We start from the raw sequence: 72,089 nt of genomic DNA on the forward strand, positions 1-72,089 counted from the left end.
TGACAGAAGAACAGCTAAACAACCTGGAATCAGCCAGAAATGAACCCAACACCATTCGCCAAACTAAATGGGCTGTAAGATGCTTTACAGACTGGCTGGAACAAAACAACATTAATACTGATCTGGCAAAAACTGACAAAAGTGAGCTGAACTTGATATTGCGGCAGTTTTATGGCTCAGTCTGATTTGGTCAGACTCTGAAGATCAGACTACACGTTTGGTGAATGGTATTGGGTTCATTTCTGGCTGATTGATATCGCATATGCTGCATATTCCTCTTATTTTTTTAACTGTGCTGTTAATGCACTTAAAATGAAATATCTTTGGGAATAAAGTTAAGATTTACTTCCTCTTCTTCTTTTTCTTCTTCTTCTTGGCCAGCTCTTAAAGGGGAACTCCACCTACTTTCCAAAATTAAATTAAGTAGCTGAGACATAAACAGAGTCGTTCAGAGGTTTGGTGTGAAACGCTCCACTTTAGAGTCAGAACTGTTCACAGTGGTGGTGATAGGAACCAGACGTCCACCTCTAAAAGCTCCCTCACAGAAAGTTCCTACATGAAATAGTCATGAATTCACTGACTGATGACTGAGACACTGTTTTATGATAGTTTAGAGAACTTAAACTCCATTCATGGTGGAGGGATACATGCAGGGCGTTCTAAGGCAAAATAGTCCCCAAAGAAAACGTATTATTTCAGATTTTCCACTATTTTCCATCATCAACGTTCCATATAAACTCAGAAGACTCGTGTAGGTTCACTGGTGGTTCTGGATAGTAAATAAACTGTCTATATTTGTGTTGTAGTCATGGCGACCCCTGGTTCCTATCACCACCACTGTACAGAGATCTGAACCATTTCACACCAAACCACTCTGAATCACCCTCAACCATTGAATTACACTGAAACTTTGAAAAAATGGGTGGAATTCCCCTCCCCAGAGGATTTAGCTGTGTTTGTGTGTTCTGTGAGAACATTTTGAACACCTCCTGTCTTCAGCAGGCTCCTCCCTCCAGCTCCATCCTCAGCACAACAAAGTATTAAATTCCAGACCACACCCAGCCGACTCGGGGCGCTGAGAGATCTGTGGGGGGCGGGGCTTTCGGAGCCCCTCCCTCCCTTCCACTACTACTCCTTCTGCCTGCAGTCACGTTTAGCTCCTACATCACGTTGCTCTCACATCTGGCTGCTCCTCACGCGCGCTGGGACTCTTCTCACCTCTTCTCTTCTTCTGCAGCGGTGAGTCTTTCATCTGATCTCATTTCTGCGCGAGCTTTATCACTACGGAGGGCTCAGGAGGGGTGCGAACTTTTTTCATCACAGGCTCTGGAGCAGCTTTCCTTGCAAAACTTCCAGAGTCCAGACAGAGAAAGGGGCGTTGTCGGGCAGGGGCAGCGCGCGCGCCTGTACAGAACCTCTCAGACGGGACCTTAATTGAATAAAGCCAATTAGCCCAGTTAGGCTGGTTATGTTTTGACGCCTAATCCTGTCTGGGCACGCGCTTTGAATTAAGTGACGTGCTGAAAAAGTCGCTTTCTTCTCTGTAGCGCGCTTCAGATCTGCTGATATCAATAATAACAATAATCGTGGTTTAATAGATGTGATTATGGTGTGATATAAGCTGTTGTGGTCTGGTTTCAATTCACAAAGTTTGTTTTTTACTTTCACGAGTGAAGTTATCTTGAAACTCTTGTTCAGAATGGCGCCCCCTGCTGACACTGAGTAGTATTGCATACATTAGCTTTATGCAGATGTTATATGGGCAGATATTCAAGTACTGTGATAATGAGCAGCCTGGTTAATGTTCCTTTGTGCATTTTTGAGTCTATCTGTGCCTAAAGGGGACTTTCTCCACTGATTCTGATTATATACATGTATATATACATACTTTACTTTTAATGTAAGTCAATGGAACCAGAATTTTTTCCAAGTAATTTTGGGCCGTTTCTTTTGGTCCGTTCATCATGTAATTCACACACAATATAAAGGACAGTAGGCATTTTCAAATTATGTCAAAAACTGAAAAATGTGTGTGTGTATATATATATATATATATATATATATATATACACACATATACATATACACACACACACACACATCTGGCCCAAAGTTCCCTAAAAGTCCATGTTTCACTTTCAAAAATAAGTTTGCTTAAAAATAACTCGCTCTTCCTGCCGAGCTGTTGGAAAAGTCGAGCCGCCTGTTCAGATAAAGGCTCTGTGGAAGTCGACTGTTGCCCCTCTGCAGCTTTGCATGTCTGCTTTTTGCATATCTGCCATTGGATCTTGCGAACGCGTCTCTGTGAGTGTCTCTGTGAGGGTGTAATTGTGCGTGTGAGCCTTCAGCACATTCCAGAGGGCTGTTTTTGGTGGGGGGGGGTTTGGTGGGGATGGGGGGGTTGGAGGGGAGTGGGCTGTGTTTTCAGGAGGCCTCAGTGTGGAGTGGATTTCCGGAGGCCCGCCGGTCACTCTGCGAGCGCAACAAAAACACAGCCAGCCCAGCCCCAAAAACGCCACGCCCGCCGGACATGCATGTGGGGGCTCGATACGAGGGGTGAGGGGTGCAGAAGGCAAAAATCACCCCCTTGTAAAACTGCAGAAGCCCCTTTGCATCCCCTTAGAAGGCAACAGAAGCACGCCGGACTTTTATATGAATACTTTCAGACTCGTAGCTGAAATGACTGGAGAAACAATGTGGAAAGTGCAGATTCTAAACAGATTTATAACAAACGCGTTCTAGATTTTAACTGAGAACAGCCTCTGAAGTGATGTGTGATTATTTTGGGTAAAAAGGTGAATTGTAGTCCATTTAAATTACACTGGAATGCCAAACAGGTTCTAGATATTAACTGGGAACGATCTCTAAAGTGCTGTGTGATTATTTTGAGTAAAATGAAATGACTAACAGGTTCTAGATAGTAACTCAGAACAGTCTCTAAAGTGCTTTTTAGTTATTTTGGGTAAAATGTAGTCCAACTAAGTTACATTGGAATACCAAACCTGTTCTAGATAGTAACTTAGAACAGTCTGTAAAGCACTGTGTGATTATTTTGGGTAAAATGATGAATTGTAGTCCAAATAAATTACACTGGAATCCCAAACAGGCTCTAGATTTAAACTTAGAACCATCTCTAAAGCGCCATGTGATTATTAGTACTGCGTGATTATTCATGAAACGATGACTTGTAGATAGATAGATAGACAGATAGATAGATAGATAGATAGATAGACAGATAGATAGATAGACAGATAGAGAGATAGATAGATAGATAGATAGATAGATAGATAGATAGATAGACAGACAGATAGATAGATAGATAGATAGATAGATAGACAGATAGATAGATAGATAGATAGATAGATAGATAGATAGAACTTCATTGATCCCAAAGGGAAATTGCAGTGTTGTAGCCCAAGTAAATTACACTGGAATGCCAAACTGGCTCTAGATTTAAACTTAGAACAGTCTGTGAAGTGCTGCGTGATTTTTCTGGGTAAAATAATGAATTTTATTCCAAATAAGTTACACTGGAATGCCAAACCGGTTCTAGATAGTAACTTAGAACAGTCTGTAAAGCGCTGTGTGATTATTTTGGTAAAATGATTAAATGTATCCAGCTAAATAACACAGAGTAAAGGTTCTAATAAAGGACAGTTACATATCTCTGGTAAATACAATCGTACACTAAATTCCACTGTAACGTCACACGTTTTAGCAGGAAAGGAAATCAGAAGCTCCTCCAAGTGGCGAGTAAGTTATATGGAGTAAAATGACACAAATACAAAGTTTTCTGAACCCAGTAGAACCACAGTAAGATTCGCTGCTTTCACTTACAGCCCAGATCCAGTTTGGTTTATAGACAATAAACAGATAAATACTGTATAAGACTCTGTTCTTCATCGATCTACAGTCTTTTTACATCATATAACTACCAAAATAATCACAGCACTGTGGAGTTTGTACCACACACTTACCCAGGTAATACCTAGAACCTTCTTAGGCATTTCAGTGTAATGTAGATAAACTGCTTTGGAACTTCATGACCTACTTTGGAGTTTGTAACTCAGACATAACCTAGTTAATACTCAGAACCTAAAGGACTGTAAAAGAGAACATTACCAAAAAGACTGACGGAGAATGTGTTGGTTTAGAAAATGGTTCCGTGTAGCACCAAAAAGGTTCTGCTGTTGTTACAAGCCATTGTTGAACCCTGTTTGGTGCTGTATAGAACACTGTTCAAAACGATTCTGTATAGAATAGAACACATTCTCCATCAATCTGAAGAACCGTTTCACCGTGCGGAGAACCATTTACACATGAAGTGGTTTGATATAGAAACAGAACCACTGCCTTCACTAAAGAACCCTTGAAGATCCGTCTTTTTAAGCGTGTGTGATTTACGGCCTGGCTGCCGATGGCGGGATATTTATCCTCAGTTTGTGTAGCATTACAGCGTGTCTTCCTCTGGCGGCGCGCCCAGACCGGCTCTCTGGAGAGCGCTTATAGCTCCGCGTCTGGAGTTAACACGGATAAAGCTTCTTCCCACATCCAGCAGAGCCAAACGGTCTGTAAGGACCTGCACGTTCAGTCCAGGGTTGGGCAGTGTGACAACATCCTATTGTTATTGTGATACATTATAGCTGCGTCCCAATTCAGGGGCTGCGTCCTTCGAAGGACGTGGTCTGTGAAGGCGTGTCCTTCTAAGGCTGCTTAGACCCGCAAAGGCTGAACCGAAATGAGATGGTCTGCTCTACGGCGGATTTCCTGTTTGTGTCACAGCACCGCTGTTCCCGTCCTCACCACTGCGTCACGAAACGCCGCTCTTGTCAAGTTCTTTTAAAGTTCTTTAAAGACCAAAAACTTTGATTTTAGTTTTGTAATTTATTATTATTAGAGCTGGAGATGCTTCTCTCGGTCGGCTCTTTGCTCGCTAAAACAAAACATAAGTGTAAGTTTTGGCTTCTTTAACATTTGTATTGTTTCCTAGCCTTCCGCCCAATGACAGCTGGGTCCAGCACCTCACCGTGACCCAGAAGGATAAGCGGTTTAGATGTTGTATGTATTGTTACCTATTCAACTCAGTTTAAACCCAACACTTACATTTAAAGTGTCTCCTCCGCCGCCGTTCGCTCCTCTGCTGACGCCGCCATGTTCTTGAACCCTCGCCGGCACACAGTGAACCTCGAGATATCATTCACTAGTGAACACACACACTAGGGGGCAGTGAGCACACTTGCCCAGAGTGGTGGGCAGCCCTATCCACGGCACCCGGGGGTTAGGTGTCTTGCTCAAGGGCACCTTGGTCACGTACTGTCGGCTGAGGGGATCGAACCGGTGACCTTCCGGTCACAAGGCTGGTTCCCTAACCTCCAGCCCACGACTACACTCTTAAAAAAAGATGGTTCTTCAAAGGTTCTTTAGTAAAGAAAATGGAATATAGAACCATGAACACTCAAAGAACCTTCTGGATGATTAAAGGGTTCTTTGCATGGTAACACGATTCTTCAGATTGATGGAGAACGTGCTGTAGATGGTTCTATATGGAACTTTTTTGAGATGTGTTCTATATAGCACCAAAAAGGGTTCTACTGTTGTTATGATACAAGCTTGTACGAGCTATACGGTCAGTACTTCTAGAACACTGACCAACTGCATGGATCATAAAAAAGGCAGACCAGTTATAGAGAACAACAAACATCAGACATGTATATCAACTGCGTAACTTTGTGTTTTGATGAAAAGTGTGATTTTGTGTGTGTACAGCTGTGTGAAGCTGTGTTTGTGAGTCGTGTCCTGGCTGTGTTTCAGTTTTAGTGCGCTAAAATTGTCAATGAACATGGACAAAATGGAATTTTCAGTCATTAGTTTTAATAAAATAAACATAAAACATCAAACTCAGCTAATTAATCAGAGCCATTGCTTCACCTGTTTTCCCCTTTTCTGTATTTGAACATTTTATACTAAACTTAAAACCTTATTCTCTGTTCATTTTGCTCTTTTGTTGTTGTTTGCTATCTGGTGTCAACCAGCGGAGGATGGGTTCCTCTTTTGAGTCTTGGTTCCTCTCAAGGTTTCTTCCTCTCGCTCTTAGGGAGTTTTTCCAGAGCCGGTTTATGAGGACCCTCCACTTCCTATTTCCCCTGTTATATCAAAAACAGGACTGAACAACAGCAGAGGGCGCCAGCGAGGGAGTCCTCAGTGAATGGGAGTAAAAGGAGCTCAACAGCTAAAAACGAGAAGTTAAAATAGTTTCTAATCTCTCGCCCAGAACTTTCCTTACCTGAATGTTTCCTTTTTTCTACAGCAAACGGGTTTCGGTGGCATTACTGATACTGAGTACTGATTGGTTGGCGAGCGGAGCAGCTCATTGGCTGTTCGCGCTCACTGACGTCATGAACATACACGAGACGCCGTTTTAAACTCCTATAACTCGAGTTTAAAAGCTCTTAGAAATAAAACAGCAGTGTTGAAATGTTTTATGCTGAAATGAATGAATTCTTTTATATTAAAAATCTTTAAGCATTTATAAACTATGATTTTGCTCAAATGCTCCATATTAACCCATTCATTTTGGACTCGCTCGGGAGCGCCCTCTAGCGTTTGAGAAACCCAGAAGACAATACAGAGTGGTAATTCTCCTCTCTACAAGTTCTCTGGTTTTTCCTTACCATTGTTGCCATTGGCGACGCTCATGGGGCCTCGGACCCTGATTGTTCTGTAAAGCTGCTTTGCGACACGCCTGTTGTAAAAAAACGCTACATAAATTACCTTTGACTTGACTCGAGTTAATGTGTGTTCCACTCTTAGAACCAATTGGGTAGAATGATCCAGTAACAGCTGTCTGATTGGATGGCATTGTCTCTTTTTATTGGTTATTTTTACCACTTTTCCTCCTGTTCCTTCTTAAATGGTTTATTTTTGCACAAGTTGAATTTGACCGAAGTCACTGTACTGCAGTTTTTCAGCCTTTTTAAATGCGCCACCGCTGCTGTGGTGGCGTACAGTTTTCCACCTTGCTGACAATCTCAGAAAAACAAAATATTGTGATGCACATCGTGTATTGTAAGCATTATGATCTTATATTTTCACACGCCGAAAGCTTCTCTTTACAATCCGCATTCTCACACAGAAACCAGCCAGTCTCTGCACTCGGTGTCGTGACAGAGTTGCCGTGTTTGACCCAGAAAACAGGGCCCTGGTGTAATTCTCGTCAGATCCTCCTTTTCCATGTGTTATTTTTCCATTCTTCAAAAACAGATCTGTTCCAGTAATCTGTTTCAAACTTTCATTCCTGAGTTTCTAGTCATGTTTTGTGGCAAAAAGAGTTTATTAAAGTGCTCAGTGTTGAAATGTGCTCTTTGTGTGGTGTGTTTTCGGTGCAGGTAGTCGGCACTGCGCCTGTGAAGGTCAGCAACAATCCAATACCATATGGTCCTTTACATTTCCATTCCAGAAATGTGCAGATTTCAAGTAGTTAAGTGCCTTGTTTACCCTGCAGTGCGGTTATATTAATCTCTATGTGCTATTTATTTAAAAAGAGGCCTTATCATCATTACTGTGCTGATTTAAATAATAATGTTTGCAAAGAAATTCACTCCGTTTTTGTAGTTTCTCTGTGTGGCATCTTGGCTATGACTTCAGAGTGAATTTGTTACACTGCAAAACGGTGTCTTAGTAAAGTAAAATGATCTTAAATATAGTCAATAAATCTAATATTTCTCCTGTTGAGATTGTTGCAAGCTTAATTTAAGATTATGTAGCTTATTTCTAGACATTTACATGATTTAAGTAATTTTATTAAGTAAAATTATCTCACTGTACTGGCAGATAATTTTGTTTGTTGTAAGAAATTTGCTTGAAACCAGCAAAATTATATGCCAGTATAGTGAGATAATTTACTTAATTACCTGAAACAAGTAAATAACGTCTGGAAATAAGAACGATAATCTTATAATAAGCTGACAAGCATCTCAAAATGGGAAATATTAGTTACATATTGACTAGATTTGAAATCATTTCACTTGACATACCATTTTTTTGCAATGTAGCACATTGCAAAGCTGAAAACAGCAGAAGAGCAGTTTATATAGATAACAGAGTCAGAAAACTCATAATCAAGAGATACTGAACAACTCCACCCAGTTTGAGGCCAGTGTGAGATGATTTAAGCAGCTGAATTGTTAAAAATGAAAGTCAGCTCAACTTAAAATGATAAGGTAACTGATTACACGGCTTTTCTTCAGTTAACTCAACTTGAGGAGTTCACTCAACTCAAACTTCAGAGTTTAGGCATTTTCTCCTCTTGTGTATCCACTTATGGATGGTTGTGGCATCGCTGGGGTTCAAATTGACACCCTCCTGTTGAGGTGAGGGTTTAGTCCATCACAGCATTTGGGAAACACCTGAAGTTTCTCAGATCTAATGTCCATCCCATTTCACCCCTCGCCCCTACCACTTAGCCCTACCCCTCCGTTTTGTGAGTTCACGTCTGGGGTAGGGTGTCCCGATTCTTGTTGAGATAGAGGGGTAGGGTGAGGTGTTGGGGCTACATGACCCTCCAAACTGAGGTTTTTCAGAGACTCCAAACCGAGAGTTATGAGGAAAAAAGAAAAACTGGCAAGACGGCTGAACAAGAGACCAAAGAAACACACAAATGTGAGAATTTTCTCTGTTAAAAATTACGATACCCACTGTATTATCTTAGTTTAATGTTGTTTCAATGTATTATGATCATTTTCTTCATAACAAGCATATAAATCACTAGTAGTGCTGATGTCTCAGTAACTAAATTTGCCGTTCCACCTTAAATGGCTTAAAAACCATTTAAGGTGGAACGGGAAAATTCGAACAAGAAGCTGGTGAATATCTGACTTCAGCTTCATATCACTGAAGAATTAGGGGTGGGTGATAATAAATAATTGCCCCCTCTTTGAAGGCATATGATGCCCTAAATGTAACTAAAGCCCAGCAGTGAGGAGCTGAACTTTACCCTCCTCTGCTGGCACTGCAGACTGGCAGGGTCGCCTACAGAGCAGCGCTGGTAGCTGTTAATGAAGTGCTGCTCTTTTTATTTGAGGGTCCCGTTTCAGAGGGAAGGTTTCAACCACTACCCTGTAACTCAGCTCCAAGGGGCGACACTCAAAAACAGAGGGGTAGGGGCTCAGTGTTGTTTTAACTTTAAATCTAGCATCATCATTTGCTGCAACTGTCTTATAATCTAACAATCTTATAATCTAATAATTCATCCCAACATCAGGAGGTGGTGAGTTTGAAGCCCAGCAGATCCACAGTTGCCATATCTGGAATCTCGAGGAGAAATGCCTGATGGGATTGTGTGGGGGGACGATTCCCAGCTGGTGGGTGAATTGAGTAAAAAAGCGAATTCTATTTTGTTTAACTAACTAGAAAAGGGAGCTGGAGAAGTTTGAGTTAAGTGACGTCTGGTGTCCTCAAGCTGAGTTGACTCAAGAAAAGCTGTGTAATAAGTTGCTTTATAAGTTTCAGTTGAGATTATCTCGTCGTTTACAGTTTAGCAAAATACTCATTGGTGGGCTGTAGGCTGTCACTACTTGTTAGCTACATTAGCCTCAGTGCAAAAACTAAAGAAGCTACAGACACAGGCTTGGGCAAGTGAAAATATGTGTACATTTGATTATTATTGGCCAAAATATCATTTTAACTCCAATTTGGAGTTACTTTAGACCAGAGGGCTTCAAATCCAGACCCTGAGTCCAGTGTCCAGCCAGGATTTTGTAATCACTGGTAGCTGAGATATAGTTGTACACCTAATTTGAACACCCAGAAGTTACTATTTATTTGCTCTGTTTAGTGTATTGGGAACAAAATAAAAATATTTTGTGTTTTATTTTTTCCCCAAAATGTTAAACTTAGCAATTAAACAGTAATTGTGCATTAAAATGTGCAGACGTTCTCTGTAGAGGATGTGTTCACTTAGTTTCACTCAGAAAATCAACAAGCTTGACCCGAACTTTTGCACACGGCTGTACTTGGTGGCCAAATAGTTCCATCAACAGTTCAGTTAAGTACTTATAAACACAAAAAGACTCAAGTTCCGGATTTAAAGACCTTTACCTTTAGTCCTGTCAATGCCTGGATCAGGAGGCAGCTCTGGGTTAGGCCAGAGGTCAAGCTCTGACCTTTGTCGTTGTACAACGCTGCCCGGCCTGTTGTCTTTAGAGGCGTCGCGCCGGATGGACACGGGGGTACGAGAAATGCAAGGGTGCACTTTTTCCTGCAACACTTTGAAATTCCTGTCAGTGAAAACGAAACGTGATGAGCCATCAGCAGACGCTCGAGTCCGGCTCTTTGGCACGGGATGCATTTGAATTGCAAACTAGCTGTCACACAGGGTGTGTTATCAACAGCACAGCGCCGCGGAATGGAGGAACGGTGGATAAATGGAGCAACATGGTTCTCTCTGATACACAGCTCGTTTTTATCTTCAAGAAGAAAAGAGAAACCAGTGTTGATCAAAACCCGTTCTTTAGTGAAGTGAGGGCCGGCGGTCACTAGTGCAGCACAAACATGTCCTGACTTTGTAGAAAAAGACGACTAAGCTGCAGGAACAACATTTGTTTAACCTGGAAGAACCATATTTTGTTGTTTCCTGAGGTTAAATTAGGAGTTAGACTTAGACATTTCTTATTAAATACAGATACTGTGCAGAACTGAGAGAAAACTTCATTTATTTCATTTCCAGTTAAAACAGCCATTAAGCACGATTCATTTTTCAGGAGATATTTCTGAGATTAGATTTAAGATGAACTGAACAGAATAATATTAGAAGATATAGAGAAAATGTGGCTCCTAACAACCACCTGGAAGAGCTGGTCGACCCCAAAACTGCCCCCATCAGATAAACAGCACTTAAAGCTTTCATCTCTGAGAGAGAGGAGAAAATCAAGCTGATCAGATCTGAAAACATCCACAGGTGTTTCTGTCCATCCTTCCACTGTGAGAAGACGACTCAGCGCTGTGGGTCTGAAAGGATGTGTAGCTGATCAAGAAGAACCTCACTGAGAAAAGGAGACGGACACATCAAACAAAGAAGCTGAACGATGGACTGACCACCCCAGAGTCCAGACCTCAACACCACTGAATGTGTTTAAAGTGTGACTCACTGAACACTCAGACAGCTGATATTAGATTGAGCTGTTGAGGCTTCTGTGTAAGTTTCTGTTAAATATTCTGCTTTTTTCTGGTTCTTAATATCCATTTTGACTGGAAAAGTCACTGTATCTATAAAAATATGGGTCATATTATTACATACTGTTCAGTCTGAGACCACTTTGAACCTGAAAATAAACAACAGAAAGTTTTAAAATCTTGAAAAATGTAGAACAAAGAAAAGTTGTGAAAATTTCTGCACTATTTATTGAAATTTAAACAAATATGTGACGCTGACCATGTTGAGGTCTTCGTACAAAAAGGTCAGATTGTGTTTTTAGTCTTTTCCAGTGAAGCTCGTGTTCAGACGACTCTCAGTTGGGTTCGATTTTCTGATCAGAGTGATTCGCACAAATCTGTGGAGTTTCCAGCCTGAGTGGACGCTGTCATTAAAGCAAAAGAAGGACATGTCAAATACTTAAATTCTCAAATTCATGTAAACATTCAAAGATTCTACTTTTCACTCAAAACATGCTGATAATATCATTTGTATTGAGAAATGTATTAAATTATAAAGGAAGGCAAAATAGAAGCATTTTCACCAGTGCTGTCAGACTGTACAGTTACATATCGCTGGTGTTGGAACAAAACCTTGTATCTCCATTTTTGTTGTTTTTCAGTTTTTGACATAATTTGAAAATGCCTGTTGCCCTTTACATTGTGTGTAAATTTCATGATGAATGGACTGAAAGAAACGTCCCAAAATGACTTGGAAAAAATTCTGGTTCCATTGACTTCCATTAAAAGCAAAGGATGTTTTTTCCTTTTCCTGTAAAGTTATCATTTTGGAGAGGTTTTGTACTGACAACAGCAATATATAAATATATATAATACTTTTGGGAGATATGCATGACTGCATGTCCTGTCGTTGAGCAAAAATGACTTGGAAAAAAGTCTGGTTCCATTGACTTACATTGTATTTTTTCCTTCTCCTGTAAAGTTACCACCATATGTATGTGTATATATATATATATCTCGCTGCTGTTAGAAAAAAAAAACTTGTATCTCCATTTTTCAGTTTTTGACATAATTTTAAAAAGCCTACTGTCCTTCATATTGTTGTAAATTTTATGATGAATGGACTAACAGAAACAGCCCAAAATTACTTCCACTGACTTCAATTAAAAGTAGATTATGTTTTTTCCTTCTCCTGTAAAGTTACCATTTTGGAGATACAAGGTTTTGGTCTGATAGCAGCGATACATATGTGTGTACACACGTGTGTATATATATATATATATATGTAATACTTCTGGGAGATATGTATGACTGCATGTCCTGACGCTGAGTAAAAACAAGCGTATGTAAATGTGTCCATATGGGGAAAACTTCAGTCACAGTCTGGATGCTTTTCCGTACGAGACGTTTTTATAACGTTCGCTAGCGGTGTTTGGGTGTGGTGTCTGTGTTCTAAGAGAGTGACAACAAATGGCCTGAGCCTAGCGCCGCGTTTCAGAAATAAAAACTCAGAATAGAGGTGAAATTCTTGCAGCTCTTGGCTGCTGCAGAGATGACGATGCCTGTGTGGAATACAGCGGATATGGAAGTACAGAAGGAGGCAGGCGGACAGAGACAAAAATGCAGACGCGCATTCAGACTCTCAGATGACACGAGGAAGGAATGTAGTCAGGACTCAAACACTGGGGGGTGGAAGAGGCGGGGGTCCAGCAGACATGAAGACAGACGTACACTTAAGTGGGATTGAGGGATTTGCTTGCTTACAGACACACAAAAATGGAAAATGAGATGGGGCTGGCAGGCCGAGTCTGTTCTGTTTATAAACTGCATACTGGCACTCGTGTGACAGACATTAGTCGCGGTTTGAACGCAGTTGGTGCTGTGAGACACAATCTGCTATTTGCATGAAGAGACTAAACAAACAAACAAGCCAGTCTGTGATGGGCACGGAGGGTGGCGTTGTCAGCTTCTGTTTGTTTTACTTTCTGGCTGTTTGAAGATTTCAGCCTTGTTTTCCTTGCAGTGAGCACTACTGAAGCTGGTTTAGCTTTACCTTGGACAGTAATGTGATTTAAGGGATTACTGACCAGATCTGTGACTTTATTCCAGTATGAATCTGCAGTGTGTGTAGTTTTACAGTCTTGACAGTAATAATTGTGGAGCGATTTTAATCCAGTATGAATCTGCAGTGTGTGTAGTTTTACAGTCTGACTGTAATAATTGTGGAGTGATTTTAATCCAGTATGAATCTGCAGTGTGTGTAGTTTTACAGTCTGACTGTAATAATTGTGGAGCGATTTTAATCCAGTATGAATCTGCAGTGTGTGTAGTTTTACAGTAATAATTGTGGAGCGATTTTAATCCAGTATGAATCTGCAGTGTGTGTAGTTTTACAGTCTGACTGTAATAATTGTGGAGCGATTTTAATCCAGTATGAATCTGCAGTGTGTGTAGTTTTACAGTCTGACTGTAATAATTGTGGGGTGATTTTAATCCAGTATGAATCTGCAGTGTGTGTAGTTTTACAGTCTGACGGTAATAATTGTGGAGCGATTTTAATCCAGTATGAATCTGCAGTGTGTGTAGTTTTTACAGTCTGACAGTAATAATTGTGGAGTGATTTTAATCCAGTATGAATCTGCAGTGTGTGTAGTTTTACAGTAATAATTGTGGAGTGATTTTAATCCAGTATGAATCTGCAGTGTGTGTAGTTTTACCGTAATAATTGTGGAGCGATTTTAATCCAGTATGAATCTGCAGTGTGTAGTTTTACAGTCTGACAGTAATAATTGTGGAGCGATTTTAATCCAGTATGAATCTGCAGTGTGTGTAGTTTTACAGTCTGACAGTAATAATTGTGGAGCGATTTTAATCCAGTATGAATCTGCAGTGTGTGTAGTTTTACAGTAATAATTGTGGAGTGATTTTAATCCAGTATGAATCTGCAGTGTGTGTAGTTTTACAGTCTGACGGTAATAATTGTGGAGCGATTTTAATCCAGTATGAATCTGCAGTGTGTGTAGTTTTACAGTAATAATTGTGGAGTGATTTTAATCCAGTATGAATCTGCAGTGTGTGTAGTTTTACAGTCTGACTGTAATAATTGTGGAGTGATTTTAATCCACTGTGAATCTGCAGTGTGTGTAGTTTTACAGTGTTACAGTAATAATTGTGGAGTGATTTTAATCCAGTGTGAATCTGCAGTGTGTGTAGTTTTTACAGTCTACAGTAATAATTGTGGAGTGATTTTAATCCAGTATGAATCTGCAGTGTGTGTAGTTTTACAGTCTGACGGTAATAATTGTGGAGTGATTTTAATCCAGTATGAATCTGCAGTGTGTGTAGTTTTACAGTCTGACGGTAATAATTGTGGAGTGATTTTAATCCAGTATGAATCTGCAGTGTGTGTAGTTTTACAGTAATAATTGTGGAGCGATTTTAATCCAGTATGAATCTGCAGTGTGTGTAGTTTTACAGTCTGACAGTAATAACTGTAGAGCCATTTTAATCCAGTAATAATCCACAGTGTGCATAGTTTTACAGTCAGACAGTGAGCATGTTCAGTAATAGTAGTCCTGCTCCAGTCCACTTCATGCTGATGGAATAATAAAACCTGCTATCAGACACAGCCATGGTGTTATTGTGTTTGAGTGTGGAGCCTGCGGTGTAGTGGTAACATAAACATCCCAGCTAAGACCTTTAAACTTGGATTGTATGTGGGAAGCACCACTTGGCCAGTCAAATCTCGCTCAAATTACCTTTCAGAACCTCCTCTGAGAAAGCAAATCCAGCTTCAGTAGTGCTTTGGGGATTCTAACATACTGACCAACAAGAATCTCCCCCCTCCTCACCTGTTAGAGCGATACGCTGCAGGTTTAAAGGCCAAATGGAATCCAATTTAGGACACCAGGAATGAGAAGACCTCTCTCTCTCTCTCTCTCTCTCTCTCTCTCTCTTCCTGAAGATCAAAGTGGCTGGAGAGGATCCAAACAGTGTGTAAATGAAAGATGGGAACCAGCAGCCGATATCCTGTGGGGGAACCTCCATTACATCTGTTGCTGCCTCCATGTGGGAGTTGTTACTGGCTGTCATGGGCCGCAACCCCCGGAACGCAAAGTAAAGGCCTGCAGCAGTAACGCTAAAGCCACAGCAGATGCCCCAGAGAGGGAAGGCGTCTGATTTTCAAGCCCCAGAGCTTCAACTCTGCAGGTCTGGCCTAGGGCCGAGACGAGTCACGCTGTGTGTGAGCGAGCTTAGACGGAGGCACTGCGCCAAAGTACAAGACTTTTCAGGAGTTTCTAGCTGAACCCCTGCAGATCAATGATGTGAAGCTCTAAGCTAAATACAAGAAGCTCTGCTTGAATGGATGAAACCCCTGCTTGGACCAGTTACACACTTGCTTGGACAGTTTAAGACTCTGCCTGGTCAGATACAGATAAGATAAGATAAAACTCCGTCAGTCCTGCAACGGGGAAATTCACAGTGCTACAGCAGCAAAGAGACACTCAAGAAAAGAAGGAACAAGAAGAGAATTACATACATACATACATACATCATCTAAACCGCTTATCCTTCTGGGTCGCGGTGGGGTGCTGGAGCCTATCCCAGCTGTCATTGGGCGGAAGTCAGGAGAAGAGAATTAACGAGCAAGTAATTAACCTTGTTAATTACTTAACAAGGCTTACAGTTTGTTACTTGTTACTATATAGACAATATATATAATACTAAAAGTAAAAAATAAGATATCAAAATACAGAAAAAACAATATAAACAATTATAAATAAAAAAGCAAAAAATATTTACACTGCAAGGTTTACAGTATTAATATTGGACCATGTACACCCTTGCTTGGTCAGTTGAAGCCTCTGCGTGATCAGATGAAGCTCTTGCTTGGTCAGATGAAGCCTCTGCGTGGTCAGATGAAGCTCTTGCTTGGTCAGATGAAGCCTCTGCTTGGTCAGATGAAGCCTCTGCTTGGTCAGATGTAGCTCTTGCTTGGTCAGATGAAGCTCTTACTTGGACAAATGAAGCTCCTGCTTGGTCAGATGAAGCCTTTGCTTGGTCAGATGAAGCATTTGCTTGGTCAGATGAAGCTCTTGCTTGGACAGATGAAGTTACTGCTTGGTCAGATGAAGCTCTTGCTTGGACAGATGAAGTTACTGCTTGGTCAGATGAAACTCCTGCTTGGTCAGATGAAGCCTCTGCTTGGTCAGATGAAGCTCATGCTCAGTCAGATACAGCTCCTGCTTGGTCAGATGAAGCACTTGCTTGGTCAGATGAAGCACTTGCTTGGTCAGATGAAGCCTCTGCTTGGTCAGACGAACCTATTGCTCGGTCAGATACAGCTCCTGCTTGGTCAGATGAAGCACTTGCTTGGTCAGATGAAGTCTCTGCTTGGTCACATGAAGCTCTTGCTTGGTCAGATGAAGTCTCTGCTTGGTCACATGAAGCTCTTGCTTGGTCAGATGAAACCCATAATGTTTCTTGGTCTCAAGCTGGGCTCTGAGAGAGAAGCTTCAGTTTGGTATTCAAGGAAAGTATTGTACCCGCTACTGGCTGGTGCTGGCCAGTAGAAGGTTGTGAGACATGGCCATGCTGATGGCCACACCAGGAGGATCATGGTAGGTGCACCCTCCAGAAAAATGACTTGTTGATGTTGTTGATTTGGTTGTTCATTTGGTTGGAAATGTGTTATTTGTGTTGTTGTGTCAGGGAGTGAGTTGAGTTAGTGTGGATTGTTGGTCACCGTGAGGGTGAAGTGTGCGACTAGTGGTGACCTCCCCTGTGAGTTCAGTGCTTTGTTTGCGCCTCCCTGGTGATTAATAAAGAGCACTTCTCATGGTGGAATCATGGCCTCCACTGTGTCTCATTCTATGCCGATGCTACAGTATGTTTACCTTAGGAAGGCTCATGCCAGGTTTCTCTAGCCAATTGTGAAGACAAGAATATGATGGTTTATAAAGATTATCATCCTCATCACCAGTAAACATCAAACACTGAAGCTGAACAATGGACTGACCACCCCAGAGTCCAGACCTCAGCACCACTGAATGTGTTTGACTTCTTCAGAAAATGAATAACCAGCTTCTAAGACTGAACTTTGGAGGTGTGTCTGCAGATTCTTTGAGGAACTGAAAGTGAGGCTCCTGAAGAGAGTGGAGGCTGGAATAAAGGTAGAGTGACTCACTGACAGCTGAGAGTAGATTTAGCTGTTGAGGCTTCTGTGTAGGTTTCTGTTAAATATTCTGCTTTTTTCTGATTCATAATGGCCATTTTGACTGAAAAAGTCACTGTATCTATAAAATATGGGTCATATTATTACATACTGTTCAGTCTGAGACCACTTTGAAAATCTTTTTTTTTTTCATTTAAACCTGAAAATAAACAACAGAAAGTTTTAAAATCTTAAAAAATGTAGAACAAAGAAAAGTTGTGAAAATTTCTGCACTATTTATTGAAACTTAAACAAATATGTGACGCTGACCATGTTGAGGTCTTTGTACAAAAAGGTCAGATTGTGTTTTTAGTCTTTTCCAGTGAAGCTCGTGTTCAGACGACTCTCAGTTGGGTTTGATTTTCTGATCGGAGTGCTTCGCACGAATCTGTGGCGTTTCCAGCCTGAGTGGACGCTGTCAGTAAAGCAAAAGAAGGACATGTCAAATACTTAAATTCTCAAATTCATGTAAACATTCAAAGATTCTACTTTTCATTCAAAACATGCTGATAATATCATTTGTATTGAGAAATGTTGTATTAAATTATAAAGGAAGGCAAAATAAAGGCATTTTCACCAGTGCTGTCAGACTTTGGGACTGTACAGTTACATATCGCTGGTATATCTCCATTTTTGTCGTTTTTCAGTTTTTGACATAATTTGAAAATACCTGTTGTTCTTTATGTTGTGTAATACCTTTACCTGTAATAAAGGTAAAGAGTGACACACTGAACACAGAAACATCTGATATTTTATTATATGTATTGATATTTTTAACGCCTAAGCTGAAGCTTGATGACACTCAGGACTTTCCGAACAGGGAAGCTTCTGCTCCTAAACAGCAGAGCTCAGGACTGAGACATCACCTGTAGGAAGCACTGATGTATGTGACACTTTTACTGAAGAATTGCAGACGAGAAACAGACAATCGTGGCCACTTTAGGACAATTTCACGCTGTGTGATTTTGCCTCTCCTCCTGGAGACTCTTCTGCTTTCTTTCTTTTTTGTCACTTCGCAATTTACAGGCTGCTGCAATTCATATCTCCACTGGGCGAGGCTTAGTTTACAGTGAGGGCAGTTCCTGAAGCGGGCCTCGCTTTGTCTCTGTGTGTTAAATCTCAGAGCGGGCCACTTGCCAACCCTGGCTTTTGTATTTTCACCCAAAAATAAGTCTTGGGACTGTGCATCGTTGCTCAGGCACAGGGAAAGAACAATAAAGAAGGTCGGCAGCAGATCGAATCTCCATCTAGCTGTCCCGCGCAGATTTGTTCCCCTGCGCTAATCAAATATGGTCGAGGTTTTGTCTGAACCGTAAAAACTGTGCCTTATAAATATCTGCAGGCTTAGCTCAGACCGGGCAGCGGTGCCTGTAGGCAGCCTCGCCAGAGAAAAGTTTCTTTGTCCCAAGCCGAGCTCTGAGACAGGAGCTTCAGTTTGGTAAACAGAGGTAATCAGGCAAGGTATGTTCACCTTCAGGCTCAGGACAGATCCAGGAGGTTCGTTTCTTTAGCCCAATGGGAGGTTAAAGCATCATCACAAGTGAAGAAAACCCTGCTTTTCAACAACCTGATACTGTAATTTGAGCAAGAGCCGTTATGTTTCTTGAGGTGACGATTGGGAACGGTAGAGGCATCAGGAGTTAAGTTACGAGGAACAGAACGGGCCTGTGTGCCACTTACCTGCAGATTTATTGAGGCAGGAGTAGAAGAAGCAGGCCCTGCTTTTAATTTACGACTACATTAAAAGGTAAACTCGGTTTGTGATAAGGCTGACGAGAAAATGAATGGGCTGCTGCGTATGGAAATAACGAGAGCGCGAGGAGGCTGTGATCTTAATTAGATCAGGACTGGCTGAGTTGGAAGGCGTCGCCCTTCGTTCCAGCAGGTGAAGGAGCTGTTCATCAGAGTGAGCTGCTTCTGTTCCGCACAGCAGGTTTTAGAGAGAGATGCCTTTAACCCTTAGAAATCAAGAGTTATTGCTTTTGTTTTGATATGATATGCAAATCTAATTATGTAGTTACATACTTAACTAGAAAAGTGCATTTCCTGAAGAAAATACAGTGATTGTGCAGCTTAAGCTTGCTAACATGTTGCTAGGTGGTTGCTATGGTATCCCAGATGGTTGCTAGGGTGTTGCTAGGGTATTGCTAGGTGGTTGATATGATATCCCAGATGATTGCTAGCGTGTTGCTATGTAGTTGCTATGGTATCACAGGTGGTTGCTAGGGTGTTGCTAGGTGGTTGATATGAAATCCCAGATGATTGCTAGTGTGTTGCTATGCAGTTGCTATAGTTTCAAAGGTGGTTGCTATGGTGGTGCTAGGTGGTTGCTATGATATCCCAGATGATTGCTAGGGTGTTGCTATGGTATCCCAGGTGGTTGCTAGGTGGTTGATATGATATCCCAGATGATTGCTAGGGTGTTGCTATGTAGTTGCTGTGGTATCACAGGTGGTTGCTAGGGTGGTGCTAGGTGGTTAATATGATATCCCAGATGATTGCTAGCGTGTTGCTATGTAGTTGCTATGGTATCACAGGTGGTTGCTAGGGTGTTGCTAGGTGGTTGATATGAAGTCCCAAATGATTGCTAGGGTGTTACTAGGTGGATGATATAATATCACAGATGATTGCTAGTGTGTTGCTATGCAGTTGCTATGGTTTCAAAGGTGGTTGGTAGGGTGGTGCTAGGTGGTTGCTATGATATCCCAGATGATTGCTAGGGTGTTGCTATGGTATCCCAGGTGGTTGCTAGGTGGTTGATATGATATCCCAGATGATTGCTAGGGTGTTGCTATGTAGTTGCTATGGTATCCCTATTGGTTGCTAGGGTGTTGCTATGTGGTTGCTGGTGGTTGCTATGATATACTACAGAATGTTACTAATGTCATCTGACTTCTGAATATCATCGTAATATAAGCTGGGTGCACTCCTTCATTAATTTGTTAGGATTTTAATTAATTATATAATTAATTATAATTAGTAATAATCAGAATAAACTCAATTCAGAATAAACTCAATTCATGCACCAGTGTAGTTTGTTCTGAGTATGCTGTGCTGTTGTTATCAACTCTGCTTAATTCCATGCTGGTCTATGCTGCTTTATGCTGGGTTGACATACCAGCATCCAAAACATAACATATGCTGGTTTTGCTGGTAATCAGCATAATAACGTCCATTGCTGCTGACCAGCATACCAGCATCTAAAACACAACATATGGTTTGCTGGTGACCAGCTATGCTGGTTTTCTAGCACTTCCAACTCCTGGTGACCATATGGACAGTGTTTCTCCAGAACGTCCTGTCTTCTGTTTGGGTCTTCAGGCTTCAGAATGGCTGGTTCATGATTCCTCTGATTGCTTCCATCCATGTTGTAGCTGGTCGTCCTCTTCCAGCTCTTCCAGGCCTAATGATGGTCTTTTCCAGTGAACTGGTTCTTCTCATAATGTGTCCAAAGAAAGAGTTTGTTTGGTTATCTGGGCTTCCAGAGAGGCTTGATTTGTTTGAGGATCTGTTGGTTTGTTTTCTTTTCCGTCCGAGTTTCTCTCAAAAGTCTTAACCAGCACCAAAGATCAAAGGCATCAGTATTTGTCCTGTCTCACTCGTTTGTTGTCCAGCTTTCACATCCATAAAGAACCACAGAGAAGATCACTGCCTGGAGAATTCTGTCATTTCATTAAATGTAAATTTTTGTCATATAATAATAAAAATATCATAATATAGTTGTGTTTAATGCATCTTATACATAATTTTTTACTCAGCGTGACACAAATGCTAACTTCCACTAGCGCCTCCTTCCGATTTCCTTTGTTGTGTTGGCATCAAGCTAAAGTGCCGCACATTTTCCCACTGGCTTTAATTGTTAAGGCAGATCTACACGGACATTAGGAGCATGTAAAGCCCTATTGGAGCTGGATTAGTTTCACTAGAGGAGGAACAGTAATGTAATTTGTGTGTGATTTGACTGGCCGATTCATTCAGGATAAAGGATCCCAAATTACCCCAAATAGCCCGGAATGATGCATAGTCATTTGGGCATTTCCCTCAGCATTATGCGACAGGCTCCACACTTCCGAACAATAACAACAGGTGTGGCTAAATGGCTGATTGGAGGCGCCGTTTTGTGCTACCGGTTGTGTTATTACATTACTGTGATAGCTATTATTACTGGTTATAGAAGGTAATTCCTTCTGGAATTATTCCTTAGTAGACTAAGTAAAGTACAGACACGGCACATTCGTACTGCATTGAAATCACAGCTCTCGTCGCTAATCACTCAGATCGCAGCACGTCCCCAGATAAAACTAATCCAGCTCAAATAAGGCGGGGCTTTAGACATTCAAGTAATACATTAATTACTTTTTATTATACAGTTTCACAGTTATTCTTTCAGTAAGTACTTCAGATCAAATCCTGACACTGAATATTAATGGAGGAGCGGTTTAGCCTCTTGGCTAACTATGTTTTAGCCTTTTTAGCCAAGAAAATCCCTCAGTTTAAACAGAACCTTGTTCCTACCGCATGTTTGAGCACTTAGCGCTTGAGTAATGAATTCAGTTGTTGTGAGGTGGTCATAGGTGTGTATATCGAGTATCTTCAGCTTCTGCCATGGCTAAGCCAGTCCAGTTTCAGAACCGTAACCACTTCATAATATCTCTTCTTCCTTTAAAAACACAAACTTATTTTTAATATGGATGGACTGATAGTCTGAAATCATACGTTTCTCCACTTGTTTCTACAAACTACAAGTGAGAAGTAATTCATATTAACCCCTTAAATGCCAAAGTTTTATTACACACTTCTATAATCTAAGAACAGCTGCCAGTTTGCACTGACGTCCCTGTAGGTACTGAATAATAAGCCTCAGTGTGTAACAAGCCTGAGATTTTAAGGGGTTAAACCTTAGAATTCGCAATTCAGATTGTACTTTGCTTTTGTTATCGTCAGCAATAACTGTGTAGATAGATTGGAAAAACTTGGTACACATCGTTTTGCGCTCCTGAAACATCTCATAGTTTTCCGTCCTTCGTTTTTGTTGCTGTGGGCCAGAGGTTGCCTGTCGTTGAGTTTTTGAACTGGCAGTCTGTCTCAGAACTGTGGAACAAACCCTTGAATATTTTGTTACCTCCGAGCTGAAGCTTCAGACCGCAGAGGCTGTAGAGCTAAGCGCTAAAACATTTAGCGTTCTCCCCTCCGCACGGATTCCCTCCGCAGGGAAACTCGTTCTGCTTTTCCAACACATGTGGCCTATTTGAGGATGTAGTGGCTCCTTTGGTCATATTTGTCATGTCCTACAAATCAAAGAGGCAAAGCTGAAGATGCTGTCAGTCAAAAGGGAGTGGAATTTCTCTTTTTATTGGACCTGCAGGTTCACGCTGTGGTGAGGTTTGGGGAAAATTGGTTTGTTTAGTCAAAAGAACCCTTCTGTCACGAGGATGACGAAGCTTAGAAACACTCGTGTGAAAAAGAAGCCAACTGGCAGCGTCGAACTTCTCGACCGACTATAAATTAAGAGGAATTCCACTGATTTTTTTTACATTTCAGGGTAATTCAGAGGTTAAGATGTAAACAGAGTCATTCAGAGGGGTTTGATGTAAAATGCTCCATCTTAGTCCAAGTGTTCACAGTGGTGGTGATAGGAACCAGACGTCCACCTCTAAAAACTCCCACACAGAAAGTTACTACAGGAAATGGGTGTAAATGTACTGCCTGGTGACTGAGACACTGTTTCACAAGAGTTTTGAAATGTTCTGGGCCTAAAATGAATTTCCATGCAGGTCTAAGCTGGTCTATACTGGTTTATGCTGGTCTGGTGTTGGTTTAGCTGGTCGCACAGCATGGTCAAGCTGGTTGACCAGCATACCGGCATCCAAATCACAACATATGCTGATTTTGCTGGTTCAACCACGCTGGTCTACGCTGGATTTTCTAGTAGGGTAACCCCCAAAGAAAACTTGTTTTTTTCAGACATATCCACCATCATTAACATTCCATAAAAGCTCAGAAGACTCGTGTAGGTTCACTGGTGGTTTTGGATAGTAAATAAAATGGCTATTTTTGTGTTGTAGTCATGGCAACGCCTGTTTCCTGTCACCACCACTGGTGTCTCTGCAATGAACCATTTCACACCAAACCACTCTGAATCACTCTGTTTACATCTCAGCCGTTTATTATGCAGAAATGTTGAAAAATTGGTGGGATTTCCTATTAATACATAAAAGCGAGGCAGCATGGTAAGCAGTCAGTCTGAGGCTGGATCAGATGGTGAATTATCTAGCCTGCTAACTGCAACAAATTGGAGAAAAACATTGACTGGCATTTCTTGCCAGTGGAACATCCGTCAGAGGTTGTGGGCTGTTTTGCGGGTTCTGGACTTTCAGAAAAGACTAGAAATGATTCAGAAACCAACAGACATTCAGCCTTTGGCTTGGGTTCAGCAGTGCAGTCTCTGTTGCCTTAATACTCGACAGAGTTCACAGTCTATCAGTCAAAACATCACATAATCACATAATGACATTTAACTAAGGCTCAGTGATAGTAATTATTATCTTCATAGGCCTTTCGATCGGCCGTAGTGAGTCGCCATGCGTGTGCCCTGCCAGTGTGCTGTTGGAGGCATCTCTGTGGGCAGAATATCATGCACCCACAAATATCCCACTTTCCACATCTCCTCTGACGTCGTACGTTTGAACATGCTCCTCTGAGCCGGGCTCTGCAGACGGCCTGGATTAGTGTGAATGGAGGCTGGGGAGGCACGCCGGTGGGGTTTGGAGGGGGGTGGACCATAACATTGGCCCATTTTGGCCAGGCCATACTGGGCAGCGATGGAGGTTTCCCCTCCTCCGTCATTTCTTCCATGACTGCCGTGTCTGTTTTCAGCAGCGGCCGACCTGGAAGCGTGTCGGAGACTGCGGCTTTTGTTTTATATAAAAAAAGATGTTAAATGTCTGAACCCCGAGTCAGCGTTTTCCACCCAGCACGAGGGAACAACTGGGGCACTTTAGCGTAGACATGCACACACACACACACACACACACACACACACACATTTCACCGTGTTACAGTATCTATATACACCAATCAGGCATAACATTCTGACCACCTCCTTGTTTCTCCGTTCATTGTCCATTTTATCAGCTCCACTTACTATATAGGTGCACTTTGTAGTTCTACAGTTACAGACTGTAGTCCATCTGTTTCTCTGATACTTTGTTAGCCCCCTTTTACCCTGTTCTTCAGTGGTCAGGACCCCCATGGACCCTCACAGGGCAGGTACTATTTGGGTGGTGGGTCATTCTCAGCACTGCAGTAACACTGACGTGGTGGTGGTGTGTTATTGTGTGATACCTCAGTGTCACTGCTGGACTGAGAATAGTCCACCAACCAAAAATATCCAGCCAACAGCGTCTTGTGGGCAGCGTCCCGTGACCACTGATGAAGGACCAGAGGATGACCAACACAAACTGTGCAGCAGCAGATGAGCTATCGTCTCTGCCTTTACATCTACAAGGTGGACCGACAAGGTAGGAGTGTCTAATAGAGTGGACAGTGAGTGGACACAGGGACAAGGGAGCTAAAAACAGTCAACAGTCATTTTCAACTTATGTCAAAAATGGAGATACAAGGTTTTGTTTTATAGAGAGAGAGAGAGAGAGAGAGAGAGAGAGAGTCAGAGAGAGAGAGAGCAGTCAGAGCACTGTCTCCAGTCCCTTTGCACATTTTGTTTTGCTCCATCTTTGGGGAGAACATGACTGTCATAATCAGACTACCAGCATGACTGAACGTACTGTAACCCGGTGCTGACAGGTTCTCCAAAACAAACTCATAGCTTTTGAAGTCTAATATAAACCTTAACTGGCCCCCAACCCTCTATTACAAACCTGAAGTCCAAACGGAATTACTTTTCTTTCTCTGCAGTTCCCACTGCAGCAGCTGTGGCGCAGATGTCTGTTCATTCTGACAGATGATAGATTGATTAATTAAATGTGTGGCTGTGAAATGTCATTCAGACCATTTGGTGATTTTAACTCTTGGTCTTACACAGAAAACTCCTGAAGGACAGCGGCGCTCTGTTTACCGTGTAGATACGGTACTACAGCACTAGTCACAGCCTGTATGCTCTCTATATGCTCTTGATCCTGTACAGCTCATCTTATACAGTTTGTGTTAGCAATCCTCTAACCCTTCAACAGTGGTCAGTTTTTGACCACAGAGCTGCTCTTGGCTGGATATTTTTGGTTGGACAGTCCAACCTAGCAGTCACACTGATGTGTGTAAAAACCCCAGCAACCCTGCTGTATCTGATACACTCATAACAGCACCACACACACACTTCCATGTCAGTGAGACTGAGAATGGTCCACCACCCAAATAATATCTGCACAACAGCTGCCATATGGTCGGAAACTGACCACTGAGGAATGGAGGTGGGCTGATACACTGTGCAGCAACAAATGAACTTCGGTCTATAACTTTGCACCTACACAGTGAAGCTGTAAGGTTGGTGTTTCTAATAAAGTGGCCAGTGAGTGGAAGGACAAGGTGGGTGTTTCTAATAAAGTGGCCAGTTAGTGGAAGCACAAGGTAGGAGTTTCTAATAAAGTGGCCATTTAGTGGAAGCCAAAGGTGGGTGTTTCTAATAAAGTGGCCAGTTAGTGGAAGCACAAGGTGGGTGTTTCTAATAAAGTGGCCAGTTAGTGGAAGTAGAAAGCAGTTGTTCCTAATAAAGTGGTCAGTGAGTGTGCAGTAAAAGCTGTTGTCGGCCACGATTGCATAGGACTTTCCCGTTTCATGAAATTGAATGGACTGAAAGCTCCACAATGGCTGTTTGCTCCTGAAGTGCTAATGCTCGCTAATTGCCTCTCAGTATGTTCTTTTGTTTGAGCTCTAACAGAGAGTGTGAGTGTGTCCTTCACTTGTCTAAGGCTGTAATATTAGGAATTTCCTTCTGAAAGCTGATCTCATTCCCACCTGCAGAGGCTTTGGCTGCATAAGAAGGTGAACAACACTGGTTCACTTGTTTTACCTCTGTGTCGTTTGTATGCTGAATGTTTACCACATTTTTGGACTATTTTAGATTTTAGAAAAACAGTTCCAGCAGCCGTTAGGACTGCACTGATCTGGACTAGTTGGCAGAATCAAAATAATTTAAGGCTCAAAAGAAATAGTTTTTTTTTTCTTTGATTATTGTAATTATGCTTATACTTATCATAAAAGCATATAGACTCAAACTATATATATATATATATATATATATATATATATATATATATATATATAATAAAACCTTGTATCTCCATTTTTGTCATTTTTCAGTTTTTGACATAATTTGAAAATACCTGTTTCTCTCTACATTGTGTGTAAATTTCATGATGAATGGACCAAAAGAAACGACCCACTTGGAAAGAAGTCTGGTTCCACTGACTCACATTAAAAGTAAAGTATGTTTTTTCCTTCCACTGTAAAGTTCTCATTTTTCCGACAGCAGCGCAGTAGAAGTGCTCCAAAAGTGTAACATTTTATTTGGGATCCTTTTTATTATTTTTGTTCACCCATTACTAATTACTTATTTCCTGGGTAAGTTCCTAAATTTCTTTAGAACATGTTTGACCTATGGTCAGCACTCTATCCGTGCATGACTTGTCTAACATTTTAATTCATAATTAAGTCTGATTAAATAAATATCCTTTGGTGAATGTATAGAATTGGCAAATGTTCAAACAAGACTGGAACTTTGTGGTCAGTTCCCTCAAACTACAGTCAGAAAAGTCTTGTTTTGGCAATTTTTTCTTTATGTTTCGCTCCACCCTAAACGAGTCTTCTGAGTTTTATATGGAATGTTAACGGAAAAATTTGGAAAATCTGAAAAAATAAGTTTTTTTGGGAACTATTTTGCCTCACAACACCCTGCACGTATCCCTCCACCATGAATAAATTAAAATATGTATATATTTTAATCCCAAAACATTCTTAAAACTATCATAATAACAGTGTCTCAGACATCATGCAGTGAATTCATAACCATTTCATGTAATTCTGTGAGGGAGCTTTTAGAGGTGGACGTCTGGTTCCTATCAACACCACTGTGAACAGTTCTGTGTCCTGAACAGAGCATTTCACACCAAACCACTCTGAACGACTTTATTCACATTTTAAGGATTTAACTGTGCTGAAATTTTGAAAAATCGGTGGAATTCCCCTTTAAGTGAAGTGATTCAGTTAAACAAATCCTGAATTCTAAAGGAAAAATTCAGATCACGGCTATTTGCCCAAAGCATCTTAGCAGAAAATGATTCTTAGATGGTAGAGCGAGCATCACAGTGAACACTCTCTCTCCCAGGTAAGATGACCCTAACAGTAATATGCTTTTGGGAAACTGGGCCCAGTTCTGTTATCAGTGGATACTCAGTGTTTCAGTATCAATCTCGGAAAATAAAAAGTGGTATCGTGCCATCTTTAGCATGCTTTTGGTCCACTTCAAGGCCCAGGTTGGAGACTGCGGACATCAAACTGGGCTTCTGTAGCAGCTCCCGTTTCATAAAATCCACCGGAACGTTCTTCTGAGGAATCTAATGACTCATGAATACAGCAGGACTTTTAAGTTAGAACATGAGGTAGCCAGTTTCAAATGTTCTCTCAGGATCTGGGATCAGCTTGTCTTTACATTCTAAGTAATACAGCTAGAATTAGACTGTGCAGCTGAGCTTAGCGCTGTGATATTACTTTTCAGGCACTTTATAAAAAAATGGGCCACCAATTATAAAGGGAGTAGCCTAACACAGTGGGTTCCATCATGGACGGCACTTGTTTTATACGCAGCCATAAAGTCGCATTTCATACCCTCGAGATCTCTCTGCATCACAAAGACTAGATTGAAAGTTTAATTATAAAAGTGGTCTGAAGTGGTTTTTGCTGAGGGCCTCTTAACGTTGAGGCCTTGATGTGTCCTCAGTAAAACTTATGTAAGTGCCTCAGCGGATTTCGCCACGTTCTTAACAACGGAATATGAATACTGTAACAGCCCATCCCGGCTCCACTGGTGGTATTTACTCAGCATACTGGTAGAGAGATAAGAAGAGAAAAGAAGCCCGGGCCCGTTTAGGTGGGGTTCTGAACTGTCCATCTGGTCATTTCACATCTTGCTACGTCAGTGTTTCCTTTCAGATCAGAGCCAAATGCGTATTTTTTGTTCATGCTTTCTCTCACACGTGACTGCAGTTTCATTGAACTCCCACATTCTTTGTAAGGCTGTTAAGAAGAAGAAGGAGGAGACTTGGCTTGACTAGGACAGGTTCCAGTTAGTCAAGGCTCAAACCATTCCTGAATCTTAAATGGCTCTTTATTCAAAATATAGTGCACTATGTTGGTGTAGACAACTATGGCTAAATCCCAAATGATTTTTTTATGGCTACATAGTGGACTTTTTGGGTGTCGATGACTATGGCTGAATCCCAAATGACTCTTTATTGGATATATAGTGCACTATTTGGGTGTATATGACTATGGCTGAATCCCAAATGACTTTACTGGATATATAGTGCACTACTTCGGTGTATATGACTATGGCTGCATCCCAAATGACTTTATTGGACATATAGTGCACTATTTGGGTGTATATGACTATGGCTGAATCCCAAATGTCTCTTTGTTGGCTACATAGTGGACTTTTTGGGTATAGAAGACAATTAATGAATCCTAAATAGCTCTTAATTTGATATATAGTGCATTATTTTGGTGTAGGTGACTATGGCTGAATCCCAAATGGTTCTTTTTTGGATATATAGTGCACTATTTGGGTGTAGACTTCACAGGCTGAATCCTAAACGGCTCTTTATTGGATGGATAGTGGACGTTTTGGGTATAGAAGACTATGACTGAATCCTAAACGGCTCTTTATTGGGTATATGATGTACTTTTTGGGTGTTGAAGACTATGACTGAATCCTGAATGGCTTTTTTATTACATCCATCGTGCACTAGACTTCACAGGCTGAATCCCAAATGGTTCTTTATTGGATAGATAGTGTACGTTTTGAGTATAGAAGACTATGAATGAATCCTAAACGGCTCTTTATTTGATATAATGTGTACTTTTTGGGTGTTCAAGCCTATGGGTGAATCCTGAATGGCTCTGTATTGGATATATTATGTACTTTTTGGGTGTTGAAGACTATGACTGAATCCTGAATGGCTTTTTTATTACATCCATAGTGCACTAGACTTCACAGGCTGAATCCCAAATGGCTGGATACATACTGCACTATTAGAGTGTAGGCTGCAAAGGCTGAAACCCAAATAGCTCTTTATTGGATATATAGTGCACTATTTGTAGAAATAGCTCTTTATTGCATATTTTATTGGACACTGCAACACTCGCACGCCTACCACATTTTTGGGCATGTCACTGTCATAACCGTGCATATTTGCACTTTTCTTCCCACTAGAGCACATTTTAGATTATTAGCGATACTGATGGCTCACAGCTGAGCGCTGCTGATGTATCAGTGTGGCCTTTTATGCTGGATGTGTGCAGGAAGGGGAAATGAACACAAAGTAGTGCAGTTATGTATTCCAGAACAAGGCCCAGAGAAGTCGCTATAATGAGCATGATACCACAAACTAGCCAACTTTAGCAACATTATAGCGAAATTAACTACATTGTTGATGCTTTTTCACAGTACTGAACTTTGTGTTCTTTACCAGGGTCAGCTCACTGGCCTTTGGGAATTAGCATAGCTCACCATTAGGGGAAACAGTGGAAAAGCTAATCCTGTGTTTACATGTTGGCAATTAAAATAGTGTGTTTCTGTTTGTTTTTGTGTGGCTAACAGTAGCATGCAGGCGTGTAAAGCTTTTTCAGTCTCTTTTATTTATTTAAGGTGGAAAAAAGTCATTTGGAGCCACTTTTGGTCTTGACCACTTTACATTTTGTGACATTTTTTTATCATAATCAAAGCTGTTTGTGAGAATCTTGGCTTAGCTACGGCCCTGGCTGTGGCTCATCACTTCTGCTATAAAACAGTTTGCTTATGTCCAGTTTGTGCTGTTGATATTTTATATTCAGTAACAAAGTGTGTAAGAAGGCTGGGCAAAGTTCAACCTAGTTAGGCCACTGCAGGGGTCGCAACAGGCGGCTCTGGAGCTGCATGTGGCTCTTTTACTGCCCTGTTGTGGCTCCACAGCAGAATTCGATTTTTAGGTAACGCTGGAGTTAATGTAGAACTGCTATTTCACCCTTTAACCCTGAAGGTTGGGGTGCAGACTGCTGGTCACCATAGCAATGCAGACAACAGTCTTGCCTAGCCAGTAGCTAACAAAAAGGTAAAGAGAGAGATTTAAGATGAACATCGATAATTTGGAGACGAATGGACTTCTTTGTGTTTATAATCATTCCAGCTGGTTTCCTGATACGTTTAATCTGCAGCGAGAAACTGACAAACACTAAAAAGTCATGAAGCTGAAGTCGCTCCTCATTCACCAGCTTCTTGTTTGAATTTTCCCATTCCACCTTAAATGGTGCAGCAGCTACATTCTGGCGTCTCAGACACCATTTAAGGTGGAACGGGAAAATTCAAACAAGAAGCTGGCGAATGAGAAACGACTTCAGTTTAACGTTGAGAGACATTTTACAAAAAACTGTTCTACTTCTGTGGAAAAATTTCCTGCTGGAGATGTGAGAAAAGCAGCTATAGCTGAGCTAAAGCTTAAAGCAGAGCAAAGTGAGTCTGTGTTTTTGTTTATATTACATTTTGAGCCTGTACTAGTACATCAGCTCATACTGAGACATATTTAGCCAAGATGGTAAAAAGGACATAAAATGTTGTGGCTCCCAAAGTGGTTAGATTTTTGTTAAAAGGACAAATTGGCTCTGATTGACATTTGTGTTGCGACCCCTAATGCAAAGGCCTATTTGTTTCAAAAGTCGACAAATATTCAAAGTCTACACGCTTCCAGTGGAATGGCAGTGGAAAATAAGCCACTGCAGCAGCCCGACCTTCGGTACGTAGCGCAATAAGGAGCCAGCCCATCTGTTTGACTAAGGCCTGTAGGCTTGTAGGCTGAGTGCCGGGGCTGCTGGCTAAGCCGAGAGCCCAGGCCCGTGAGGCCTGAGTGCGCGGGCCCTGCCTGAGGCTTTGGCGCATTCATAGCCAAATCCTCCTCTGAATGGAGCCTCAGACGTGAGCTCAGAGCTGCTGCTGCCATGGCATTACCTCATCGATTCTGCGGCAGAACAATGCACTCCGCAGCCGAACGCTTCGCCGTGGCGGTCAGCTCAGCAGCACTGGGGAATCCTCCAATGTTCCGAGGCAGTATATGCGCTGGAGGACTTCACACATTAGCCAAGATGGTGAATCATTCCTCCTGTTTATGTGTTTGTGTGACTGTCACTTCACTCTCACTGCAATTAGGCCTCAGGCCAACGGGTGCAGCAGCAAGGGAATTCGCTTACCTCTGTTCGAGCAGAGGAAGACGGTTCAAACTTGGAGAGCTAGAAGTACCTTCATCTAGTGTTTTTTAATCTTCTCAGAGCAAAAACAGTTGTCTTTGCAGCATATGGAAGCAATCAGAGGGTCAAGAGGTCCAGACATGGCATGACCCCGGTCTGAAAAGAACCAGTGTCTTAGGGGGCAGGCTGTTTACAAACACTTCATCCAATAATTATTGTGCAGCTCGCAGACGCTAAGCTAAGCTGTGAGGATAATTAAGCTCGGTCTAGACCCTTAAAGGAGCACTCCTACCAAAATGAAAAGATATAACCATCACTACATCTGCACTGCAAAAAATGGGATCTTGTCAAGTGAAATGATCTTAAATCTAGTTGATGTATCTAATATTTCCCATTTTGAGAAGGTTGTGCACTTATTATAAGATTATCCAGTGTATGTCTAGATATTATTTACTTGTTTTAGGTCACTTTATTAAGTAAAATGATCTCACTGTACTGGCAGATAATTTTGCTGGTTTCAAGCTCATTTCTTACAACAAGCAAAATGATCTGCCAGTATAGTGAGATCATTTTACTCAATAAAAATGACTTAAAACAAGTAAAACATGTCTAGAAATAAGGTAAACAATCTTAAATTAGGCTTATAACAATCTCAACAGGGAAATATTAGATTTATTGACTATTTTTAAGATAATTTTACTTGACAAGATGCCATTTTTTGCAGTGTGGTGTAAACATGCCTAGTCCCATCTTACAGCTGTGTTGCGGTGGTGAGAATTTCTGGTTTAAAAACTAGAAAAAATGCGTCTCGAAGGTTTGAGGAACTTTTGAACTACTTTGCTGTTGATTTTATTGAATTTTACTTGGTTAGCTGGCAAATGCAGATAGCTAACTGTATAACTGTAGTAACTGTGAGGACAAGGCTAAAAGCTGAAGTTAGTGAAGTAACTGGCTGTCTAGATCTCTGACCTTGGTTTTGCTCCATTTCTCTGACTGAAAGGGTCAGGGATGAAAAAACTCATCTCTGGTGTTCATTTTGTTCTAAATAAAGATAGAATTACAACTTTCGTCAATGTATTATGTACTAATGTAATAATAAAACTATGTATGATTAACTTTTCGGCCGGTGGCTGGACTAGCAGTCATGATTGGGTGACACCACAGGGATTCCCAATGGTTATCTGTTGTATTCACGGTATAATACAGTATAAAAAGCAGCATAAAATTGTATTATTTAGTATTAAACTAATTTTAAAAAAATTTTAGGCTGGGATGCCCCTTCAAAGCATCTAGCGTCTCTGAATAATGACCTGTATTCCTGATGTTCATCTCTTCTTAGGTTCAACCTCTTCACCTGCCCTCCTGCTCCAGTGTCAGCCATGTTGGTTATCTTGGCCTTCATCATCCTCTTCCACATCATTTCAGCGATACTGCTCTTCATAGCAACTACCAACAATGTGAGTTCAGTTCTGTGGCTCCACATTACGGACTTTACTTTTAACCCAAAGTTTAAAAACATGTTATTTATGGTCTTTAATAAGAATAAACGAAGCGGTGGTTGACATGCTGTATAAAAGTCCTGTGAAAATGTCTAAGCAATAGGAAATCAGTATGTTTTTGTCAGTAAAAACACTATATTACGGTACAATAAATACAAAAACATAAATACAGTGAAAAATTACTGTTTTTTTGTCAAAAACATAACTGATATCTTATGAGCTGTTTGGATTTCTCTGTGCTCTCCAGGCAAGGCATAAAATTCTGTTCTATTCAAGTTGATTTGTATAGTGCATTTTACAACAGGCATTGTTACAAAGCAGTTTCCAGCTCCGAGCCCCAGGCGAGCGCTTATTGTATTAATATTATTTGTATTTATTCTAATGTAAGTCTTTTTCTGAGCATATAAATGCTCCCTGACCAGATAAATAGATTCTTAAATGTGCTTTTCTAGGGTGCCTAAAATTTTCAAGTGTGCGTGAGAAATAAAAGGGGATGAATAAACTAGGAAAGTGAAAGCTTATTCAAAAATATGATGAAATGTGGGGCTGGATCAAAAATTAAAAATGAATTAACTGGAATTCCCCATTATTATTAGCTTTAATAGCTAATTCAGGGAGATCGGTCCCCATGGACCCTCACAGAGCAGGTACTGTTTGGGTGGTGGATCATTCTCAGCACTGCGGTAACACTGACGTGGTGGTGGTGTGTTAGTGTGTGTTGTGCTGGTGCGAGTGGATCAGACACAGCAGTGCTGCTGGAGTTTTTAAACACTGTGTCCACTCACTGTCCACTCTATTAGACACTCCTACCTTGTCGGTCCACCTTGTAGATGTAAAGGCAGAGACGATAGCTCATCTGCTGCTGCACAGTTTGTGTTGGTCATCCTCTAGTCCTTCATCAGTGGTCACAGGACGCTGCCCACAGGACGCTGTTGGCTGGATATTTTTGGTTGGTGGACTATTCTCAGTCCAGCAGTGACACTGAGGTGTTTAAAAACTCCAGCAGCACTGCTGTGTCTGATCCACTCAGACCAGCACAACACACACTAACACACCACCACCATGTCAGTGTTACTGCAGTGCTGAGAATGATCCACCACCCAAATAGTACCTGCTCTGTGAGGGTCCATGGGGGTCCTGACCACTGAAGAACAGGGTAAAAGGGGGCTAACAAAGTATGCAGAGAAACAGATGGACTACAGTCTGTAACTGTAGAACTACAAAGTGCACCTATATAGTAAGTGGAGCTGATAAAATGGACGATGAGTGTAGAAACAAGGAGGTGGTCAGAATGTTATGCCTGATCAGTGTATGTAAGTATCAGATAGTTCCCGTTATTGATGATTCTCTGTTGATTCCAGGCTTGGTGGGTTGCAAGTAAAGGAAACTTCTACACTGACCTGTGGTACAGCTGTAACGTCACCTGTGTGGATATACCCAGCAGTTCATCCACAGATGCAGGTAAACTTTCATTTTTATTACAATTTAATATTTTCTCATTATTATATAACCTCCAGTTTCTTTACTGGGAACTCCAACTTTGTACGTCCACTTACTGGCTACTTTCACTGGCTTACACTCTTAAAAAAGTTGGTTCCTCAAGAGTTCTTTTACATAGAACCATTTTTTTGCTAAAGCATGAACACTCAAAGAACCTTGTGCATGATTGAATGGCTTATATCATGAAAGCGTTCTTCAGATTGATGGATAATATGCTGATTATGGTTCTATATAGAACCTTTATGAAAACTGTTTCTTATTGTTACAGTGTCAAGCTTGTAACAATATAAGAACCCTTTTCAAAAGGTTCTGTGTAAAACCATCTATAGCACATACATACATGCTTCTTTGCATGGTGAAATGGTTCTTCAGATTGGTGGGGAATGTGTGGTATATGGTTCTATATAGAACCTTTTTGAAAAAAGGTCTTCTGTTGTTACAAGCTTGACACTGTAACAATAGCAGAAGCCTTTTCTCCATCAATCTGAAGAACCATTTCACCATGCATGGTTCTTTGATTGTTCATGGTTCTATACAGAACCGCTGTCTTTACTAAAGAACCCTTGAAGGACCATCTTTTTTTAAGCAGAGTACAGACTGTATTCTGTATGCAAGGGTACTCTTCTTAAAAAAAGATGGTTCTTCAAGGGTTCTTTAGTAAAGACAGCGGTTCTGTATGTACAAGGGACAAACCAAAAACCAACTTGGCTTCTTCTTTGACAGCTTCTTATTATTCTTTTTCCATTCCACCTTAAATGGCTCTGCTTTCACATTCTGATGCTGACGCACCATTAAGGTAACTGGGGCATCATTTAAGGTGGAACCAAAAAGTCCATTAAGAATCCAACTTTAGACTCATGAAAAGAGGAACAGGATAAAATCCAACCGCTCCGGATTAAAACCGCAGTTCCTTTTCAAAAACTGGAAACTGGAAATACCATTTCCAGTTTCCAGTGCCCAACACCATTCGCCAAACTAAATGGGCTGTAAGATGCTTTACAGACTGGCTGGAACAAAACAACATTAATACTGATCTGGCAAAAACTGACAAAACTGAGCTGAACTTGATATTGCGGCAGTTTTATGGCTCAGTCTGATTTGGTCAGACTCTGAAGATCAGACTACACGTTTGGCGAATGGTGTTGGGTTCATTTCTGGCTGATTCCAGGTTGTTTAGCTGTTCTTCTGTCACAGCTGCCGACTGAAAAGCTGCTCAGTGGTGACAGTTTGGGAATTTAGTGTAAGGAGCTGGAGAACGAACTGCCGGCTGTGCAGCGAGTGGGCGGAGCTCGTTACTCTGACGTAGCAACAAGCTGCTCGTTAAGGAACTATAATTTGGTGAAGGAACTGCGAACATTAAAACATATTAAACGCCGCGTTCACGGCCCAGTTTATTAATTTATTACTGTATTTATTTAACTGTTGTATTAAAACAATAGAACACTCGAGGAGTGTGTTATCGCCAATAACATCACGGCTGTGATGATCTACGGTGACCAAATCACAGCCGTGATGTTATTTGCGATACACACTCCCTCTCAGGTTCTACTGCTTAAGTATAATCTATGAATTTTCATTATAATAGTATAATCTGTAGATACTCATAGTTGGGTAAACTACATTTAGGATGCTAAATCTCTGCCATATCATCTGCTACACAAGGAAGGTGGAGCTAAACAAGAGGGGTTTCTAATAAAGTGGCCAGGTGTACACAAGCTTACATTACTTTCCAAAATAAGCAGACAAGGAAATGTTTGACTTCTACTAACAGTAACGCCCGTTTCTGTGATGAACAGGTTACCTTCAGGCTGTGCAGGCTACTTTGATCCTCGCCACCATCTTGTGCTGCGTAGGCTTCTTCGTCTTCATCCTTCAGCTCTTCCGTCTGAAGCAAGGAGAGAGATTTGTTTTCACGGCCATCATTCAGCTTCTGTCTTGTAAGTTTCAATGAGGATAATATCTTCATCTTTGGAAACAAATATTGGTAATAACAGCGACGTTAAAGTCCGTGTGAATGTATTTGTGCATTTCTGTATGACGCATTGTGAGTGAAACATGGTATCAGGGAGGGTCTCTGAGCCCCCTGAGCATTTTCATGATAGGTGGGGGAGGTGGGAGGTGCCTGCTGGTGCACGGTGATGTCATCAAAAATCAGAAAACATTTTACATGCAGGGCTAAAGTCACATTTTGATGGAAGATTATGGGAACACAAGAATTTAGTCTTTTAAGCTGCGTGATGTGTTGAATCGCGTTTGACTACGAACGCAAACTAACAAGGTAAACATGATTTTGGGGTGACTTTAATGAGGAAAGACTGGATCACTCTTCACATTATCAACTCTATTCAGTATTTTCTTGCTAATTTTACAAGTTGCTCTTGAACGCACATAACAAGTTCTCATACTGATGTTTCCTAAAGGCACAGTTTGTGGACACTTAATCATCAGACCTTTATGAGCTGGATGAACATTCCATTCTAAATCCATAGGCATTAATATGGAGTTGGTCCCCCTTTGCAGCTCTAACAGCTTCCACTCTTCTGGGAAGCTTCTACAGGATGTTGGAGAGTCTGTGGGAATTTGTGTTGATTCATCCAGAAGAGTATCTGTGAGGTCAGAGACTGATGTTGGACGAGAGGGTCTGGCTCACAATCTCCATTCTAGATCATCCCAAAGGTGTTCAGGAGGGTTGAGGTCAGGGCTCTGTGCAGGCCACTGGAGTTCCTCCACACCAAACTGGTCACTCCATGTCTTTATGGAGCTGCTTTGTGCTCAGGGTCTCAGTCACGCTGGAACAGGAAAGGCTCTTCCTCAAACTGCTGACACAAAGCTGGAAGCAGATAACTGTGTAAAATGTCTTTGTGCTGCAGCATCAGCATCACCCTTCACTGGAACTGAGGGGCCCAAACCCTGAACAACAGCCCAGCCCATCATCCCTCCTCCACCAAACTGTACTGTTGTGCATTCCAGTAGGTAACGTTCTCCTGATATCCACCAAACCCAGATTCATCATCAGACTGACAGACAGTGAAGCTGGTTCATCACTCCAGAGAACACGTTTCCACTGCTCCAGAGTCCAGTGGTGGCGCTTTACACCCCTCCAGCCGACGCTTGGCTTTGCACATAGTGATCTTAGGCTTGTGTGCAGCTGCTCAGCCATGATAACCCATTTCATTAAGTTTCTGATACACAGTTCTTGTGCTGATGTCGCTTCCAGAGGCAGATTGGAACTCTATGTTGAGTGATGCTACAGAGGATAGGCCGTTATACACACATCAGCACTCGGCGGCTCCACTCTGTGAGTGTTTGTGGTCTACCGTGTCGTGGCTGAGCTGTTGTTGCTCCTAGACTCTTCCATTTCACAATAATAGCACTTACAGTTGTCTGGGGCAGATCGAGCAGGGCAGAAATTTCACAAACTGACTTGTGGTAAAGGTGGCATCCTATGACAGCGCCACGTTTAAAGCCACTGAGCTCATCACTGCGACACATTCTACTATGGAGATTGCAAGACTGCGTGCTTGATGTTATACACCTGTTAGTAATGGGTGTGGCTAAAACACCTGAACTCAATAATTAGGAGGGGTGTCCACATACTTTTGGCGATATAGTATATATTATACACTGTACTAGCGCAGTATTATTTGTAGTTATCACCTAATACCTACTTTATCTATTCAGTACTTTATTAATTAAATCAGCTGCTGGTGTTAGAAATTAATGAATCTATGTGAACCAAACTTTGTTCATCAAACCAGTTCAAAAGATATACAGTACTTAGAAAAAAACATTTTACCACATGATATATGGTTTTAGACAGTTTGCTCAGGTGGCACACTATTCTGTATTCAATCCAAACTGTGTTTATGCAATTACAGTAATATTGGCCTCTACATAAGAACCTCAGCTATTTCCAGCAATGTTTTGTGAGCATTCTGACAAAATCCAGACTCAGATCTTCCGTCTCTCAGTTATGCTCAAAACATATACTTTGGGTTTTTTTTAAATGGTAATTTTCTACATTTTAGAATAACTCTGAAAACAAAAACTATGAAATCACACACACGCAATCATGCATACAAAAAAGGTGTTAATTAAATCAAAAAGCACGTTGTAATCTTGTATAAATGTTCTATTTTAGTTTCTTGAGTAGCTGTTCTTTGTCTTGACGCTGCTTCACACTTGTTCTCTCAAGCAGCTTTATGAGGAGCCAACATTAGTGAGAAACACACATCCGCTAAGACCTGGTTCAGTGATGAAAATGAAGTTAGAGACCATTTATTAATTACATTTCCAATCATAACAGCCTTTAAGTACAGATTATTAATTTTAACAAGAGATATTTCTGAGGAGATCAGATATAAGATAATCCACTTACATAAGGAAAGAATGAAGTCAAAGGAAAATAAGAGAAAGTTTTCAAAACTGGAGCTCAAAAACAGATTAAAAACTAGAGAAATGAGAAATATCATCATAACCAAGGCAGCCAGGTACCACATCAGTATGTCTGAAATTATAGTGGAACATGTTGATTTTGTAACCGGGATCATTTACAGCGACTGTCTACGACTTATATAGCAAAAAAAGACATCTCATAATATTAACTGAATATTTTAGATTATAATTCATTGCTTCATTACAAATTTGTAACGTCAGGTCTGACCTCATCTGCCCTCCGTATCTCTGTGCAGCCCTGTGCGTGATGATCGGCGCGTCCATCTACACGGCGGAGCGGACGAGCTTCCAGGCGAAGGAGGTGCAGAGCGGCGAGTACGGCTACGCCTTCGTGGTGGCCTGGGTGGCCTTCCCCATGACCCTCGTCAGCGGCTTGATGTATCTAGTGCTGAGGAAACGCAAGTAGGCGACGCTCGACAACAGCCCACCTCACCAGCTGCCACCAGCTACAGCCTTAGCCAAAAGAATTTATTTTGTAAATATACTTTTTTTTTTTTAAATGTGTAGTTCCATGCCAAAATGTTATATTGTGAAAAAAAACAAAACAAAATAAAATAAAAATAAATCTCAATATTAACCGTAGCATACTGGAAACTAACTTTAGTTTTTCTTTTTTTCAAAGTGATGTACTATGTAGAGTTTTAACCCTCTTCTTGTTCTAAGCATTGAAATTGTGCTGTGCTGTTGGGAAAATGACAGACTTGAAAATAAAAGGCAGAATGACATCCGAAATACGAATATGTTCACATAAAACCACTATTTAGGCTTCACAGAAAACAGAGGGGACATTTAACTGTCGGGAGACATTAATACGGCTTCGTAACACCTACATGAGCCCTTCATGACAACTGACATAAACCTACGTAAACATTTATAAAGGCTTATTTCAAGGTTACAACTGTTGACCTCTACGTCAGGCGACAGTAGCCATATTCATCAAAGCTGTGTATGGTAAAATATGATTATTAAAGCATATCGCCGCTGTCCAAAGGAAAACAAGTGTCCACAAATTTGTTTACAGGAGAGACCAAAAACACTCTTAGTTTTCAGTGAAAGTCAATGTAAAGAGGTTTTCTTCAAAGTGATTTTAGAGCATTTCTATTGGTCCATTCATTATAGAATTTTCACACTACGTAAAGGACAGCTGGGGTGTTATAAAAGCATCTTTGGTGCATCTGTAGATCAAACTCATGTCTGGCAGGAGTGCATGTAAATTTAAGCGTAATAGTCCAACTAACCCAAACTAGCATCAATATCATCAATAATACCAATAATAAGAATAAAAATGTAAAATAACAATACTGCTAATTTAGCAATCCAGTACTAAAGCAGATTTCTTATGCGTATTGTTATTAACAAATGCTGCAACTATTCCATGCTCCATTTAAAGACGCATTACACCGTGTTTCTGTTTTATACTGCAGACTCCACCCACAAAATCAACAACGCAAAAAAACACAGCTAAATCTTTATTTTCACTCGGAAATACATCGAGGGCGACCCTCATTTTCAGTGCAGCCGGCCACTTACGGCGCACATGGACTGAAAATAAAATAAAATGGAATTTAATCAGTCTAAACTAAAATGAACAATAAAATCAAACGAGATAAAAAGGAAAAAAAGAACAGTTAAGATTGAATTAATAAGGGGAACAATAAAATAAATAAAACCAAGATAAAGTAGTTAAAACTAACTAATAGACTTCAACATAAAGGGATAAACAAGGCAAACTGAAATTTGAAGCTATGAAATAAAAGTACTGTAAAGAATAATAAAATAAGAGTAATAGAATTAAGATCAAATAAAGAAATCGAGATATTAATCAGCCTCATAAAATGAAATAAAAAAAAATTATGGAGAAAAAATTAAACTCAGCTAAAAGAGTTACAGGCACTCTGGAGGTGGCTGAAGTTAAAATGACCACAATCGAGTTGAGTTTGAGAGACCGCTGTGGTGAACTCCAGCTCACTGGCGCTCTGCGGCTAAAAGATTTTCCCAGTTTCAGTGAAGACTCTCGGTACCTGACAGGTGATCCAGTCGAGTCAATACAGCGTTTAAATACAAATGAAATTTTAGGAAAATAATCAGAAGACACAATCACATCATTGTACCGTCTTAAAAACACAGGCGTTCTGTTTATTTCACATTTTATTATTTCCAGTGGTCGTAATCTTAACACTATAAAGTGTGGTCAGTCGGAGGAACAGTGCCCTGACCACTCCACCACAAGCGCAACCATTGGCTCACGAGCTGCTGAATTATTTTGTCTTATAGGCTCCCTACTGAATCATTTTACATGAATCATGTTTGATGTAAATTATATGTATATGAGGGCGTCTAATGCAAATGATATGTAAATAAGTTACTTGTGCGTGGGCACTTGTTTTCACGCACAGAAGCTCTAATTTACTCTAATACTCTAATTTCTCTGCAGGTCGTACGCCATTCAGTGCCGTTTGTGCCCGTTTCTATGCAGCTTTTATGAATAAGAGCCACTGATTTTTCGTTTTGCTCTGTAGCCCAGAATCTGCTACAGCTCGTCAATCACAGGCTGTTAAACAGTAAAGTGAGTTTCATTTGACCATTTATAAACGTCTGTGTCACTAATATGCACCAAGCAACAAAGTCAGCTGGTATAACGTAAACCTAAAAAACACACACAAAAACACAGAACACAGATCGGACAAAGGTGTTTTCAACTGGACAAAAGTTGACAAAAGCAGCCTTTAGGACAGACACCTGTTGGAATAAGTGTTTATAAAGTAAAATTCTGATTGGCTACTTATGTACCGGCCACTCATCATCTCCAAGCATGTCATCGATCGATATGTAAAGCAAACCTGACATTTTGGCACTCTGATTGATTAATATGACACTCATCTGAATCTCTTTTCCTCACCAGCACATAATGGCCATCATATACAAATATAGTATTTTACTTTAGAAACATTTTATACAATTGAAAGGTTTCAAAACTGCTGCTAGTTGAAAGGTTTCAAAACTGCTGCTAGGGTTGGATAACATTAACTTCGCTAAAGTTCCTTTAATTCGCTGCCTTAATATTGATAAATGGAACCTTGTGGAACAGGAAGGTACCGAAACGTGAAAAGGCAGCAAAATTTCATGAGCAGTGAAGCTTTTTTTTGCACGGCTCCTTAGCATCGTATCCAAGGCAGCCAGATACCACATCAATTTGTCTGAAATTATAGTGGAACATGTTAACTTTTAACGCAACCATCTACAACATACAAGCGAGTGGCAATCATCGGGGTCCAAGCACCACATGCTATATAGATCCAATATAGGCATTTTAGCACACAACACAAATGATGGCCGTTTTGAAAGGTCTCCACTTGTAGTAATTTGTATTATTTGACCTTTCTATGTTAAGCAATAAGTTTTTTTTAACAAGTAAGTCTGACATGCACAGTTGTTGAACCTAACGAACTGAATTATTCCACAGCAATTACTTCTTTCCCAGTATTTTATTCTCAGAATGCACCAGAATACTTCGTTTTCATATTAAAATAACATTTTCTCTAAAGGACGACGCCCGGTGTCTGAAATAATCTATGAAATGAGCTCTATCAGCAGTGAGGTTGAGGCTGTGTAAACTGTTCTCTTTATAAGAAATGTGTTTATCGATATTATGAGACCGTTACTTTGATTTTGAAGGCATTTATCTGGCCCCTAAACAGGGACTGTGGCCCCATTATGGCCCCTCCAAAAATCCTCTCTTATAAAAGTTTATGTTGGTTGTCATGACAAGCTTATGCAGGTGTCATAAAGCCTTACGTAGCCCGCAGTAAAGCGTTACCAAAATATATATAAGACAGAGCCAAAACTGGCTTGGTAATACTTGACTATGCAGATCACTGCATTCGGACCATTCCTAAGAAGTCAGACATAAAATGTAGGATTTAAAGTAAAAAAAAGGTAGAAAAGTCAGATTAAAATATGCTGCCAATTTGCTGAGCACTACACCATACTTGAAGCTGAACAAAACATGGCAGGATGTGTTTATTATGCCTTTAAAAGCTTGTATACGGTTTTTGTTTTCCTTAGTTATTCTGCATGTTTTATTTTACCTGCATTTAGCGTACCATCAATATTAAAACAAACACCAATTGTAGTTCATTAGGCATTGGAATAAAGGCTTCAGTGGGATTTTACGTTTGAAAATGCTGAAAGAGGCTACAAAGTCTGGTCACACCGTTTCCTCTTGGTATTTAATTCTGTGACGCCTGAGGAGGCATAACAGGTTATCTGGAAGAATTAAATTGAGCTGTATTTATTATGTAGACTGTTAATATTTTTTGTAATGAAGTATTATTCCAACAAGCTTGAATCTGTTCCTTTCAGCCCCCCCTCCCCATATGAATCAATCTTGTTGGATATTACTGAAGGCTTTGAAATTGGAATGAAGCTACAATGGCAGCTTTTTGTTTGGAACTGTTTTTTGCTTGTCTGCTATGGTAAAGTCTGTTCAGTTGCTTTTGTTTCCAGTGACTGACCCCCAACCAAGGGCTCAATATTGTGTTTTTTGAAGTCAAATAAATGTATTTTACATTAAACGTCACCTCTGTTTGTGTTGCAGATCATTCCCTCACGCCTAAATCCTGTCCTCTCCGCTTCCAGGTCAAAGCTTCCGAGAACGCAACTATAGGATTCTGTATAAACTGTGGTTCGCTGGTCCAAATCTGAGAAGATAAATGAGGATTACATTTTATTGTAACAATATCAAACAATTCACCTGAGACTGTTGTACAAAACCGTTCCCTGATAATACTGTTGAGTAGTCTGCACTTTAAAAACCCTAGAGCTTAATAAGGCTTCAGACGTAACGATGCTGAAACTTTACCCCTAAATGCCTTTATTGAACGCGCTCTAATGCTTTATGTGGAGTTAAAAAGGTCACAATGTGTCCATATAACAGTGATCATGTTTTGTTGGCCACAACAGTCTGTATGTTACTGTACGGTCCATAGCGTCCGTAGATATCCTTCCCGATGATGACGAAGTGCAGCGCACTCCCTACCGACCGACCCGTGACCCTGCAGGCCATAGGCAGAGGCATCGCTTTGATAACTCCCATGGTTTTCCACTTGCAAAAAGTGCCATCGCTGTGTTCCTGGGTTACGTATATGTAATAGCAGTCCATGTCCGGAGCGTGGGGGTCCTCCTCCTCGACGTTCCACAGCAGGGCAATGCCTTGTGGGTTGTCGATGCGTGCCACCTTCACCACAGGCTTCTGGGGCAGGTTTTTGGTGGCAGCCGCCAAAGGCAGCTGACTGGGAAACGGAGTGTCCGGAAACGGAGGAAGCTTTGACAGCAGGCTAGCCTGTTGAATACACGTTATAAAATATAAAACCAGACATTTCTAGAAGCTTGTATACTGCATTCACCTTAAAGGGGCACTCCAACCAAAATCCTAACTACATGTGTCTACATGACCCTTTACAGCAGTGCTATACTGCTACCTTCCAGCACAGTATAGTTCAAACCTGCATCCAATCAGCTGCCCTGCCCCTTACTAAAAAGAATTCCCTCAATTTTCTAAATTCTCCAAATAATTCAGTCCTTAAGATGTGAAAAGAGTCATTCAGAGTAGTCTGACATGAAATGGCTCACTGTAGAGAAATCTGCGGACTCAGATCTCTTTACAGTGGTGGTGATAGGAACCGGGGGTCGCCATGACTACAACACAAATATAGACATTTTATTTACTATCCAGAACCACCAGTGAACCTACACGAGTCTCCTGAGTTTATATGGAATGTTGATGATGGAAAATAGTGGAAAATCTGAAATATTAAGTTTTCTTTGGGGACTATTTTGCCTTAGAACAGCCTGCATGTATCCCTCCACTATGAATGAATTACAATAAATGGACTAAAATATATTTTAAGCCACAATTATCACAAAACTATCATAAAACAGTGTCTCAGACATCAGGCAGTGAATTCATAACCATTTCATGTAGGAACTTTCTGTGAGGGAGCTTTTAGAGGTGGACGTCTGGTTCCTATCACCACCACTGTGAACAGTTCTGACTCAGTAAGTTTCTCTAGAACGGAGCGTTTCACACAATCAGTGGAATTTCCCTTTAAGTGAAGACATGAGAAGAGGGTTTACCTGAGCTGCCTCTGCTGCAGACTTCTTGTTCTCCTCTACGCCCTTACATGGACTCTTTGGCTGCTCTAATGGTACAAGATAAGTGTTCATTTGGCAAGGTGTATAAAAACATGCCTATGAACTAAGAATTTCTTTATATTTATTTAAAAAACTATTTAAATAAATTGGTGTATTACCAAGTGGAGATGGCTTAGTATCCTCTTCTTTCTGAAAGGATGCAATGTAGAAAAATATGCAAATTAGGCAAATCAACAACCTCATTATGAAAACGAAAGCGTGGAGTAGAAAACAATACCTGCACTGACGCTTGAGCCGTTAGAGGGGAGTCGGTGTGCCTTTTCCCATTTTGTCTGCACGCTGCACCAGAAAACAAACAAGCACATCTATCTTACAGCAGTTGCAAACAAATGAATAAACAAATGAAGTAACTCAGCAGAGTTTTATCTCCGAATACAAGTACCTTCTGCTTCATCTGTCAGGTCCACAATCTGTTTCTTGGACCGCTAGAATTGAACAGTGGTAAAAAAAATTCAATCAATTCTTCATATAAAAAAAAATAATAAATAAATAAACAAAAAAAAGACACACTTGAATGAAATACATGCTGCACAGAGAGAATTAAAGAGAAAGTGTGGATAGAAAGGTACCAAACTCTGCCAGAAGCCTTCTTTAGGTTTTCTCAGCGCGACTCCCTCGCAGTCAATCACTATCACAAAAAGAGAGAAATCATAAATCATACGCCACGACAGGGTCAAAGCAGAGTTCACGCTGACAGCTGTAACACGGCAGCTGGCAGCTGTAATGCAAGTCACTGGAGTTATAAACACACCTGCTGATGTTGATGTGCTGTCACCAGAACACTCTCCGTTGGCAGAACTGTGAGAAAACGCAGCCAAAATTTAAGCTCATTCATAAAATGCATCAGAAAAAATAAATAAAAAAATAATCTGAATCTATACATACCACACCAGCTTTCACATATCCTGTATTAAAGGGGAATTCCACGGACTTTTCAAAATTTCTACATAATTAAAATCATTGAGCGCGTATACATGCACTCAATAACCCGATCATAATTGGATTTCAGCAGTTATCCGATTATTCAAACGGTCATGTAAACATACTCCGATCTAGAAATCCAATTAAGAGGGATTAAGCTGGATTTTAGCTCAGTAATCCGATTTCTCAGTGCATGTAAACACTGATTTCTATCGGATTCAGTCTGCGCATGGTGAGATCAGATGGTGGATGTCGCGAGACACAGCAAAACACGAAATAAAGGATTTGAATATTCTTCATCTTCTAGATGACGTGTTCATATTTTCAGGTAAAGCAGCGCGATGTTTAAAAAAAGCCGTGGTATGAAGTTTGAGTTTTACGTTTACATCACATCTTCTTCTGTGAGTTTATTAGCTGGTTTCAAAGAAGAAATCTGATTACTGTCTGACTCATGTAAACCCGGAGTTTCCCATTATCTGATTACTCAAGAGCATATAAACGCTCTTACTGACAAAATCTGATTTTCTGCAGTTACCGGATTATTGAGCGCATGTAAACACACTCACTGAAAAGTCATTCAGAGTAGTCTGATGTGAAATACTCTGTTCTAGAGACATTTATGGTGTTTTCACACCAGACCCAGGACCGCTTACTCTGCACGTTTGGTACGTCTGGTCAAGTGTTAAAGCTGTTTGACCCTGGGAGCGGTCCAGAGAACCGATCTCTGGTCCTCCTGAAATCGGTGGTCTGGGGTTTGCTTCCAGTGAACCCTGGTGGGGCCCGCTGTGCATGTGGAAGCTATCCGCTCCCAGTGCTGCGTATGGGGTTTGCGTGATCGTCTGATCCGTTTCTTTAATGCTGGCCTACATGGCTACAAAAGCAGCATTTTCACAATGCATGACTCCTGCAGGGTGAAGTGCTATGTGTCCAGAAAGTGCTGTTCTTTGCCGCTTGAATGTTTGTATCCGAGGAAAATAATAAAAGCCGCAAACCTGCACACAGAAAAGTGACGCATGGAACTGTACAATTGATCCATGGTTCGGATGGAGGTCTTGTGTGTGAAAGCAAACCAGCAATAAGGAGCTCCTCCTTCAAATGAGCCCAGAATCGGCCCCGGTGCGGACTCAGGTGTTCGGGACATGAAAATGCCCTTAGAGTCAGAATCAGAGCATGAAATATCTGTCCAATCCCAACGGGACCCGTCATTTACCCTACATTTACCACTACGGACTTTATTCTTTCTTTCTACTTTTATTACATGCACCTTAAACAACAGTCGATTCAAGAGAGCTCAGTTTACAGTGCAGCTAAAAGGACATTTATATTCAACATTTATAAAGTTATATAGCCAATATGTTATGTGCAATTTTCTATGTAAAGAAATAAAGCTTTAGGATTAAACAGGTGAAGCCAACATCCTGCTATATCAGCAGAACAGCACAGTATGGACAGTTTATCCAAACTGAAAACCTTTGGGATGCTGTTCAAAAGCACTGCTTGATGAATGAATTCAATAAATTCATTGAATTGATTGTAAAAATACAAAACTATTGTCTCACTTAAGGTTAAACAGGTGATTTTCCATTTATTTAATTGTATTTTTTCTTTGGCCATTACCTAATGACTGTCACAGCATGGTATTCAGAGCTATTTTGCTGTTTTCAAACCCCTTTTTCCAGGAGATGGGCCTCTTCAGGTCATTTTTAGACCGAATTTTGCTGGACTCAAAACTTTGAGAGTCGGGTCAAGTTCGGACAAAAATTTCTTTGCCTCAGGGGTTGGACTCAAAACTTGGTGCTGTGTAATTGTTCAGTGGTGATAGGAACCACACATTCACCTCTAAATGCTCCCTCACAGAAAGTTATTACATGAAATGCTTAAAGCTCGGCCTCCTACATGTGTCGTTTTTTTGGGGATAAAACTAAATTTTTACATCCACTTTACAAGGCGTTTTAAAGCAAAAATCCCCAATTCTTTTTCCAGAGTTAACACTATTCATCATCATCATATAAAGCTCAGACCCGTGTAGGTTCACTGGTGGTTCTGGATAGTAAATAAAATGTCTATATTTGTGTTGTAGTCATGGCGACCCCTGGTTCCCATCACCACCACTGTAAAGACATCTGAACCATTTCACACCAAACCACTCTGAATCACTCTGGATCTTGGTGGTTGAATTATGCATCAATGTTAAAGATTTTGGTGGAATTCCCCTTTAAAGCAGTATAACAAGGTGCTGACTAACACTAATGAATAGCTGACACTAGAAACCTAATAAAACATTAAAGGATTTAATTCAGACACCAAAGAGAAAATCTGCCGTATGGCCTCTAGGTGGCACTGTTCTGCTTCAGATGCATGAGAATGGTGCACCACATACTTCATTAAGAACTCGACACATTTGTTTCTTACCACAAATCTTACTAACCTGCGTCTCCAGACGCTGGAATGGTAAATCAAGCACTCGTTTGTTTCCAAAATGGGCGCATTTAGAGAAAAGCAGTAGCACCAGAAGGTTACAATTAACAGACTGTGCTATAATTGGCTTCTTGTAGCAGGCAGATGTTCCGGAAAACAAACCAACACCTTTTCAATGAAGCAAACGAACTGCATAAGGCAGAGAAGAAGCGAGCACAAAACTGAATGGACACCATGCGGCTTGGTCTGACCTCAGAGTCTGGTTAGAAATCAGGCCTGCAGGCTAGAGCTGCTGCTGAATTAACACAGCTCAGAGATAATGCAGCAAACTGGAGGCACCAGTGGACTGTTTGGCTCAGCTCACAGGATGGCTGTACTGGCACCATTATAAAATGCAGCCTTTGGTGTTTAACAGATTAAAGTCATTTCTATTATTAGACACAATTAGACAGTGAGACACAGCAACATTTTCTCTTAGAGCGGAATTCCATCCGCTTCTCGAAAATTTCTTCAAAACATACAGGATCAAATGTCTTTACAGTGGTGCTGATAGGAACCAGGGGTCGCCATGACTCAACACAAACATAGACATTTTATTTACTATCCAGAACCACCAGTGAACCTACACGAGTCTTCTGAGTTTATATGGAATGTTGATGATGGGAAAATAGTGGAAAATCTGAAATAATTTTTCTATTTTGCCTCACAATGTCCCTGCATGTATCCCTCCACCATCAATACATTAAAAAAATGTATGTTTATGCCAAAAGCCATCAAGACTATTTGAAAAAACTATAACTATAAATAACAAAAAAGCCTAGAACAATGTCCCAGGCATCAAGTAATGTATTCACAACTGTTTTGTGAGGGAGCTTTTAGAGGTGGATGTCTGGTTCCTATCAGCACCACTTTGAACAATTCTGACTTGGTAAATTTCTCTAAAAAAAGGAGCATTTCACACCAAACCTCTGTCACTGTTTCATAAAATTTTGAAAGACTGGTTGAACTCCCCTTCAAAATGAAATTTCTGTGCTGTTTCTCAAGTATCATGTCATCAAATACCACTCTAAAGTGTGGTGTAAATCCCCCGGCCCTCCAATTTAACTAGATTATGATTGTTTAAGAAACGTCTTACGTTTCACCAGAGTTCATTATAATTAGTTTGATATGCGTCAGGATTATTCAACATGAACCAAAACAGAAATACTGTGTCAGGGAGACTTAGAACAGAAGAACAGCTAAACAACCTGGAATCAGCCAGAAATAAACCCAACACCATTCGCCAAACGTGTAGTCGGATCTTCAGAGTCTGACCAAATCAGACTGAGCCATAAAACTGCCGCAATATCAGGTTTAGCTCAGTTTTGTCAGTTTTTTCCAGATCAGTATTAATGTTGTTTTGTTCCAGCCAGTCTGTAAAGCATCTTACAGCCCATTTAGTTTGGCGAATGGTGTTGGGTTCATTTCTGGCTGATTCCAGGTTGTTTAGCTGTTCTTCTGTCACAGCTGCCGACTGAAAAGCTGCTCAGTGGTGATGACAGTTTGGGAATTTAGTGTGTGGAGCTGGAGAACGAACTGCCGGCTGTGCAGCGAGTGGACGGAGTTCATTACTCTGACGTAGCAACAAGCTGCTCGTTAAGGAACTATAATTTGGTGAAGGAACTGCGAACATTAAAACATATTAAACGCCGCGTTCACGGCCCAGTTTATTAATTTATTACTTTATTTATTTAACTGTTGTATAAAAGCAGTAGAACACTCGAGGAGTGTGTTATCACCAATAACATCACGGCTGTCCGACCAAATCGGCTGTCGGTCAAATGTGATCTTAAAAGTGTCCATTTTCTGTTTGTGGCAAAGTAAGAAGTAAAAACGTTCAAATGTCTTGAGCATCTCCTACAACTGTCAAAGTCGTTGCTCAGCAACAGCGTCTCAGCGGAGTGATACAGTGCTTGTGAAAACAACCTGATGTTATGGCAAAATAACAGGACGGTTAGAATGCTTCTCAACCAATCAGCTTGCATGGCCAGAACTAACTGTTGTAACGTTCTAAAACTGACCTTCAGATCTACGCATCATGTTTGTATACACTACCTGATGCTTTTCGTCTCAGACACAGCTGTGAGAGTCTGCGGTGACCCAAGTGATCTTTGCTGTAACAGACAAAAACACATGAGAGAATATAAATCTACATTTTAACACTGGTTGGTATCAAAACCCGCTATAAGCAGACGCGTCCTTCACCAGTGTGAGTTCTCCGAACCAACGTAATGAAATGATCTTCTGCACACTGTGACACATTTCCACCAGAGAGGTCTCCAAATCCCCAAACCTTACATAGTGTAGCTTTAAACAAACTTGCAGCCGGTCAGTGTTTACATACTGACAGTATCCACGATGTACTCAAAAAAGCAAACTGTGATGATAACGATAAATATCTATATGCCCCCCCATATAAATGACTCGTCCATTTATAGTCCTGTTTACACACACGTCGGCAGTGTAATAGTATATTAGCATAAAAGTTAGTATCACAAAGAAATTCAGAAGTTTTTTACATGATCTGCAAACTATTTGTAATGAACCTACTGTGTCTGATGAGTGATTTAATGCATGACTACAGAAAAGTCTTGTCTCACTTCTTAAAGAATTTGGCTGCAGGTTCACAGCATGTAATATAACATCTCCAACATTACCTGATTCTGGGACATCTCCGAAATCCCATGTTTCCGAATGTACACAAAGACGGCATCTCCTCTTCGTTTGACCTTCTTTACATGAGCCTGGAAAAAAAGGATTTTGCAATAGGAATGAAAAAATGAAGTAGAATAAAAAATAAGAAAAGAAAGACTGCAATTTCATCAATGAGGTTTGTAGGACATCCGAGGGCTGAACGATTCGTAGAAAATATCTATATCTATATCTATATATATATATATATACCTGTTTTTTGGCCAAGAATTTCAGAATATATACCTTTTCTGGCTTGAGGCTTAATGTACTGTGCCAAACTGCTAGTAAGTTGTGGTTGTGATGTCACAACACATGAAGGTTTGGTTGCCTCTGATTGGTTTAACTGATCTACAGGCAGTTCACAAGCTCTGTGACATTAGGTTAAATTTCAACTCTCAAAACTTAAGACAATGTTTTTTAATGACGCAGACTTTAAGTTTTAAAAATTGCACCCTCTTACATTGTGATTTCGATGTAAAAATGATTAATCGTTCATCCCTAATATATCCCCACTTGCTCAACCTCACAATAATAGTAATAAGGTATGTGGACAGGTGAACTGCAACAGCACTTTCATTGTCTTTACGTACCTGAAGTTTCTTGATTCTTGCATCAAATCTGGGTTCGCTGTCTATCTCCTGAATTCTCTCCATCAGAGATTTCATCATTTTGTCACTGTGGTCAACAGCAGAACGGACTTCTTGGGAGACCATACTTCGAACCTGCAAACGAGCACAGATGACCATGATTATACATAAGGTGATACTAATGATCACACAGGAGTGTGAAAACATTTATGTTTTATATTCAGCACCCCAAGCAGAGCTTAGTCTGAACCAAAGTTCACTTTTGAAAACACCACTTCTACGAACCACATTCAAATTTGGGCCATTCTACCAAACTAGTTAATTAGAAACTGCAGTTAAACTATATAAAAACAATGAAGTATTCAGATCTTAGATATTTACAAGAATCGTGTGATGATCTACTTATCCTCAATGCACTAATAGAGATAGTAATATATAATAATAAGCTAAATACACACAAAATCATCTCTTAATCTTTTCAACTTCTTTTAAGGAATTAAAGGAAGTGAGGCTGCTTCCCTGTCCCTCATGGCCACATGGTGAACAGTAAGATCCCATTGTTTTGAAATAAATGTGTCCCAAAGTCTAAAAATCAGTGTGAAACATTTAGAACCACCACTACTGAAACACATTTGGCAGTTAAGTAAACTTTTTTGCGTTTATATGAAAAATATGACGATTTTCTGTGTGAACGGCTGTTCAAAGCTGTGTTTGCTGGTCATGTCCTGGCTGGCATTTTCAATTTCAGCCCTAAATGAGCTAAAACTGTCACTACTGTAACATTAGGTAAAGTTTCAGAAGTGTTATGGCTGTTTTGGTAGTGACAAAATTGAATGTTGAGACATTTGTTGTGATAAAATAAACAGAATTAAGACACAGGGTGACTCAAAGCTAAAGGATTTCAGTCTAAAGTCCCAAATGTTTCCAACTCTGACTCTGGACCAGTTCGGTAGAGTGAACCGTATAGTAGTGCTGTTTCTAGACTGATTTCTTGAAGCAGTGATGGTCTGTAAAGATCATAGGGAAGATCAGATCTCGTACTGTATATGAACCTGCGCCGAGAGCCCTGGAGAACAGGAGCAATTACTGAGCGTCACAGTGCAGCGGATACAGCTAAACGCTGCTCTTTATGGGAGCCATTCTCTCCTCTCGGTGGCGATAGCGCCGAATCTAATCCTCTTTTTCGCGTCTTTCAGAAGCCAGACTACAGTCAAACCTGAGTCATTCATGACTTTACCTCAGCTTTAGAGAGCGTCAGAGCTGGAGGGGGTGTACCAGATCCGAACGGTTCACCCTCAGGTCTCCTCCTCTTCATTTCTAAGTGTAGAAAAAGCATTAACTGTTAGAGTTTCCTGGATTCAGTGATGGAGCCTCAGCTTAAAAGAAACAGTGGACACGTCTGAACAATCCAAACTTCTGTATATTTTTTAAAACTAGTGTGAACGCCAGGCTAACAAGGCCACCAATAGAGCTACATTTGTTGTTGTTGTCAGAACAAACCTAAATAAAATGTTATAAGTTATAAATTAAAGTTTTATAATAATATATTAGTGTGGAGGGGGGGGCGTGGCCGAGCGTCGAATGCGGGACGGAGAAGCCGGTCTGGCTGAACCAGCGGGCTAAGTAGCTGATTATGTTTCTGCCTACTTACAGCCATCTCTTCCTTCAGTAGGTGGCAGAGCCCAGAGAGAGAAGGAGACCTATGAAGGCGTGAGAGCTGATCTGAACTGAACCGAACCAGAAAGAAAGAAAAGAAAGGACTGAAAAGTCCCAGCGAGTGTCTTTGTCTTACTTTGTAGGGCTGAAAAGCTGAGTGTTTTGTGTTGTGAATAAATAATAATAAAAGAAAGCTCTCCGTCTTCACACCTGCCCCCGGCGTCTTTCCTCCACCCATCGTTAAAGTTCCTACAATTAGTTAATTAGTTAAATTAGAGTTTTTTTACAACATTTGTAAAATAATAATATACAATTATAATAGTAATGCAAATAAAAACAAAACATTTTATTTTTAAATAAATTATAATTTCTAATAATTTATAATTATTATAAATTAGTATAAAAAAATTAAGATTTAAAATGAAATGTAATCTAATAAAATAAATAATTCACATTTTGAGGCCCATTTTTTAACTGAACACATGACTGTGCATGAGTGAAGCCTCAAGCTATAGCTTACATATAGGTCTGTTAGCCTGTACAGTTAGTCCCATGACAAAAAAAGAGAAGCTTAAAAGCTGCGATCCCGACTTTATGTTGCTTATTGTTCAAACTATGCATATGAATTTAAAGCCTGCCTCAGTCAGGACGTGTTCATTAATCTGGGCCTTCATTAAGTACGTCTCCATGTTTCTACACTCACTGTCCATTTTATCAGCTCCACTTACTATATAGGTGCACTTTGTAGTTCTACAGTTACAGACTGTAGTCCATCTGTTTCTCTGATACTTTGTTAGCCCCCTTTTACCCTGTTCTTCAGTGGTCGGGACCCCCATGGACCCTCACAGACCAGGTACTATTTGGGTGGTGGATCATTCTCAGCACTGCAGTAACACTGACGTGGTGGTGGTGTGTTAGTGTGTGTTGCGCTGGTGCGAGTGGATCAGACACAGCAGTGCTGCTGGAGGTTTTAAACACTGTGTCCACTCACTGTCCACTCTATTAGACACGCCTACCTTGTCGGTCCACCTTGTGGATGTGAAGTCAGAGACGATAGCTCATCTGCTGCTGCACAGTCTGTGTTGGTCATCCTCTAGTCCTTCATCAGTGGTCACAGGACGCTGCCCACAGGACGCTGATGGCACTGAGGTGTTTAAAAACTCCAGCAGCACTGAGCCACTTGCACCAGTGCAACACTCAGTAACATGCCGCCACCATCACGGTAAGAAATGTATGAATATACTGCCTGATGTCTGAGACCATAGTTTTGTTATAAAGTTTTGGTCTGAAACATATTTAATCAATTTAATGTAATCCATTCATGTTGAAGGGATACAAGAGTGTTTGGAGACAAAATAGTCCCCAAAGAAAACTAAATATTTCAGATTTTCCACTATTTTCCATCATCAACATTCCATATAAACTCAGAAGACTCGTGTAGGTTCACTGGTGGTTCTGGATAGTAAATAAAATGTCTATATTTGTGTTGTAGTCATGGCGACCCCTGGTTCCTATCACCACCACTGTAAAGACATCTGAACCCTTTCACACCAAACCAAACTCATCTCAACCACTGAATTATGAAGAAATAAGAAATTTTGAAAAACAAACGTTTAATAAACAAAAACAGGCACTTACTATACTTTCAGTTAGATAAGAGAAAGACCAGCCAACTGCTTTAATAAGCTAAGCTAACGGCTAGGTTAGCTTAGCTTCTTTGCAAGCACAGGCCGAACGAAGCTAGCCTTCCTTTTACTTTCCTTATTTTTCACCATTTTAGAAGTTTTAAAGTCGAAAACGCTCCTGTTGTCTGAATATTTTGTACCCTCCTGCTGTCGTTTGCCATAAGTGTCCAAAGCCCAGAGGTCGTTGCCACCTTGTTGCTCGCATTTTCCCGTTCCACCTTAAATGGTGCTGCTGTTCCACCTTAAATGGTGCTAACGTTACATTCTGGTGCTTGAGGCTCATTTCGTGTCATCGAACACGCAAAAAAACAACCATAGCGAACATTTAAGATGAAACAGCGTGAGCTATTCGTTGTGGATGAGGGTTAAACGTCTACAGACGGAGGAAAATCAGTGTAGCGTTAGCTGAATGTTGGCTAACAGGTAAGTTAGCTTGCAAACCCTCCGCTCGACGCCGCTGAAGTTAGTCTGCTGGGGTATCGTAGCTACAGTTGTCCTAAATTAACATTTACTCACCTGAATCGTCTAAAACCTGGCTAAAGTCAGCACGTTGTAAAAGCCCCTTGTGCCTGCAGCTACACGTTTCCCTCCATTCACTCACTTCTAGAGAGCTGCACAGCGCTGGGAGTCGGCGCCAGAAAGAATCGGTTCCTCGAGTCCTCGATTCCAGGCAAACGGGAATCAAAGATCCGATTCTTTTTGGGATCGACTCCATGCATCCTCACTTACAGAGAGATATATAGCGCTATTCAGGGGTTGGGAATCGAGCAACCGATTCTTATTGGGAATGATTCCATGCACCCTCACAAAGAGCCACATTGCACGGGAAGTCGATGATAGAAAGAGTCGGTTCCTCGAATCCTCGATTCCACGAAAACGGGAATCAAAGAACCGATTCTTTTTGGGATCGACTCCATGCATCCTCATTTACAGAGAGATGCATAGCGCTATTCCAGGGATCGGGAATCGAGCAACCGATTCTTATTGGGAATGACTCCATGCACCCTCACAGAGAGACACACTGCACGGGAAGTCGATGATAGAAAGAGTCGGTTGCTCGAGTCCTCGATTCCACGCAAACGGGAATCAAAGAACCGATTCTTTTTGGGATCGACTCCATGCATCCTCACTTACAGAGAGATGCATAGCGCTATTTCAGGCATCGGGAATCGAGCAACCGATTCTTATTGGGAATGACTCCGTGCACCCTCATACAGAGCCACACTGCACTGGAAGTCGATGATAAAAAAGAATCGATTCTAGGATCGAGAGTCGACACCGAAGCCGAACAACATTACCAGTGCCCTCTTTACATAGTGAAATGGTTCTTGAGATTGGTGGAAAATGTGTTGAATGTGATTCGATCTGTCACCAAAAAGGGTTCTGCTATTGTTACAATGTCATTTTTTGGTACTATACAGAACCATTTCTATATAGAACCACATACAACAAATTCTCCATCAACCTGAGCAACGATTTCACCATGCAAAGAACCATTTAAGCATGCAAATGTTCTATATAGTTTATATATATATATATATATATATATATATATATATATATATATAGTCTATACAGTCTTATTTACTGTTTGCATAGACAGTGTTAGGATAAGTCACATTAAAAGTGTGGCACAAGGACTAGTTCACCAAATTTACAATTTTCCCCTTAAAGATGTAAACAAAGTCATTCAGAGCAGTTTGGGTTGAAATTTAAAATTTGAAATTTGAAAGTTATTACATGAAATGATCATGAATAAAGTGCCGGATGCCTGAGATATTGTTTTACGATAGTTTTGTGATAAAGTTTTGGCCTGAAATGTTAATGTTTATCCATTTAAATTAATCCATTCATGGTGGAGGGACACATGCAGGGTGTTATGAGGCAAAATAGTCCCCAGTAAAACTTTTTGTTTTTAGATTTATCACTATTTTCCATCATCAACATTCCATATAAACTCAGAAGACTCGTGTAGGTTCACTGGTGGTTTTGGATAGTAAATAAAATGTCTATATTAGTGTTGTAGTCATGGCGACCCCTGGTTCCTATCACCACCACTGTAAAGACATCTAAACCATTTCACACCAAACCACTCTGAATCTCTCTGATTACATCTTAGTGGATTAAGAAGTTCTGAAAATTCAGTGGAATTAATCTTTAAGGGGAAAATTTGTATAAAGTAGATTTTTTGGTGAACCAGTCCTTGTGCCACACTTCTAATGTGACTTCTTCTAACACTGTGTATGCAAACAGTAAATAAGCAGCTGCCCCATTCAATCAGCACTTTTCTTCATAGAGAACTGAGTGAGTGCTCCCATTCGGTGGTCTTAGTTATCAGAAAACACTTCAGGGCTCCTCACACAGCTTTCTGCTGATGTCACACTCCTCCTGGCCTCAGAGCCGCGGTGGGCACATTACACGTTTGCAAACAGGGCACAGAAATTGTGGGCAAATCTCTACTGACTTCCACTGATATTCAGATGCTCCTCAAACTGCACTGAAGCACTTTTGGAGTTTTTAATGGATGTGAAAACCTCAAATGGCCTCTTATTTGGCCACAGTGAGTCACAATGCGTGTTTATGAATTAAAAGTAGAGTCGCTAGTCAGTACTGACTCGAGTTTGGAACTTGTGAATTCAGTGGTTTAAATGTTTATATCTGGGGGCTGATGACTGACCTGATGAAAAATTCAGAAACGATACCAGTTTGGCCTTTTATATGAGCATGTTTTTCTCAAGACCATTAAAGAGCGCATTTACTACGATTTTCTTCAGTTTCATATATTTTTTCTTGTTTAGTGTGCAGGTTTATGTACCAAATCTCAGTCATAATTTATTTCTACATGAGCATTTTCCACCTGTCTTTATCCCTGCTCTTGTTACTGTGCCTTTAAGACTGATATATGCTAATGAGCTCTGTTCTGATTCAGTCCAGGCTGAAACATGCATTATAACTTCAGTGAGAAGTTATATACACCGATCAGGCATAACATTCTGACCACCTCCTTGTTTCTACGCTCATTGTCCATTTTATCAGCTCCACTTACTATATAGGTGCACTTTGTAGTTCTACAGTTACAGACTGTAGTCCATCTGTTTCTCTGATACTTTGTTAGCCCCCTTTTACCCTGTTCTTCAGTGGTCAGGACCCTCATGGACCCTCACAGAGCAGGTACTATTTGGGTGGTGGATCATTCTCAGCACTGCAGTAACACTGACGTGGTGGTGGTGTGTTAGTGTGTGTTGCGCTGGTCTGAGTGGATCAGACACAGCAGTGCTGCTGGAGTTTTTGAACACCTCAGTGTCACTGCTGGACTGAGAATAGTCCACCAACCAAAAACACCCAGCCAACAGGATCCTGTGGGCAGCATCCTGTGACCACTGATGAAGGACTAGAGGATGACCAACACAAACTGTGCAGCAGCAGATGAGCTATCGTCTCTGACTTTACATCTACAAGATGGACTGACAAGGTAGGAGTGTCTAATAGAGTGGACAGTGAGTGGACACAGTGTTTAAAAACTCCAGCAGCTTTAAGATTTTCTCCTCTCTCTCAGAGATGAAAGCTTTAAGTGCTGTTTTTCTGATGGGAGCAGTTTTGGTGTCTACCAGCTCTTCCAGGTGGTTGCTAGGAGTCACACTGTCTCTGTAGCTTTTAATCAGTTTTTAAACTCGAATTTATTTTTCTTTGACTTCCTTACGCAAGTGGAGTATCTTATATCTAATCTCCTCATAAATATCTATATAAAATATATGGGTTTTTTACTGAAACGTAAATAAATCGGATCTTGACCTTTTGTTCAGCTCAGTTGTGCTTTTCCTATTTGCATTTTGCATTCTGTAAAGCTCACACCTGAAAGCCAACACGTTAATGTATAAGCAATGTATGTACGTGTGTATTTATTCTATGTCTAAACATTACAGGAGCCTCGTGCCCTGACCCTCATCTTGCCTTGAATGCATTTTCCTTTTCTCCTTCACAGAGCCGCTCACTTTCCATTACATCTCCGACATGATCCTGCTCCTCGGCGTTCACTCATGACATTATACCTCGCACCACAGCACATAATATAGGGATGGAGCACAGGCTCCCCTGGGGCTGACCGAGATCTCTGGATTGAGCTTGAATGATTGCCTGGATTGTTTTTTCTAAACGTGACCCGTGGTGTGCGAGAGCTCCGCAGAGTAAAGAGAAGAGGACGGGAAGAATGAACAGAATAAGAAATGAATAGATATTTGAGGAAACATGCTTATTGTCCCTGTTGTGTCCAAACCTGTTGTGTCATTCTATTTTCTATTTGCTTTTTTATACACCAGGTGACCTTTACCTTGTGGCATTTCAAGATGAATGGACCAACATGCAAACATCAGTTCCAAAGCGTTTGTAACAGTGTGTGAAACGCAAATAAAAACAGAGAGCAATGGTTTGTGGGGCCATTTTGACCTGTATTTAAACAATTACAGTAGGAAGACAAGATATTTAATCATCTACTTTACCAACTTTTTGTTTTTTGTAAATATATCGCTGCTGTCAGATCCAAACTTTGCATCTCCATTTTTGTCGTTTTCAGTTTTTGACATAATTTGCCTGTGAAATAAAATGCCTGTTTCCCTCTACATTGTGTTAATTTCATAAGGAATGGCTCAAGATTCTCTCGCATCCTCGGAAGACACGTCCTTCACCAAGACTCAGATCTTTATAATTATAACGTTCTCCCTGCACATTGTGTGCAATTACATATTTCCACCAGAGAGGTCTCCAAATCCCCAGATCCTACATAATGTTGCTTTAACAAAAAAATGCATCAGCAGTTTAAAGACAACTTTCCTCAATGAATGATTTCACCTTCAACAGTGCATAATATCATCAAAAGATTCAGGAAATCTGAAGAAATCTCTGTGCGTAAAGGGCAAGGCCGAAAACCCCAAGTGAATGCTTGTGACCTTCGACTGCACTGCACTGAAATCCAGCATGTTTCTGTGATGGATTTCACTGCATGGACTCAGGAATACTCTGTCAATAAACACTGTTTGTCGCTGCATTCGCAGATGCAAGTTAAAGCTGTACTGTGCACAGTGGGAGCCGTATATCAACAACGTCCAGAAACACCGCCGACTTCTCTGGGCTCGAGCTCAACTGAAACAGACTGATGCTCAGTGGAATCGTGTATTGTGATCTGACAAATCAACTTTTGATTGTTTATGGAAATAAAGGAAATTGTTTTAGTGGGTAGCCTGCACATCAGTGAAAGCACAATTGAAGCTGAAAGATATCTACACATTTAGGAGGAACACATGCTGCCTTCTAGACGACGTCTATTTCAGGGACACCCATGCTTATTTCAACATGATGACGCCAAGCCACATTCTGCACGTGTTGCACAACAGCATGGCTGTGTAATCAGAATGCAGGTGCTAGACTGGCCTTTGTGTCTCCTATTGGAAGATGTGTCGTACATTATGAAGCACAAAATATGACAACAAACGCCCCACACGGTTGCTCAGCTAATGACTTGTATAACTGAAAGACGGCAAAATAAATCTGCTTTCAAAAATGGATCAACTGACTAGTGAGTTCCATTCTGAAGGCAGCTGCCTAACTAGTCACTGCCTTCAATGGCAGCTCTCTTGTTGGGCAGCATTTTAACCGTAAAGGAACCTTATCAGGCATCACAATCGGGACAGCACTTCAGAGCCATCATACGTCATAACTTTCACTGCACTGTACACGTTTTATCCGTTTACTCGAAGTCGCTGGTTAGCTAACACTCACCTCCGACTGTAAAGGTGGATCATCTCAGTGTAAAAGGACGGCTTTGAATCTCCAGCAGCCGTTTTCCTGCACTGACACTGTTGTGGATATTTGTACATGAAGAAGAGGCTGCTGTAAGGACTCGTAACGTTATCTGTTGTTACATACTCGACCCGACAGCCCAGATAAATACAGATAATTGTGACTATGAGTTTATGAATCATTTCAATTCCTTCACTGTCCTCAACCACTATCATTTCTAACACACAAAAGATAAAAACTATGTATAATTTGGTACGAAAAGCACTCAAAAAAGGATTGCACACAATCTGTTAAGAGTGAAGAAATAACTTACATTTGTGAACTCGCCAGTCGGCAGAAACGGCCGCTCCGTCTGCCATGTTTATCTAACTGAAGCGATGGAGCTCTCGGCCGGTGAGCAGGTGAACAGCAAGGATTGCCTTCGCTGAGAAGGATACATGTGATTCTGCCTTCAGATTTGGTCAAATTAAGGCACCTTAGAAGGCAGCTGACTTATGCTGCCTTCTGAAATGGGCCAGGCTTCGTCTCGGGAGCGCCCAAATGCTGCCTTAGAATGCTGCCTACTTAGACAGCTGCCTCCTGATTGGAACACACCAGACGTCTTTAGTCCCCAAATGATTGTGTTGTTAAAACACAATCCCAGTTTTTTTGGAACATGCATAATATTTGGAATGAGCATATATTTTCAAAATTTATAAGAAACAACAATTTATAAGTTAATGCATCAAACATTGTGTATTGTTTTTCCGTTTAGGACGGGACAAACAGAACGTACTAATCACTGCTCTTTGTTTTTATTAGCATTTTACACGCTGTCCCAATATTTTTGGAACTGAGGTTTGTAAATGGTCCATAATTTCTTGGAATAAAGTCCTGCTACATTGACAGACATTACAGTGAAAGAGTAACGCCTGGAACACCACTGGCAGCTGTGTCGAAGCAACAGCTGCAAATTAGCTGCTGAAAAGATTTTCTATGCAGAAAATCTCACAACATGTTCATCACGTATTGTATAGGCCTAGATAAGGGGCAGGAGGGGTCAAAGGTCGGTCTCCAATGCTGTTAAGCTAATCCCTCCCCTCTAATTAGCTGCTATCTTCACTGTGCTGCTTCTCCACACGTTCGTACAGTCTCCCCCAGATTAGTGTCCTCACCCGAGGAGCCGTGACTCACGGCTTTGTTTTTTGAATGTTCCCTTCGTGTCAGGCGCTGTGTACGTCATGCTCTGCTGGCTTTCACCGACTGCACAGAATTCCAGTGGTGGACAGTAACGAAGTAAATGTAATTCATTACTGTACTTAAGTAGTTTTTGTGTATCTGTACTGAAGTTTTTCCATTTTGGGCGACTTTTTACTTTCACTCCACATTTCAAAGTCAAATATCTCACTTTTTACTCCACTACATTATGAGAAATCTGTCGTTCCTTTTGGTTTATGTGTGTATAAAAACGTAACGTCAAAACGAAAGAAGTGTGAAGCGAGAACACCAATCAGGGCTCAGCGGTCACTTAGTTTTGAGCTTGTTTTGACCTGTTGGTCATACCGACCCAGTGCAGCACACGGTTCAGCATCAGTGCAGCAGCGTAAAATTTTGGGAGAGTCTATTCAACATAAATGATGAACTAACCTAACTTTGTGTAAAAAGACCACAATATAGAAATATGTACTCATATGCAGTTGTGACTGACGTGTCTTTATTCTGAATTTATACAAACAGTATTTCATTTTATAGTAAATTAGTTTAGGCTAGTTTATGTTTATGAACAGAGACCTACAGATGCAGTTTAGTAAAGGAAACTCATTTGTGAATCTGAGTTTAAAGTTTTTATTAAACTTAAACTTGTAACTAAGTTCAAATAAATCTTAAACTGAAACTTTGCTTGTTTGTAAAAAGTGATTTCAGAGCCACTCAGTTCTACCTGACGGAAACTGTTTACCTTCAGTGTTTTGTGTTTATGATAATTTTAATAGACATCAGCGTCACTAATTAATGACCTTCTATTAAAAGACTGGTTTACCAAGAGAGACACTGGAGTATTTTCACCTAAAATGAGTTGATGAAGCGAGTCTAAAAACGATAACAGGACATCAAAGTCATAATTAATCTTTTAGTACATTTACTTTTGATACTTAAGTACATTTGAAGGCAAATACTTTAGTACTTTTACTCCAGTGGAGGTCTAAAGGGAGGAACTTCTAATATTTTACCTTGGGTGTCTCTACTTTAACTCAAGTACAGGGTTTGTTCACTTCGTCCACCACTGCAGAATTCATACAGCTGTGACGTGTAGCCTACGCTGTGAGTCCACGCTGGGCAAATTCATTTTGAGCACGGGTCTTAAAAAATTAATAAAAGAATAAAAGAGAATTTTAACAGCAAGACAGCAAGATTTCACCCAGCAGACACTGTGGCTATAAAATCAGCTCAGGATGATGATTAAACTGGTTTTACTTCACTTGCAATAACCAGTCAGGTTGAGCAGGAATGTTAATGCTTTCCTATATAATTATACTGTTAAATGTAAGTTTACTTAATTTAACTGAACAGTAAAACATTCATGAATTATGTGTTTTTACTACTAATAATAATGATAGCAATAACTAGAACAGAGCCCTTCCTGAAGGAAATGCAGAGTGATTGAGCAGCTAAAGTGATTTGAGAACAGTTGCTAATGTGTTGCCAGGTTTCTATGGTATTTTTTATGGTTGCTAGGGTGTTGATAGGTAGTTGCTGTGGATTTCCAGGTGGTTGCTGTGGATTTCCAGGTGGTTGCTATGGTATCCTAGGTGGTTGCTAGGGTGTTGCTAGCAGGTTGCTATATTATCCAAGGTGGTTGCTAAGGTGTTGCTAGGTGGTTGCTAATGTGCTGCCAGGTGGTTTCTATGGCATTTTTTTATGGTTGCTAGGGTGTTGCTAGGTAGGTGCTGCATAATTCCAGGTGGTTGCTGGGGTGTTGCTAGATGGTTGCTATAGTGTCCCAGGTGGTTGCAAGGGTGTTGCCAGTGGGTTGCTATAGTATCCCAGGTGGTTGCTAGGGTGTTGTTAGCAGGTTGCTTTAGTATTCCAGGTGGTTGCTAGGGTGTTGTTAGCAGGTTGCTATACTAACCAAAGTGGTTGCTAAGGTGTTGTCAGGCGGTTTCTATTGTATTTTTTATGATTGCTAGGATGTTAATAGGTAGTTGCTGTGGATTTCCAGGTGGTTGCTGAGGTGTTGCTAGGTGGTTGCTATAGTATCCCAGGTGGTTGCTAGGGTGTTGCTAGCAGGTTGCTATATTATCCAAGGTGGTTGTTAATCTGTGGCAAGGTAGGTGCTATGGTGTTGCTAGGCGTTTGGTATGGTATCCCAGGTGGTTGATAGGCAGTTGCTAAGGTGTTGCCAGTGGTTGTTATGGTAACACAGGTAGCTGGTAAGTAGGAGTGCGGGTCGGTTTGGCTATAGATCAGGTCGAAAAAAGAATAGGACTCTATGGGAGAAATAGGGATGAGAAAAAAAGAGAAACAGATGAGTGTGGGTCAGAACATTGAATTCGTGTTCGGGGGCCTGTTCTGAAATAGTGTATGCGAAACGGTGTCTTTTGGTCAAACAGAAGTCCAGTAGATGGACATACAATTTTTTACTCCATTCATTCCTATGGGAAAAAAAATCATAATTCAATGAAGATTGTACGAAAACCGTTCATCGGATAAAAAAAAGCTGTATACAAGCACATCGTTCCTGATCAGAACGTTCTGAAGTTAGAACGGTGTCAATATCTCGAAAACTGCGGAACGAGTTAGTGGAAAAAAATCCGACAGAAAGATAATAATAATAAGAATGTACACCGATCAGGCATAACATTATGACCACCTCCTTGTTTCTGCGCTCATTGTCCATTTTATCAGCTCCACTTACTATATAGGTGCACTTTGTAGTTCTACAGTTACAGACTGTAGTCCATCTGTTTCTCTGATACTTTGTTAGCCCCCTTTTACCCTGTTCTTCAGTGGTCAGGACCCCCATGGACCCTCACAGTGCAGATACTATTTGGGTGGTGGGTCATTCTCAGCACTGCAGTAACATTGATGTGGTGGTGGTGTGTTAGTGTGTGTTGTGCTGGTCTGAGTGGATCAGACACAGCAGTGCTGCTGGAGTTTTTAAACACCTCAGTGTCACTGCTGGACTGAGAATAGTCCACCAACCAAAAATATCCAGCCAACAGCGTCCTGTGGGCAGCGTCCTGTGACCACTGATGAAGGACTAGAGGATGACCAACACAAACTGTGCAGCAGCAGATGAGCTATCGTCTCTGACTCTACATCTACAAGGTGGACCGACAAGGTAGGAGTGTCTAATAGAGTGGACAGTGAGTGGACACAGTGTTTAAAAACTCCAGCAGCACTGCTGTGTCTGATCCACTCAGACCAGCGGAACACAGACCAACACACCACCACCACGTCAGTGTTACTGCGGTGCTGAGAATGATCCACCACCCAAATAGTACCTGCTCTGTGAGGGTCCATGGGGGTCCTGACCACTGAAGAACAGGGTAAAAGGGGGCTAACAAAGTATCAGAGAAACAGATGGACTACAGTCTGTAACTGTAGAACTACAAAGTGCACCTATATAGTAAGTGGAGCTGATAAAATGGACAATGAGCGTAGAAACAAGGAGGTGGTCATAATGCTATGCCTGATCGGTGTAAATCAGATAACAGTAGTGTTGCGCATTGCTTTCACCTATAATTATTATTAGTAGTAGTAGCAGTTGTGGTTTGTTGTGAGTGAGGATACTGGTACCTGCATGGCTTTAAACCATATTTATTTGATCACAGACATTGTTTCACCTGCCTCAATATACTGAGCTCTTTACATATTCATACTCACATATCATCATAATAGATCCATCACAATAGACAGGCCTCTAACAGTAGTCATCAGTGATTATTGGTTAATCTAAACACTTCTGTCCAATGACGGCTTGTTTCTTTACATGCACTACTGTGTATTAACTGAAAATCCTATTCTCTGTTCATATTGCTCTTGTTGTGTTATTGTTTTGCGATCCGTTGTCATCCAGAGGAGGACGGGTTCCTCTTTTTAGACTCGGTTCCTCTCTGCATTCCTTCCTCTTGCTCTTAGGGAGTTTTTTCTTGCTGCTGTCGCCCTTGGCGATGCTCATTTTGGGGCCTGGACCCGGATTTTCTGTAAAGCTGATTTGTGACAACAGCCGCAGTAAAAAGCGCTGCATAAATAAATCTTGTTGTGACTTGAATCAACTAAGATTTGCTTAAATAACTGAATATGATTTATATTTGAAGAAAATGGAACATTGTCCTATATTGTAGTTTATAACGTTTGCTAAAATTTTATATTAAAACCCTTAATTCATTCTTGAATTATTGAAAAATATGCTTTTTTAGCTGAAACACCCCCCAAAAAGGCCCCAAGGAGTTTGAGACCCATGCTTTACAGCCTGTGGAATTGCCTACGTTGACAAAAGCAGTGATTTCTTATTATTTCCCAGATGTAATTGATGTTTAATGAGATAGTAACTGCTCTGCGTCACACTAGACTCATTGTCTGAGCAATTGGGGAGCTGCAGACGGCACAGCGGCGCATTACGCTTCATCTGCACTGCACAGTGATGGGTGCCTATGTGTGTTTATGGCGAGATCAGTCATCAGTCAGTTCAATGAGGTGTCGCTAGAACAGAGACAGGTAAGGAATCAGTTCAAGGCACACAAGGCAGACAGTTTTAAGATTAAAAAGCCATGTTTTCAGCCCTCAGTGCAGACACAATGCAGAAACATGAAAGTGTATCGCCAGTGCACCCTCACACACTTCTGGGCATTTACCACCCTTCGCAAAAACCCCAAATCCCAAAGGTGTTCAGTGGGGTTGAGGTCAGGGCTCTGTGCAGGCCACTGGAGTTCCTCCTCACCAAACTGGTCACTCCATGTCTTTATGGAGCTGCTTTGTGCTCAGGGACTCAGTCATGCTGGAACAGGAAAGGCTCTTCCCCAAACTGCTGCATCAAAGCTGGAAGCAGATAACTGTGTAAAATGTCTTTGTGCTGCAGCATCAACATCACCCTTCACTGGAACTGAGGGGCCCAAACCCTGAACAACAGCCCAGCCCATCATCCCTCCTCCACCAAACTGTACTGTTGTGCATTCCAGTAGGTAACGTTCTCCTGATATCCACCAAACCCAGATTCATCATCAGACTGACAGACAGTGAAGCTGGTTAATCACTCCAGTGAACACGTTAAATGGTAGCTAATAGTTAAAGGGGAATTCCACCCATTTTTTTAAATGTTATGCAGAATTCAATCATTGTGATGTAAATGAAGTTATGCAGAGCAGTTACAATGTCTACAACACAAATATAGCCATAGAGCTACACATCTCTTCTGAGTATTTATATGTCATTTTGATAATGGTAAAACAGTCAGAAAAATTATGTTTTCTTCTGCATCCAGTGTGTACTCCTCGCCACGAGTGGGTTTAAAAATATGTTTCAGTTCAAAGCTTAATTGCAACGAAACTCGTAAACTATCTCTCGCAGCACATTAGACAGCATATTTCTAAACATTACTATGTAATAACTTTCTGCGAGGGAGCTTTTAGAGGCATTAGACGTCTGGTTCCTTTCACCACCACTGTAAAACAACCCTAACTCTTTCTCAGCATTTCACACCAAACCACTCTGAATGACATTGTTAATCACTTATGCAGAAATTCTGAAAAATCAGTGGAATTCCCCTTTAATTGCCAACAAGTCATTTTGCTTAGTTGCAACTAAATTGTTTTCTGTTTTTCAGCATAGCTTAAAGGGCAACTCCACAGACTTTTTAAAAAAATTGTACATAATTAAACGGTTGAGATGTAAACAGAGTCGTTCAGAGTGGTTTGGTGTGAAACGCTCCGTTCTAGAGAAACATACTGAGTCAGAACTGTTCACAGTGGTGGTGATAGGAACCAGACGTCCACCTCTAAAAGCTCCCTCACAGAAAGTTCCTACATGAAATGGTTATGAATTCACTGCCTGATGACTGAGACACTGTTCTGTGATAATGTTTTGGTCTATAACATATTTAATCAATTAATTTTAATCTATTAATGATGGAGGGATACATGCAGGGTGTTGTGAGGCAAAATAGTCCCCAAAGAAAACTTACATTTTCAGATTTTCCAATATTTTCCCATCATCAACATTCCATATAAACTCAGAAGACTCGTGTAGGTTCACTGGTGGTTTTGGATAGTTAATAAAATGTCTATATTTGTGTTGTAGTCATGGCGACCCCTGGTTCCTATCACCACCACTGTAAAGAAATCTGAGCCATTTCACACCAAACCACTCTGAATCACTCTGTTTACATTTTGATGACCAAATCATGCAGGTGGAAGAAATTGGTGTAATTCCCATTTAAAGACCACAGACTAAAGGCTTTGGTCCATCATTCTTTCTTCAGATGATACCAAAACAGAATAATCGACTAAACAATTAAAGGAATAGTTATATCAAATAATAATGATATTAAATATCACATTTCCACAATTTCCCATTTACCCCAGATATACCTGATCAGACATTTTTAGTGTCCGGGTTTTGCTTCTTTGGTTTAGCGCTTGAGGTTTGATCCCATTTTTTGCTAAAAACAGAACACTGGAAGTCAATAGTCACCCAAATCTTTACTTTAAGCACATCTCCAAAACCGCTGATCCAGGTCTTCGTTAAGGTGGCACAGAGGTTTAGCACACAGTATGACTTACTGTAAGCCATAAACATGAACAACCCCCTGCTTCCCATCACCACCACTCTAAAGAAATGAGTCTACAATCAACCATTTCACACCAAAACCACTGAATCAGGGGGACAATTTTGAAAAAATGGGTGGAATTGCCCTTTAAAACCCTAAAAAAAACGAAAAACACATCTTTTTCTTTACTCTGTGGTTCTTAGCCCCCATCAGTTTGTCAGGAGAGGGACTGCCCCCCCCCACCCTTCTCTCTCTCTCTCTCCCTCTCCCTCCTCCACTGTTTCTCCCTCTCTCTCTCTCTCTCCCTCCTCCACTGTTTCTCCCTCTCTCTCTCTCTCTCTCTCTCCACTTCTGCGGATTCAGTCATCCACCTTTTCTCCTTTTCTCAGTTCTGTAGGGGAGGAAGGGATGCGAGGTCGAGGAGCTGACTGAGAGGCATGGATACAGCCTGAGCACGCGAAATAAAAGAGAGAGAAAAAAAAAAAGAAAGAGAGAAGAGAAAAGAGAGAAGCGATGGGATTAATGTGATTTTTCTCCCCACACCGGGCTCGAAGTTAAAGGGATTCGTCGCTGGAGAGGAAGCCTCGTATGTGCAGCCTGTCAGGAGAGAGGAGCACTGCTGCAATGCCAACTCACCGCACTGTTTCGGAGCTTTGTGGAAGAGAGATGCTGTGAGTATCGCTGCGTTCCTTCTCTCCTCTGCTCTGCCTGCTTTTCTCCAGAACGCCCGGTTCCTTACGCGTGCATGTGTACTAGCTAAAGTGCGGGGACACGTGAGGATGAATGGGGAGAGCAGCAGACGTGCGGGGGGGGAACGTTTACGTCTTGTTTTAAACGCGAAACTCGGAATTGTTAGTGAGGATTCGAGAAATTTGGGATGCCAAAGTGTCGTGCAGGATCTCCTCGCCATGCACCACGATGCAGCTTTCGCAGAAAACAGAGAAAAAGCTGACCAAACGCGGGACGAAGTTGCCTTCCCATTCGAATTTCCCGTTCCACCTTAAATGGTGCAGCAGTTACGTTCAGGCGCCTGAGGCGCCTGAACGTAACTGCTGCACCATTTAAGGTGGAACGGGAAATTCGAACAAGAAGCGTCACATCTTGGTCTATCTTTGCACTGTGATAATAAAGAGTTAAATATATGAAATGGGGTGAAAAAGTCTTGTTGTGATGAGTGTCAAAATGTGAAAAAAGCATGGAAAAACAATAAAAACACAACTAAATATATAACAACAAATATTCTTAACAATTGTCCTTTTTTTTGCAAAAAAGCTGTGAGCTTTGTGGCTAAAATAACCCCTCCTTTAGTTCCTTTTTTCATGCAGAAATATCATTTCTCTCAATCTATATACCCCCCCACCACACACACACACCACAACCATGACATTGAATGTGCTGGACCGTGTCCTGACATGTAGATCCAGCTGATCCAGCTGGCGCTTTTGGGACGCGCCAACAGGGGGCGCGCTTGTATAAAGCTCAGCTTCGTTGGGAAATTAATGAGACATCAGAAGGAATATATATCTAAATACCACCCCTCCTCCCCCTCCTTCCCATCCTCAGATCTCTGTCACGTTGTAGGGACACAGATCCTGCGCTAGCTCGAGATAACTCAGGCAAGTTAGGAGTCTCTGCATCAGCAGGGATTCCATGATTCATTCTCTCTGTTTATCAATCAGTCTATCAATCTGTGTCTCTTCCTCAGGCGGCAAACAACCAGGAGAAATCAAGAGAATTTCTTTTTAGGAGGAACTGTGTGCAGGTTTAAAAATGCCGAGGGACTTTTATTTTGTAAAAGGAAAAAAAGAGATATTTTACATATATGGTACTGCAGGTGTTGACTGTGTTGTGGGTGGAGGTGGGAAATATCACAAGATGTCATATCACAATACTTTAGGAAGTTTATTTATATTTTTACGTGTCACAATATTTTTTTCTGACGTCTGATATGTTGGAACAGACAAAGTAGCGCCACGTTTTACAAATATTATCAAAAACTATGAATCCAGTCACTTGTGTTCAACATTTCACACACACTGGACTAATTATGCTCTGTTTTTAAATGCCTGGGGACTTTTATTATGTAATAAATAAGCTAGGTGTTTTACATATATAGTACTGCAGTTGTTGGCTGGTGTTGTGGCTAGAGGTGGTTCGATACTGGAAGTAAGCTATATCTCGTATCACGATACTTCAGGAAGTTTTTTACGATATTTATGCGTAAAATTTGCTAAGTTGTACCGACTAAGTAGTACCACATTTTAGAAATACTTCAAAAACTCTGAATCCAGTCTCTTGTGTTCAACATTTCACACACACAGGACTAATTATGCTCTCTTTTTAAATGCCGGGGACTTTTATGATGTAAAAAAAAAAAAGCCAGATATTTTACATATATGCTGCTGCAGCTGTTGACTGGTGTTGTGGCAAAAAGTGGCTCGATACAAGAGGTGAGCTACATCTCGTATCATGATACTTCAGGAAGTTTTTACGATATTTATGTGTCACGATATTTATTTTTTTGAAATCTTATAAATTATACAGACAAAGTAATGCCACATTTAAAAAATAATAACAAAAACTCTGAATCCAGTCACTGGTATTCAACATTTCACACACACAGGACTAATTATGCTCTCTTTTTAATCAAACAGGCTGTTTAGAAGTGTATTTAGGTGCTGATGATATCTGCGATATGCATATTGTAATGTAATTTATCACGATAACGATAAATGTCGATTGCCCAGCTCTACTCGATATGATATCTTCTTATCTGATACCGAGACTGGAACCTTGACCTTAAGCCGATACTGATGCTAATTTGTATTAGTATCTTTAAGAATTACCAACCTTTTTTAAATTAGCTTTTAACTGAAGGGGAATCCCACCCACTTTTCAAAATTGATGCATATGTAAACAGTTAAGACGTAAGCAAGGTGACTTAGTGGTTTTGTGAAGTGGTTTCTCATAGAGAAAGTGACTCAGTAGTGGTAAAAGGAGCCAGGGGTTGCAATATTTACACAAAGTACACAAATATAGCCATTTTATTTATTGTCCAAAAGCAGCAGTGAACCCACACGT

General features: G+C 40.8%; 3 protein-coding genes across 3 annotated transcripts in view; 2 read left to right on the forward strand and 1 right to left on the reverse strand.

Moving 5' to 3' along the window:
- Positions 1-1,112: 1,112 nt before the first annotated feature.
- On the forward strand, positions 1,113-39,798 carry emp2 (epithelial membrane protein 2). Its single transcript, XM_036589368.1, has 5 exons — positions 1,113-1,239; positions 33,144-33,261; positions 34,665-34,764; positions 36,600-36,740; positions 39,495-39,798. The coding sequence occupies exons 2-5, from the start codon at positions 33,184-33,186 to the stop codon at positions 39,662-39,664; spliced, it is 489 nt and encodes a 162-aa protein (XP_036445261.1). The 5' UTR covers positions 1,113-1,239; positions 33,144-33,183; the 3' UTR covers positions 39,665-39,798.
- A 2,796-nt stretch (positions 39,799-42,594) lies between these two features.
- Positions 42,595-56,099, reverse strand: atf7ip2 (activating transcription factor 7 interacting protein 2). Its single transcript, XM_036589369.1, has 12 exons — positions 55,988-56,099; positions 53,368-53,447; positions 52,134-52,265; positions 51,507-51,593; positions 50,905-50,963; positions 46,223-46,269; positions 46,041-46,099; positions 45,854-45,896; positions 45,689-45,750; positions 45,570-45,600; positions 45,394-45,458; positions 42,595-44,599 (listed from the first exon to the last, which is right to left on the reverse strand). The coding sequence occupies exons 2-12, from the start codon at positions 53,443-53,445 to the stop codon at positions 44,198-44,200; spliced, it is 1,065 nt and encodes a 354-aa protein (XP_036445262.1). The 5' UTR covers positions 53,446-53,447; positions 55,988-56,099; the 3' UTR covers positions 42,595-44,197.
- A 13,309-nt stretch (positions 56,100-69,408) lies between these two features.
- grin2aa (glutamate receptor, ionotropic, N-methyl D-aspartate 2A, a) overlaps positions 69,409-72,089 on the forward strand; it is a 265,381-nt gene continuing 262,700 nt past the window's right edge. The window contains exon 1 of the mRNA XM_036590374.1: positions 69,409-69,679. The gene's annotated coding sequence lies outside the window, so the exon portion shown is untranslated. The remainder of the gene's footprint in view (positions 69,680-72,089) is intronic.

This window comes from Colossoma macropomum, unplaced genomic scaffold (assembly GCF_904425465.1).
Source record: "Colossoma macropomum unplaced genomic scaffold, Colossoma_macropomum, whole genome shotgun sequence".
NCBI lineage: Eukaryota > Metazoa > Chordata > Actinopteri > Characiformes > Serrasalmidae > Colossoma > Colossoma macropomum.

Excerpts from the sequence above, each read along its gene's own strand:
- emp2 (XM_036589368.1), top strand. The coding sequence starts at position 33,184 with ATGTTGGTTATCTTGGCCTTCATCATCCTCTTCCACATCATTTCAGCG. Across the intron at positions 33,262-34,664 it reads TCATAGCAACTACCAACAAT|GCTTGGTGGGTTGCAAGTAA; the intron begins GTGAGTTCAGTT and ends TGTTGATTCCAG. Across the intron at positions 34,765-36,599 it reads CAGTTCATCCACAGATGCAG|GTTACCTTCAGGCTGTGCAG; the intron begins GTAAACTTTCAT and ends TGTGATGAACAG.
- atf7ip2 (XM_036589369.1), bottom strand. The coding sequence starts at position 53,445 with ATGAAGAGGAGGAGACCTGAGGGTGAACCGTTCGGATCTGGTACACCC. Across the intron at positions 51,594-52,133 it reads CAAGAATCAAGAAACTTCAG|GCTCATGTAAAGAAGGTCAA; the intron begins GTACGTAAAGAC and ends CTTTTTTTCCAG. Across the intron at positions 45,751-45,853 it reads CCTGACAGATGAAGCAGAAG|CGTGCAGACAAAATGGGAAA; the intron begins GTACTTGTATTC and ends TTTCTGGTGCAG.